Source organism: Amaranthus tricolor, chromosome 6, assembly GCF_026212465.1.
Source record: "Amaranthus tricolor cultivar Red isolate AtriRed21 chromosome 6, ASM2621246v1, whole genome shotgun sequence".
In the NCBI taxonomy this organism is placed as follows: domain Eukaryota; kingdom Viridiplantae; phylum Streptophyta; class Magnoliopsida; order Caryophyllales; family Amaranthaceae; genus Amaranthus; species Amaranthus tricolor.
In genome coordinates, this window is record NC_080052.1 from 15,430,550 (window position 1) to 15,494,414 (window position 63,865).

Consider the following 63,865-nt stretch of genomic DNA (forward strand, 5'->3'; position numbering starts at 1 on the left):
TTACTCTATGACACTTATATTATATTTACTTGAATATATGAAACATATGACAATATGTTAGATTGATTTAATTTATATCTTGTATGTTGACTTAAATAAGAATAACACATTTTTGTGTTCAAAGTAAAAATAACGTGTTTATTATAAATTTAAGTATATACATGTTATAAATTGAAAATTTATGAATATTTAATATATATTAATGTTAGAAATGTTATTCATATGTTTATATTATAAATTTTCAAGTATTGCGATTATTATTCGAAATCGGTATTAAATTAAAGTCACAAAAGAAAAATATATAAATCTGAAATTTTCTTATTAGTATGATATTAATGATAGATATAGGTTTATTATGTGTATTTTCACTTTAATGTTCTTGGATGTAAATTTTATAAATTTCTATTATGTAAAAATGCGTAAAACACGGTATTTTGTGATGTTTTTGTGAAGTTTTTGTTGTGAATAAATTTTGTGTGAGTTTAGTAACTTTAGGAATTATGAACTCTATAGTAGATAAAAGTTTGAAAATCATTTAGATTCATTTCCTTAGAGTTATTTCATTAAAATGGTTATTTATGATATTTTAAGTAATAAAATATGTTCTAATATATAATTGGGGGTTAAATATAATCTTAATAGATAAAACAATTTATAAAATCATCTTATTATGTTTCCTACAAGTTTTGACCAGAATATAAACTTTTGGCCTTTTTCTATGAATTTTTACTAAGTGCTTTACTACTTACCGATAAAACGTAGAATGCAAAAATATAAAATGATTACTAAATGAAGTAATTTCAAGCTATATTTTTTATGAGACTCGTATATGGGCAGCAGGTTTAAAATTTGATTATTAGATAATTTTATATGACCATCTACGAACCCTTGTGAATTTTAAATAAAATGATAAATCTAAAAATAATAAAATATGAAATAAATACTAAATGGATTATTTTGGACTTGAAATACTTATAAGACACTCCCATATACAGTAGGATCATATGAGGACCCTTGGACAAATTTTTCGTGGACATTTGAGGACGTTAATAATTTTATGTCGGTATATCGGTAAATTGGCCAAACAATTTAGGTAGAATCCATAGGCTTGTTTTTCTTTAACTTTACGGTCTCAAAATTAACTTCATATAGCTTTTGGACCTTTAATATATTTTTAGAATATTTTTGTTGGTTATTATGAATTTTTAATTAATTTACATGTTTAATCCATGGAAATTCCTTAATAAACATTATGAAATATTTGGCTTTAGTTTTATAAGTTTGTATAGTCTTGTAGAGAACTTATATAACCTCTAGAACCTTGTTATAATTTGTGAAATTTCATTTATTGAGAATCTCTTAATTGTTGAATTTGCAAATATGTTGACTTTTCCTTAAGAGAATGTTGACTTGAAGTTTGACTAGACTAGAGTCGACTTATAGCAATGTGAAATAGATAACATGAAGTCTTGTTTGAACTTATGTGTACTTGGATGAAATGTAGGGCTAGATAGGGGGATCGAGAGAGTCCTGTCCTATAGAAGCTCGGGCATAAAAATTGGTGGAGCGACGGCTCCCATCACAGTTAGAGTTTGAAATATGTTCCTGCTCTAGCCAGACCCTATTATTACGTGTGTTTTGCAAATTTGATTTTTCATCTAAGTAGATCCATTGGATGAATTATATAATTACCAAGTGTAGGTGACTGTAGCAAAGATATTTATTTACATTCATACGATGAATGTGAAAATTGTTGAAAGTATTTGAAAATTGAAAATGAGAAACGAGAACCGAGGAAGGAACTTAAAATCAAGTTTTGAAATGTGCTTTACATATCTTGTGAATATCTTATAATTACCAAGTTTTGAAATTGTTAAGGAGTTTGTACTTGGTGTCAGGCGCTGATTCCAATTCAAGCTGCTGTCATCCGTATCACGGATGACAGTATTTTGCAGGAAGGTTTAGCTTCAAGTTTCGATCTAGGCCACAACATTTATTTTCTTTAACAAGAATTTAGCTGCATTTTATTTTACTTATTGGTTACTTTAATGATCATGGTGTATTTATGTTTTTATTATGTTTTGAGAGAACAATATGTGTTATTATCTCAATTGTAATATTTTAAAATTATTTTTTTAAACGGTTTTAAATTTTAATGAATTTTAGCAATTTAAAATTTAAGACTTTCGAATTATTTATTGTAAACATAATTATTAGTGTGAACTATATACCGGGACTGATGCGCCTGTTACAGATAGCATTTCTTGAAATATTAGATACCTTATTCACTGCTGAGCCTTAGCTTATGATGACTGTTTGCTTGTTGTGCTTGTTGAATGTCGATGTTTGCTAGTTCTTACTCTGAATTAGAACTTGAATGTGGATCAATATAGTTTGATCCAAAGTAACATGCCCCCTTAATCTCATTTTCACTGCCTAAAGCCATAACAAGGCTATGTTGTACTGAATTTTCTGACTTTTCACTTGCACTACAATTGATTTTTTTCGAAAATACTAGAATATAGCCAAAGAAGGAGATTTGTTTGGATGAATTTTTTTTATGAAAATTCAGCTGAATATGTAGTATTATTTTAGAAATTGTAAGGTCTTTTTAGTTTAGATACTCTGATGAACCATTGGCTAGATTTAATATGCTAATCCATGTACAATGTAATTAGCCAAAAATATGGCTAATTTTTTTTTTTCAGTTTTAGAAGCTTCCCTCCAAAAACATGTACACTCCAAATCTTTCCATATTAGGAAATATTTATATATAATGTAAAATTTCAGAAATTGAATGTGTAGAAGACCATCAATTGTACTTTCTCTTTCTTATTTGATGGCAATGATGTGATTCATTTTTTTAAATATGTTTTTAATTTAAATGTCTTTTCTCTTTTATATTATCAATACAAATATTATTTCAAATTATTATCTAATTAATATAATACACCACCTCATATAAAGATTATACTTTTCTTAATTTGTGTGAAACAGCAAAAGTGGACAAAAATAAAAGAACAAAAGGAGTAAATTAGGATTACATTTGGTCTGAAAAATGAAAAATCGAATTAAAATATATTTTGATTTCATTTTGATAGAAGTCTAATAACCCGTTTTTTATTAGACCGTCTCACAGTAAGACGACCTCAAAATAAAAGGCCCGTAGACTAAAAATTTCTATTATTAAATTATTTAAATGAAGTATGAGAATACAAGAATTTATGAAAGTTCCAAACCATTAACAAAATTTTCTCCACTAGATATAGATGCTCTTGAAAAGGGTGCCCTCTAAGGGTATTCTTTGGTGAACCGTTATGAAATTATTATGGCTCCTTTTTAGAATTTGTAGGTTGTTCTTTAATGCTATTTAATTTTTAGAAATAGAATTATATTTTAAAACAAACAACCCAAAAAATAAACAGATATTTTTACATAGTGTTTTCGGCTTTCGCTTCATCTAAAAACATTTTCTTGCTTTGTTGAAGGCCGAGATGGATTGATTCTATTGTTCTAAGAGTGTCTCTTAATATTTTGTGATGCATTTTAGATGGAAAATTTATAGATCCAATTACTTTATTAATGAATAATTTAAGGTTTGGTATCAAAATAATATAATTTCCTAATGAATCAACACCTGGTTTATTGAGAAGAACTTCATTCAGAAAAAACACCAAAGATATTCCTAAAACAGCAAATCTAGACGGGCGGGGCATATATATGCAACCACTCATAGGTCCAATTTATAGTTTTGAAATTGACATTTTAAAGCTCAAATTGGATATTTTGGACTTTAAAATAGGCATTTTAAGTCTTGAATTTGACAAACTTTGAACCATTATTAGAAACATTTTAGGTATTGAAATAGATATTTTACAGTCGGAATAGGTAAGTAAAATATAAAATTAAGGGTTGGAGTAGGGGTTTTAAGAGTTAGAATTGACATTTACGTGGTGGAATGGACGTTTTAAGAGTTGAAGTCAATAGCAAAAAAAATTAAATTAAGCCTTTAGAGAAGGAAAATTGAGGTTTAGAGTAGCGATTTTAATTGTTAGATTTGACTTTTTAAATCTCGAAATGAGTGTTTTAAGGTTTGAATTCGACAAATATAAAATTTATTTGTTCGCACACATGAGACAACCACATACAAGTTTTTCTGTTACTAAAATAGGAGATATAATATTGATATTGCCTTCCAAGAATAATATAATACAACAAACACAAGTGACTTTCAATTTCTTCCTTATTTCTCCCCTGTTTTTATAAGAGAGGATTAAGGAAAATTCATTCGTTAAGGCCCATTTAAATATATTGGGTCGTCTATAATAACAAATACTAGAAGCCCATGTTTAATTTTACATTTAAAGATTTCAAAATTTATCTAAGCCCAAAGAGTATAAAAGATTTATGGTTGATCCCGTCCATTACATTTATTTGGGCCACTAAGTCTAAATCTGCAAGACTCAACTGCATCATCAATTGACAAATACACATATTGTTTGCCAATTACATCAATGAACTTGGAAGCTATCAATTTCTCCATGACTTCAATCCTTGGGTTTACCAATGACAACTACATTTAATAAAAACTCGACAATTAGTTGACGTCTCTTTTTAAATATTGTTATGTTCCATTGAAATTGTTGTTGAATGAAAAATAATACTCTTTTCTATTCACTATTATTGTCCCATTTGATTCTTTTGGTATTATTATAATCAAGTAGAATCTTATTTTATTCGTCTCGATATAATTTTTGTTAACATTAACATTTTATCATTTATAATTAAACACAATTTAAGACATTTACAATTGAATATGCACATTGACAAATATGTAAAATTAAAGGGGACAATAATAGTGAATAAAAGAAATATATCTTACAAGTTTACCTGTTTAAGAGCAATATAAAAAGACAGATAGATTCTTAAAAGAATAAGAAAATTGAAAAAAATTGGATACCTCAATATTTTTTGCAACTAGAAGTCTTTTCAACTCATATAATGCTTCAATTCCGGTCATGTCTGTAGTTGTCACCCCTATAACAAATATCAAAATTTTATTCATCGGAAATGTTGGAATATATTTATATGAAAATTCTCGTCTTTTAATATGTAATTCGAGTTGTTCTCATTGAATCATGTTTAATATCTTTCTTGTTAATGATGTCTCCCATCACGTCGAATTGTTTATTGAAAACACATTTAAGAAAACTAAATAAAATATCACTACAACAAAATTAACTTTCTGAGATATAAGACTTAGCGACACTAAAAAATATCACAGAATTATGTTTCTAGTGTAATAATTGTTGGTTTTTATTTTAAGTTTTGCTATAAAGTAATTTAGTGATATTTTATTTGGCCTTTAATAACATATGTAATTATTTTGATAGTTTATAGTGTCATTTATGAGAAATGTCACTAAATCCTATATCGCGAAAAACTTTAGTATGATTTTTTATTATGCCGTTAAAGGGTGTAATAATTATCACTAAATTCAATATGTATACTATTAGAAATTTAAAGTAATGACACTTAAATTAAATATCTATATCCCATTAAATTTAAATTATGTTGTAGTGTCTATACCTCCAATTTCCAAAATAAGGTGCTCCACTGAATCCCCTTGATTATCTTTATCAATTTCTTCATCTCTAATCCATCTTAGAACCCTACAAGACACCCAAATAAATTCTTCGTTTGGTTTTTAAATAGTTGTTACACTTCTGTTTTTCACGCGATCCAATGCATGATTTTAATATTTAATATCTTTAATTTCACATGATAAAAAAAATTCTAAAAACTTAATATCATAAAAATATGCATTAAGACAAATCAAACAGGAATAAGGTAAATAGATTTTACTTTGAAGGCATAAAATGAGGTTGATGAATGAAATTGACCTTTCTCTAATATAAGTATTGTTAGAGTAGAGAATTGGGGAGCCTAGTTGAAGAATAAGGATTCCTGGTGTCCTTTGTGCATCAGGATATTGCTCCATGTCTCGGTAAAGGTTTGTACTTGGAATGTTCCCTAACTTACAAGTTCTTGGCCTTGCTGTGTATAGTAGTGCCCTTATAATTCCTAATGCAATCTGAAAAATAACAATGTCAAAACTTAATACAGAAAGTCTTGTATGCTTTATAAGACCGTCTCACGGTGAGACGGACTCATACAAGCCAGCCTAAATCATTAATTTTTAAAATAAATTTCTCAATGTTTTGAGAATAAGTATGGTTACCGAGAGGGCAAGTCCAACGTCCATGCTAATGAAGGTAACTCCAAAGAAAGCAAGCATGCAAATGGAAAAATCAAATTTATCAACTTTGAAGAGGTGAATCGCTTTGTCATACTCAATAAGACCAAACATAGCGGACATGATAATTGCAGAGAGTGCAACCATAGGAGTGTAGCTAAACAATGGTGCCAACAATAACAACGTAAGCATCATTATTATTGCCATTACTACGTTTGACATTTGTGTTTTGCATCCTGCATTGAAATTTACAGCCGTCTTCGAAAATGGCCCTACAAACAAGTCAATTACTTCATGTTTTTGTTTATACAAGTAAAACAAAAGTACTTAAAAAACTAAGACTTCATCATATTATTGCACTTAAATAGAATTTCATTAGATGAGGTCAGAAGTATGCATTACAAATTACAATGGTGAAGTCAAACTTCTACATGTTTGGGGTGAAAAGTCATACCATAGTTGAATCCAAATCATTAATAGAAGCATTGTTGAGGGAGAGATATCCAAGATACCTCATACATCATTATGTCCTTATTGTTGAGATTTAGAGTGCGTAGGACATTATCCAAAGTTCTTAAGACATACACTAAGCAAAAACGTAACATCGAAAGCAAAATTCACTATGCTCGACCTTGTGCTCGTTCGAGCATGCCATATTTGGTCAGTCAGTTTGTTCCAAAACCTTCCGTTTGATGTTTTGGTGATTTGCATGTTCGAACATCTTACGTGCTCGTTCGAGCACTTTGAGATTTTCGCATTAGAAAGTTTCTGGAAAGTGATTTTGCATATGCTTGTTCGAGCACCTCAGAACAGTACATCTGTTCGTGATGCGAAACTTTGTTTCATGGAGCGTTGTGTTGTTATGAATTAATGTTTTACGTCATTATTAATTGATAATCACCAGTTATTCTTGATGTATGGATTTGGATGAAGTCTTACTACTTCAACTCTATAAATAAGAGTGACTGCACGGAAATCATTTACATCTTTGAATAGAATTTCTATCTCATCTTTCTCTTATTCTCTTAAATTATAAGAGAGTTATAAACTCTTTTGTTGTTTTCTGATTTTATTCTCTACATAAACACATAATCATTTAGTTCAATCGATTTGCACTAATCAGTTGGAGTGATTGATTATATCTCATTATAAATTTTCATTCTCATAACTCAAGTACCTTTGTGAAGGAAATATCACAATAGGAAAGCTTATAGTCGCGTTCAATCTATATCAAGATTTCCGAGTGATGTTACCGTTGTAAACAAATTTTCTCTATGGTGTTGTTCAATTCGTGGTTCATTCAAAGCAAGGAGTCTATTGTCATACACAAATGAGACACTATAAACATTATGTATTTTTCCGCATTATTATTTGTCATACTTCTTTCATTATTTTTGTTTGTATTTCTTATCTTATATTTCATTGTATAACCCTTTGTTATTAAAATCACAATTCTAATCTATAATTTTACGATTTTACGATCCAAAATCAATGAGCGATTCGAATCATAGGTAGAATCTTATTTTGGCAGCAATCTTCCAATTTTATTCAAAATATAATTTTTAGAGGTAGAATCATAACTCTATTCTACGATTTAATAATTTGATTCTACAAATTTATTGTATGAATTTAGTACCCTTAGAAGTTAAAAAAAAAACAAAAACGACTATATTTTCAATTTGTGAGACAAACCTGTAGTCAAGTAGCAAGAAGTAAAAGAACCAACAATGTTCATGATGCCGAAAGCGATCATCTCTTTGTTACCATCAGTTTGCTGATTTTTCATAATGGCAAAACTCCTACCAATGGCTATTCCTTCCTGTCTCATTTCAATTATCTCTAGTCATCTAAATCAATGTAATTAATTACAAAAGAGAAGCAGATTAAAGAATAATTGGGATTAGTCTTACAGCAAGGGCTAAGACGGCAGTTATGATTCCGGCTTTAATTGGTGCAGCAATGTACTTTAGATCAAAGTTCAATCTGTTCACTGAAGGCGGGTTAATCCCTCTCTTCAACTGTCCAACCTGCATCACGTATTATATATCTATCGTGTTATTTCAAACAATACTAGCTATTATTTTATTGTTTCAATTTATATTCGACGTTAACCAATAAATAAAAGGTTAGACTAGATGATTATCAATTACTTAAGTTGACATTTGTTATTTACTCCCTCCGAACCAATTTAGATGTCCCATTTGCTTGGGCACGGTTATTAAGGATGGTGTGGGGTTCATTAAAAAGGGTAAGTAATGAAGGGTAAGTAGTGAAGGGTAGTTGGGTAAGTAAGGTATATGGGGTATATTCGTAATTACTTGTGTGAACCAAGGATATTTAGGTAAAAATAGATTGACAAAAATAGAAATGGGACAACTAAAAAGACTTTACCAAATAAGAAAATGAGACAACTAAATTGATTCGAAGGGAATATTATTTTTATGTAAGTACAACCACAAGTGATAGATATGCTACATGAATTTTTACAACTTAATTTTATGTTGAGGAAGCATATCATCATGAAATTTGTCGTTAGAAATGTATGATGTGACACAAATTTATCATTGCATTCAGAAATTACTTTTTTTACTATCTCAAATATAAATAGAATAGATTTTCTCATGGTTAATATATCCACCAAAAGTAATATTATTCTACACTTAGTACTTAAGGTATAGATTAAATATCAATTTTGCATAAGCGAATAGAAAAAGAAGAGAAGAGAGAACTAAAAATTAAGTATACCCAAATGAATGAAACAAGATCAATTTATAGGTACTTTTTAATAAATCTTTTTAAAACTTTATAATAAACCAATCAAGAATTATAAATGTATTTTAATAAGATAGAAGTATATTAAACATTATATGTTCCATTAATAGTGAAGACAATTTTAGTTAAGCTATAAAAAGCAAGGGTAGAAGAAAAAACAACAAACAAACAAAAAAGTTGACTCACAATGTCAATACCAAATTTCTCGGCATGAGCAAGGTAAGCAAAAAGACCCCCTGTTATAACAACCACTAAAGGAGCCATTGCTGAAATCCAAAATAGCTTTGGCCTCTTGTTTTTCTGTTCAAACAAAATTCAATTTAATAATCACTACGTATCATATCATCATCATAATCATAACTTCTACTAATACAATAAAAACTTAAGCCACGTGTTATTCTCTCACTAATAGTTTTGACGCTCAATCACTACCCATGAAAAGCTTCCTTTAAAAGCTTTATAAGAATTTTCTTTTCTTCTTTTTTTTTTTTTCCAATAATTAAATTTTCATTTACATTTTCATTAGGAGTACAATTCTCCAAACAACTTGGTCTCTTCAAATTTCTTAGTCCTTTTTTCAATAAAGTTAGAAAATTTGTTTTTATCCTGTTTTAATAATTTTTTTATTATATGGTTTGTTATCTAAAATTCTAATTTTTTTTTAGATTTATAAGGATGGTTGCCTCATGGAGTAAGGATGGTTATCTAAAAAAAGCCAATTCTAAACTAATGAAATCTTGAATATATAAAGATGGTTGCCTCATGGAGTAAGAGTAAGCGATTGATCCAAAATTTCAAATACCACTGTTAGGACCTATTAAGCCGTGACAATTTGTCACATAATTTTCACCGTGGCCCACTCGTGTGGACACGGGAGACCCGTGGGCTTGAGCCTACAAATCCACGAGTCAAGAGCGTTGACTTGCACATACACTTGATGAGGTTCATTATTTCCCAAAACCATATGGTGGTAGGAAGATTAGCTCACCCACTATATATGTAAGTCAACAACCCACTATTTTATCGACGTGGGATCTTGTCTCACATGTGAAGTATTTCCAACACTCCCCCTCACATGTAAGCCACATCATACCAGGAACCACCTTCGGCTCCGATACCATATTAAGCCGTGACAATTCGTCACATAATTTTCACCGTGGCCCACTCGTGTGGACACGGGAGACCCGTGGGCTTGAGCCTACAAATCCACGAGTTAAGAGCACTGACTTGCACATACACTTGGTGAGGTTTATTATTTCCCAAAACCATATGGTGGTAGGAAGATTAGCTCACCCACTATATATGTAAGTCAACAACCCACTATTTCATCGATGTGGGATCTTGTCTCACATGTGAAGTATTTCCAACACTCCCCTCACATGTAAGCCACATCATACCAGGAACCACCTTCGGCTCCGATACCATATTAAGCCGTGACAATTCGTCACATAATTTTCACCGTGGCCCACTCGTGTGGACACGAGAGACCCGTGGGCTTGAGCCTACAAATCCACGAGTCAAGAGCGTTGACTTGCACATACATTTGGTGAGGTTCATTATTTCCCAAAACCATATGGTGGTAGGAAGATTAGCTCACCCACTATATATGTAAGTCAACAACCCACTATTTCATCGATGTGGGATCTTGTCTCACATGTGAAGTATTTCCAACAGGACCAGGACAGAATAAAAATTGACAAATTTTTTAAAGACCTTGTACAAATTCAAATATTTTAACAATTTTATATTTTAAAACACTTGAAAAATTTTGGAATACTACATAACTTAGTATTGAGGTCCCCAAATTTCGGGTTTCTATCCATTCCAACATGTTGAACATGCTTAAAATGTCTCCTAATTTGGATAAACATTTTCAGTAATGTAAACAAGAGGAGCTTTATAATGGTTTTTATTACTATTATATGGGTTTTTTTTCACAACATTGTAATCCATTTAAAATTCAAACTGATAATCAATTTTTTTGATTCCTTATTTTGTTGTGGCTTTTTTATGTTTATGTTTGTTTTGAAGATTTTGAGTTACTATGATGGCTTAAGTTGGCATTGAGTATGTAATATAATTGAATGAAAAGTAATATTTGATTTGGAAAGGCTGATAATGTTTTTACATCATTTAGGATTAATTTTTGACTGATTTGATTCTTTGTGATTTGGTTTGTGTGGTTGGGAGAGGAAATATTTACTTTATTGAGAGTGATTACTATAAAATTATAAATTAATAAAAAAATTAATAATTAATAATCAATAAATCAATAATCAATAAAATATATACTAATGAAGAAACAACTTGTGTCACATTCTTATTAAAAAAATTTCAGCCTATTTGCTATCATTGACATGAAAAATTTTGATACGTAACTTCATATTTAAGGAAATAATTAACATATTGTAATATTTGTTGATTGGCTATAAATATATGTGATTTATTGATATACTATATTTTCTTATGTAAATCTATAATTTTTTGTTATCTCACATCATAAAGAAAATTAAAACTTGATTCATTAAACCGTTATCAAAACTGAAGTGATCTAACAAAAAAGACAAAAAAAAATATTAATTTATGTATGTATGATAAGTTAAATTTAATGTTATTTTAAGTTTAGAAAGTTTTCTATTTAACTTTGCATAAGTAATTAATTTTAAGTTACCTTTGAAATAGCTATTAAAAGAACAAAAATAAAAGTATTTTCATTTTGAATAGTTGGTTAGTATTGATTTTCATAATGGTCTTACATTCCAACATATACAACATATACAATAAGTATATCTAAACAAGCTAAATTCCTAATCAATAATCAATAATCAAAAAATACTAATAAAGAAATGACTTGATGACACGTGTCATATTATCATTAAAAATTTTTCTGCCTCTTTTCTATCATTGATTAATAGGAAATTTTTTTATATGTGACTTGATATTTAAAGAAACAATTAACTCATTAAAACATACTACCTCTTATTCATCTAAAATGTCTCATTTACTTTATGCACTCTATCAATGCACTTATTCGATCCTTAATATATCGAGTTTATGTATAATTAAAAATTATAAAAAGTTGATATTAACAATCTTTACATCAAAACGAATCAAATAAGATCCCACATGGCTATGTTTTAACTTATAGATTAATAATAAAATGCAATTCAAGAGTGATAGATGAATAGTGTCTCAAAAGTAAATGAGACATTTTAGATGAATAGGAGGTAGTATAATATTTGTTGATTAACTATAAATCTATGTGATGATCTATTGAAATACTATATTACCTTATATAAACCAAAAACAATATACATGTAAATCTTTATTATTTGAACATGGATAAATCATCATCACATAATGAATAAACTAACTAATTTGGCTAGTTTTTCAACTAAATTCGCATGGTTGAAGACTTTTAAATTTTATATGTCTCAATTTCAATAATTATTATGAGTGTGTTTTGATATTGTTGTATAATAAATTATTTATTCACTTTGATTATGATAATATCATAACAGTACAAAGATTAAATAATTAAGTGTATGTTGTAAATGAATTAATTTTATAAAATAATATCATTATTCATATCAGTAAATATTTAAGTATCTGTATTTTACACGGAAATCTATCTAGTATAAAAATACGCTAATTGTTCACATCTTTTTGCCTAAAATGTCGCATTTTCATTTAATTTTTACATCCAAATTATAATGACGATGTTATCCTTATTTTTATCATATTTTATATCATTATTAAATATCGTATATTTACTATAAGGCGAAGATAGAAATTAAAATTGAGGGTGACAATTAGTGGATAGACTAGATAAAAATTACAATTAATTGACGAATACCCTTGCAAAAAAAATATCGTTAAAATAGCACACTAGCAAAATAACTATATAATTACAAGTTTGAAGATGATCTTTTTATTTTTAAATACTAAATTTTAATAATTAGAGTTACGTAAAGACAAAAATTATTTATTGTTTTAAAAAATTATTGCAAATTAGAAGTTTGAACCATATACGAAGTTTTATCAATGCTACTATGAACATTGTACTTTATTTATATTTGTGATATTTAATCAGTGCTAGCTTGTACAATATTTTAAAGACAATAAGCCTAACTGATTTAAAAAAGTTTATTATTATTAATGCTGAATAATTCTTTAAAAATGCAGACAATTAAACTAGTTTTTGTACTGTTAACTAAATTATTTTCTTAAGTGTCATAATACTTATTTTAAAAAAATTATCATCACACAAAACATAATACTAACCTAGCTAGTTTGTTAATATTCATATACAATATAATGACTTAGAATCTTTAACACAGAATACATTTTATTGAAATTAATGCATCACGTGTGGGGAGAAAAGTAGAAAACATCAAACTTTCTTTTATTAATAAAAATGACAAAACAAAGAGCTATACACTTGCGTATGACCCAAAAAAGAAAAAGAAAAAGAAAACCAAAACTAAAAATGAGGTCATTAAGCTGGGCCGGACCAATATAGAGTATTGGATTCACTGCCAGTGATAATATGCATTTAACAAGTCTTGCATGCCAGCGTTTCTCTATGAGAATGGCCCATTATGTATGTCAATATATTTTTTAATTATTCTTTTATATATATATATATATATATATATATATATATATATATATGATTATTTTGAAATTATTCGTTATCACTTTAATCATATAAAAAATGATTATTTTAAAATTTTAAGTGATTACTTTAAGTTATTATTGATCATTTTAATATTGTAAGTAATTACTTCAAAATTATAAAAAAATCACATTAAAAAAGTATCGAATTACTTAAAGATTACAATTGGTCTGTTAGAGATTTTGTGTGATCACTTTTAAACTTGAAGCTTACATTGAATGAGTCCAATTAAATGTATCGAATTTAAGAATATATGTAATCGAAATTAAGACGGTCTGATTACGATAAAGTGTAAATAGTCCAATTAAATTAATTAAAGTATTTACTTTCATACTTAAAATACCAATATTAAGTTGTTTATCATTTTGGATTTTCAAATTGACACTTTTATTCTAAATTAAAGCTTCAATCTTAGTTGTATGAAAGAGTCACTTGCATTTTATCTCAGTGTAAAATGATCTCACGTAAGAGTTGCTTGCATATTTTGTACCAATGATTAGTTTGTTAGCAAACAATTCATTAAGTTTTAAGACTCGGTTGACAAATATTCTTTGTATTCCCATGAGTATACCAATATTCTTATCTTGTTCTGTTCGTTTTACTTTACAATTATCAATTTTAAATTATCCCAAACCATATTTATTAATTAAAATCCATATATTTTCTCTTACTATCTCAATTTAAAACCAATTTACAGAATTTTATTTGATATAAATACATACATTTTCATAGTATTTGTAGAATTGTGTGATGTGAGGAGTATAAAGAGTAGAATTTAGAAAGGAACTTAAAAGAAACTAACCACGTATCTGGTGAACTGTAAGAAAGCAAGGAAGATTATGCCAACAACTGCACTCTCCCAATGCCACTGCAAAACATAAATTCAAACAATTCACTCAATAAATCATTTAATCAAGAATTGTACTTAAAAACTAAGCTAATCCTTTCAGTATTCACCACTTTATTCAAAATAAGTGAATAACAATTAACAAGGGATTAAATCTCATATTAACAACAAAGAAGAATCATTACGAAATTATGTTGTGTCTTTTTCTATAGCTTTGATGCACCAAACATAAATACATCTTTCGGAATTAGATAGTAAATCACAACCAAAAGTAAGTAAGATATACACCTAGAACGAATAAATTTGACCAAAAAAACATTTATTCGTGGACGTATAATTTTATCACATCAAATTTACCAAGTTTCTTTTTAAAAAATTTATAATTTTAAAATTTCTAAGAAAATATTCAAAGGCATTGTTCTTAAAATTGCAATTTTGATGTACGATTCTACAATTATACGAATCATAATCAGACAAAAAATACATACTACAAAAGGATCGTAACGTTAATAAGAATTGTAACACTTGTAAGACATTATGATTGTTGTTGGACATAAAGTCAAACAAATTTAATTCACAATTTAAATTTTTGAAATTAATAACTATTAAATATATTAGCTACATTTAAATATGTTTGTAGGATTGTATGATTAAACCCTAGCTCACAGTTTGATAATCAATACTAATAAATAATGGGAATAATAATGTAAAGTTAGTACAATTTTAATAGGATTGTCTCTTGACAAATTTAATGGCTATGATTATTTTCTGTCAACAATCTTATTTTTTTAAAAAATATTCATTTCAATCCATTACCATTTAAACATGTGATATTTGGTGGTAATGAAAAATTATTAACAAAAAACTCTTTTATAATCAAATTTTCATTACTATAGTAATGACATGATACATAACATGAAAATATACGCTTCAAATTATTTTTATTAATACCGATTAGTACTATCAACCAAACATGCAGCAAGAATTTTCACATCAGAGTATATACCTCATTTCTGTGGCTGAACAATGTTTTGATTACAGAGATTACATCAGTCTTAGTAGTAAAATGCTTTAATCCCAAAAATCCCTTTAACTGTTGCAAAATTATTATCACTGCTGTTCCTCCCATAAACCCAGTAATAGTTGAATGTGATAAGAAATCCACTAGAATTCCTAGCCTGTAATTTCAAACAACGAAACATAATCAATTTTTTATAATTAGGGGTAAACTTGAGAATTTTTATGGGTAAGCAAAAAACAAAAATCAATCTTATCACATGATGGTTAAATAAATTCAGAAATTTCAAAATAACTTATTTTTAGTTTTAAAGCAATTTTCAGTATTTCAAATAAGACAGAATATTAATTAGAGGCAAAAAAAAAAAAAAAAAAAAAAACGAAGAAATAAATAGAAATCCTAATTAGATGTACTCCGACTTCTGTCCTTTATAGTGCAACTTGTGCAATTGTTATAAAAAAATAAATAAAAAGTTGTAGTTCCCTATTTGTATGTATGCCTTTTATTAATTTTAGTGGAGACGATATAGTGATACCACTCAGACCGTCATCAACTTAAGCATGTGACATTATACAACAAAAAATATTGAACATATCAAAAATTTGATCCAATGTGAAATTTTATTAAAAATTATTATATTTTAACACAATAATTATCTCATAATCATTTGAACATTGACTCATTCACTAAATCTAATAATTTACATGGGGTTGGAGTATTCGTTTACTAAGAAAATGGACCCCGTAGCTAAAAAGTAAGTAGAAATTTAGATACAGCCTGAACTATTAGCCAACTCCCCTCAACGTGTGATTTTTATGCCTTAATTCTTATTTTTTGCCATCTTTATTATTTTATTGTCACTCTTATTTTAAATTAATTTAATAAAATGATGAAAATGCCTTTGGACTTAAAAATTTTAAAACTTCAATAAAACACTTCAAACTCACTCAATAACACTTTAATCACTTCAAAAAACACAAAATCTACACATAAAATTAATCGGAGCTAAAGTGCGACTGAACCTTGGAGGAGTCGTTAACAAAAACTCGAGGTAATTTCTATTTTAATGTAATTCAAAATTTAAAAAAAAATAAAAATTATGAGTCACACAAAAAGTGCGACTCGTAATTTATTTATTTTTTTTTAATTTTGAATATCCTTTTGTTTATTTAATTATTTTTTAAGTTATTATTATTTAATAAATGTTGTAATAAATTATTTTATTTAAATATATTATTATATTATGATAATATTATTATAATAATTAGTTTTGAATTTAAAATACATATATAAAATAAAATAAATTAAAATAACATAAATAAATAATTTAAGTAAACACAAAAATATATATAAATATATAATAAAATAAAATAATTTACTATAATATTTAATAAATAATTATAATAAATAAAAAGAATTAATTTTTCAAAAAAAATTTTAAAAAATTTCCAGAACCCCCCAGTCGCACAGAAAGTGCGACTCAGCCTAGGTCCAATCGCACTTTTTGTGCAACTCTCCCTAGGTCTAGTCGCACATTTTATGAGACTCGAGGGGGTTCTGGAAATTTTTTTAATTTTTTTTGAAAAATTTCGAATCGATTAATTACTTACCGAATCGTTATCATGCTCGTTTTGGTTCACCATTGATATTTGATGTACACTTTTAGCTTGTTTAAGTTAACATAGTGTTTTTAGAGAGTTTTAGAGACATGTTACAGTTTTTGAGTTCGAAAATTATGCAGGGCCAATCTTGAAAATTCATTATATATAGGGTGGCGATAAAATGAAAAAGATGACGGTATTTAGTAATACCTTTGGGCAATTGAAATCATTAAATTTATATCGATGTGATAGGAAATATATTAGTAAATAAATTTCTTTTACGTTCGTATATAAGTATGTTTTTTGAAATTTTATGTCACCAAAAAATCACACGTTATCAAAAGAAATAGGCATTTTTTTTATCCTTCTTGGCGGAAGAAAAGACAAACAAAGTAGAGAAATGGACAAATGGTGGAGCACTATGTATATGAGACTGTTTGGCAAATAAATAGTATTTAGAGTTATTTAACAAGTTAAAAGTATAGATTAACAAATCAATTGTTAAAACTAATTGTTTAATCTAGCTCTTACGAAGATTTTTGGTAAAATAGATTAATTCATGGATGTTATTTATATGAAGAAAATAGATCAATGTCAAAGACTAATGAAAAAAAAACTACTATTAGCAATTCTAAATGATCCAATAAAATCTACTACGTACTCTTCTTTTTTCTCTAAAAAAAACTTTAACCTTTATTGTTAAATTTTGGGGCTACTATCAATGGATAATTGATGCCACCGCACCCCAATCTCTTTAATTTTTTTTTTTCGTTTTAGTTATAAAAAATTCATTATCTATATTACAGAATTAGTCTATCTAATTTTTAGATTAGATCTTTCCATATATTAGATTTTACAGTCTCTTATGATGAGAGTTTAGAGTCTTATTATCAATTTAATGGTAAAAAAGTATATATAACGTTATCACAGATGTCAATTATGCTAATATAATCCCTAATCTCAAATTTATCTTTATTTCAAAGCCATACTACTAGATCAAAAGACACCTTTGAAAGAGGTTGTACCAAACAACGTGATAGAAGGCATGGTTCAGTGTCAGATCATCTTTATAATGATGGTGGCCTTTTCTATATAGAATTTGTTTGATTAAAATTTTTATATATTTCATTAAATGTAACTCTGTTATAAATATCGTATGATATTTTATCAATAAATTATTAAGTTTCTAAAAAAAAAAATCTAATACATTATTTTTTAGGCTACTATTCGATTTTAATTTCTAGAGTTTAAATATAATTAATTCTTTTGAGCTTCTAATAGTGCAAATAAAAAGATATATTTAGAAATATGTAAATATGTATGTTCTTTTTTTGTTTGAAGCCGAATTAATTAAATTTGAATTACCTTAAAACACCCAAAGCAGTTTCAATGATCCCAGAAATAAAAGTCGCAGTGAAGACCAAGTTGAGGTATAAAGTTGGATTTTCAGTTGGCGAGACTGTTCCTCCAATAGTATTGGCTATGAGCAATGAGCAAGCCGCCACTGTTCCAACTGCTAAGTTCTTTGAGCTCCCAAATACAGCATATATAAATGGTGGCACAAAACTTGAATCTGCACCATTAACATTTTAAAACAATATTCATATTCAACTACGTATCAAATAAATAATCAAGTATATATAGAGATGCAATAAAAAAAATAGAGAACAATATATCTAATTTTAAATTGATTACTTAAATCTTGAAATTATCTCCAATCATAGTAGTAACGTTACATCTTATCCCCTTAAATTTGTACACATTGAGTACACATTGAGTAGTGATCTTTGTTTGTCGTATGATAATAAGTAATAATGCCACATCTATTTCTATTTTATGAACTCTAACGTTACACCTTATTTCCTATTGGAATTCATGATTTTATATGATATTCAACGTATTCTACCTTTGTTAAGGGAAACTTCAATGAAATTTGATTTCTAAACTATTACAGTAAAAAATTATAATAATTCAAAATTTAATGTCATTTTTAAACTATATAAGACAAATAAAACGTTCCATTTTAAGATAAATAATCGATTAACATGGTGTGAAAGGGCAAGATGCAAATAAATCTTTAATATTTTATTCAAAGAACAAAAGGAATAAAAATATATTTTAAAAATTATAGGATATCCTTGATTCTTGATTTACAAATATTATTAAATAAAAAGACTCATTGTCACCTACATAAATCCAAGATTAAAAAGTTCAAACATTATTGGCCACATACATATTTTTTTTTATGAATAATAAAGATTGAGAATATAGTCTTATAAAATGAATAGAGAATATAATTAAGACATTTTTAACAATTTTCACTATATACTAGTTTTGCTATGGTTAAGAAAGTAAAACCTTTAACAAATAAAGTTTAAGAGGAAGAAGATACTATAAACAATATTTTCTTTTTGAATCGGATAAAGTAATTATTACTTTAATTTATATCTTATTAATTATCTCTAAGTTACCTACATGACATGCATACTATTAAATTGTAGAAAATTTATTATTAATGACAATATATAATTCGGGATAATATGAAATATACATTTTATAAATCAAGAAAATATCATCACAAAATCATCTCAAAACTACATGTACTACAATGACTAATAAAATATGCGTTGGCCATCAACATACAACAAATTTTTCCAACACATAATAGTATCCCATTTTATTTTATATATAAAGCAATCTTTATCATCTGAATCAACAAATAATAATTTTATAAGGAAACTATTATTAATATTATCATCGTAATCAACATGTGATTATCATTTATAAGAATGAAATACTCAAAAAAAATTCACTCATACATGTTAATAAAAATGCTGAAAAATAACAAATATAACGATTATAAAACTTAATAAAAAAATTATTTTAGTGAATGATAGTTAATTATATGATAATATTTACCTAATTTAAAATATGATTTTTAAAAATTAGAGGTAAATTATTTATATAAATAATTTTCTTAAAAATTAGTATTTAATTTTTTCTTTTAAACTTCATGTGTTCATTAAATTTAATCACGATACTATATACTTGCTTTATTTTCTAAAGTAATATTTTTATATATTTTCATACTCATAAACTTGTGAATTGCATGAGTTTTTAAACTAGTGAATTATAATTACCAAAAGAACTACCAATGATTTAGAATGTGACAATAAAATAAAAGTTTAAGGCTTACCAAATTTATCACAAATTTTCAAATGAGACAATGTCACGATGAAGACACAAATTTGAAGTAGTCAAGTCAAGGAGTACGATGTTTATTGAATATCTAGTTGTAAAAATTAATTTCTCTTATATTCAAATTTTTTTTTTGAAAGAACTCTTATATTTAAATTTGTTTCTTCATTTCTAAACGACTATAAAATATTTTGATATTTTAATACTAATTAGTGTCAACCAAAAATCCCTATTAATTTTGAAAACATGTAAAACGGGATTGTACCCTTTTTTTTGAAAGGAAACGGAATTGCACATTTAAGAACCACACTTTTCACACAAATTAAACAGAAATAGTCAAATAGAAGTACTTGATTCGTATAAAACTGACAAATTTTAGGTGCAATTTATGGTGACAAACAAACTCAAAAACAAAAAAATTTAATAACAAAAAATAAACACAATTTATGAAGAAGATTAAACTCAATCTGATCGGATCGGAAAACAAAAGTTTAAAGGAGTGACTCACAAAGGCCAATGACAGGAGGAATTCTGGCAAGGTTGGCATAACTGATACCTTGAGGAATAGCAAGACTAGCAATGGTTACACCAGCAAGAAAATCATACCTAAAAAGCCTAAAATTATATGAAGGTAACCATTCAAATATTGGTACAAAATATTTAATCCCCTTTATTAATCTTTTTTTTGGAGATTCCTCACTGAATCCTTTAAAAGGATCATCTGGGAAGAATGTTTCTGTAAGATCAGTTTTTATTTTCTCACCAAAATTTCTTGTCTTTGCAAAGTTCACATTGTGGGTGGGATCAAAATTTTCAAATTCCATTTTTTTTTTTTTTTTTTGGGGTAAATTCTGAGAATAGGGGAAGGGGAGGAGAAGAGAGGTGAACTGGTGAAGAAAGTTAGGTGTAGAAGTTAGAGAAGTTTTGGGTATAAATAGTGTGAAACCATCAAGTGTAATGTTATTTACTTGAAAATGATGTTGGGTTGTCTCAAGAAATTGAATAAGATGTGACGTAATTGTTTGGCAGTTAAATTTTTTTAAAGAAGGTTAAAACTTAAAAGGTTTAAGATTTCCGGATTAGTAAATGATGTAAGTTGAAGACAAAAATTTGGACGAGACCGCGTTATTGTGAGACCGTTAATTTGGATCAGCTTAATTTACGTGTGTAATAGCATTGTCTGTTTTTCCTCGTTATTTTCATTTTCTGGACGAGGCGATGACGCCGTTAACTCAAAAACAAACAAGCCAAAACCCCATAAAGATTAGTACAGAGACACACACTAAAAAGATAACTAACAATAAATAAAGGTATAGGTAAAAAAAGCACAATTCGCTTAAATTGAAAATACGTTGGAAGAAAAAACAAATTACTTTAACGATCAACACAAACAAAAATTATAATATAAGATCAAAATGTAAACAATCAAACTAAAATAGGATCTTTTGTTTAATTACTCCAAAAGTTTAGAAATTCGGACAATTTCTTCACCCACAATAATTAACACATTTACGCAAAAAAGGCAAACAATACAAAGAATTCAAAATCTAAATCAACTACTATATAGTTTATGTATATTTATTTTTTATTTTTTATTTTTACTTTTTTTATTATTTTTATAACAGATATTTTTTTATCATTTTTTATTTTTTCTATTTTCTTTACTTATATTTTTATTATTTTTAATTTTTATTTTCTTTAATTTTTACTTTTAAAAATTTTTCTTATTTGTTTATTTGTTTTATTTTTTTATTTTTCATTTTATTTTTATCTTTTTATTTTTTTATTTTTCATTTATGATTTATGATTTATTATTTTTTCCTAAAATTTTTTTTATTTTTTAACTTTTCATTATTAATTTTTTTATTTTTATGTTATTTTATTTTATTTTTTAAATTAATTAATTTATTTTACTTTACTTTGTTTTTAATTTTTAATATTTTTAATATTTTTTTATTTTTATACTTTTTTGTAATTATTTTGTTTAGAATTTTTTTTATTTATTATTTTTTGTTTATTTTTATATTTTTAATATTTATTATTTATTTTTTGTATACTTTTTTAAAGGGTACATATATTTGTATAAACAGTACTTATTATTTTCTAGGGGTACGTATTATTATTTTAAGGGTACATATTTATTTTTTAAAGGATACATATATTTTTATAAGTAGTATATATTGTTATTTGGTACATATATTTTTATAAGTAGTACATATTATTATTTAGGTGCAAATATTATAATTTTAAGGACAAATATTTACATATTGATTCAGAATAATTATGTAACATTCTAGAACAATCATGTACCACATTTATTTGCATTTTAGGGATACATATTATTATTTTCAGGATACATATTTTTATTATGTTAGGCGTAGATATATTGTTATAAGTAGTACGTATTATTATTTTTGGGGTACCTATTATTATTTTAAGGATACATATTTACGTACCGATTAAAAACAATTATATATCATTTACGAACTAATACGTACCACATATTGATCCAAAAGAAAACATACGATATTTTTTAAAATATATTTTTATGTTTGTAGGGTACATGTATTTTTTAAAAATGTACATATTTTTTCGAATTAGTTTAGAGTTATGAAAAATGTTAAAAAAATAAATGATAATATAAAAATTTTGAAAAAGTAATTACACAAAAATTATTAATAAAAAATAAATAAAAATAAATAAATAATATTAAAAAGTGAAAAGAAAAATTACCAAAAAAAACTAAAAAAATAACTTTGTAAAAAAATAAAATAAAATAAAAATAATAATGTAAAGATAAAAAATAGTAAGAAATAAAAATAAATAAACTTAAAAAAAACTTTAAAAAATAAAAAAATAAAAAAAATAATAAAGTAAAGTATAATAATAATAATAATAATAATAATAATAATAATAATAATAATAATAATAATAATAATAATAATAACAATTATAAATAAAAATTAAAATAAAAAAAATCAAAAATAATAATAAAAAAGAGTAAAAAATTAAATTAAAGAAGGCTCCTTGATTTAGGATGTATAATCCTTATTCTAGTAGTAGAAAATCTTTTGCGAATAATAATAATAATAATAATAATAATAATAATAATAATAATAGTAATAACAGTAATAAATTTTTCGAGCTGGCTTCGTCCTTTAGTTTGTCTCTTATCCTGTTCTCTCTCTCTCGGTTCACCGGTGCTCCACTGCCCTGTGCTCCTGCCATGGCAAGAAGGAGGGGACATCCAAGAAAACAACCAGTTTAGAGGCAAGCTTCAGTCCCTCCGTCGAAGGATTCATCATCTGTGAGATCTTTGAAGACGGCGCCTAGGGTTTCTCAAAACCCAGATTTGACCATACTCGAGAATGAAGTTCTCAACCCCCGGTGTTCCTTGATTCAACTTCAATCCTAGAGCGTATACTCTAATTGGGCGGCGAACCTTTTTGGAGCAACTAGCAAAGGAGCGGATGCTACTGTTCCATTTTCATTTTCTTCCTCTGCCCCATCTGCTGCTCCTCTGAAATCATCAAGTACTCATAATCTCTCTCCCATTAAAATTGACTATGAAGATATTGTTGATGAATTGGTTTTTTGGGAATCGTCTGTCATCTGTTATGCTATCGGAGAGAACCCCTCTTTACACGTTATTGATGGATTCGTTCGTTGTATTTGGAATGCTGAGGACATTGATAAGGTTGGTGTTGTTGAGAAGGGTGTTTACCTAGTGAGAATAAAAACTATGGAGGGTATGTTATCAGCCTGTGGATCTAGTGGTATACTTTTCGATAAAAAGCCCTTTATTAACCCGTGGACTAAAAACGCCTCATTTGAGAAGGAAAACTTGAACACCATTCCTATTTGGTTGCGATTTCCTGGACTTGGGAAGCATTACTAGGGAGAGAGAAGTTTAAGGAAAATTGCTTTGGGCACAATTGTTAAGATTGATAATGCAATGTTGAATAAGGATAGACTATTGTACGCCCGTGTTCTGATTGAATTGAAATTGGATGGAGGATTCCCAGAGACTCTAGCATTTACAAACGAGGACAATGAACATGTATCTCATTCAAGTCACGTACAATTGGAAGCCTTCTGTGTGACAAATGCAAACAGTTGGGTCATACAAGTGCATATTACTAAGCAGTGGGTACCCAAACCTGTAGCTATCCCTGCCCACCCTGCAATTAGTGCCCCTATTCCAGATGCTCAAGCTCATGTGCAATTAGTCGTAGCTGTGACATCTAAGCCTCCTACTTGTGAGGAGGGCTTTCAGTTGGTGCGGGTAGGTCTAGAACTATTGGAATGAAGACTACTGTTATGCAACTATAGAGGATATTGACAGTTACCTTCATGGATAAATAACTGATATTGTTAGTTTCTAAAAATGGATTAGTGCCTATGTATATAAAGAGGGAGTTGCTCCATCAACAAACACACACAGAAACTGTAATATTCATAGAAAATAATCCCAAAAATTTCAGTTCATCATGGTATCAGAGCCATAGGGTTTAGATCCGGAAAGACATCATCATCTACCGTATCTTACCTGCAAATGACCGATTTTCCAGAAGAACAAACACAAAATACCCTAATGTCCATGGAACAGTTGGAACAGATGTTTCAGATATTTCAAAAACTTAACAAAACAAATAACCAAACAGAAAACCCAACCTCTGTCAAAATCTTAGAGAAACTCACATATCACAATTACGCAAAATGGTGCAAACTAATGCACGTCGCCATTGGAGGTCGAGGGCGGCTCAGCCACATCACAGCCGTCCCTCTACCACCATCAGACCCCAATTACGCTCAGTGGGAACTAAGGGATGCCATGGTCATATCATGGATAATTGAGAATATAGATGGAGAGATCGTCAATCAGTTCTTGGACTATACGACAGCACAAAGTCTATGGCTAGGAATCGAAAGCCTTTTGGGATGTGGAAGGGATGAACTTTAGATCTTTGATCTTAGTTCCAAGGCAGCGACAACGAAACAAGATAATGACACTATAGTAGTCTATTATGGTAAACTTAACATGTTGTGGAAAGAGTCGGAGAATGCCAAACCCAATGACATGCTCACAGGACATAACAAAGTTCAATAGATACATGCAACAACAGAGACTTTACCAATTCCTCACTGGGATTCATGATAGTCTTGACAAAGAAAGGAGAGAAATTCTCAATAGTCCTTACCGATGGTGGAGACGGCTTATGCTACAATCAGATGAGAAATTGCACGCCGGAAGATTATGACCGGCGTCTCATCACTAGGAACAAATCCCTCAGAGATTGGATCAGGCTTGGCCACAAGAAACAAAACATTTCAGAAAAGCCGAGAAGAAGATGACCAGAGAAAACTCCGATGTACCCACTGTGGTGTTTCACGGCATACAAAGGAAGGATGCTTCAAGATTGTGGGATACCCTGAGTGGTGGGACGATCTACAGAAACGGAGGGCCGCCACCAAGGCACCGGCAAGCCGGACCGGCGGCAAGGCCCACCTAACTGCTGCCGACCAACCCGATACATCATGTAGCAAATCAGGTAAAGAAGGTGACTGGTACAAAGGGGAAGAACTAATAGGAGCTACAGAAGGGATGGACAACAATGGCGAAAATCAGAAGGAGGAGGAAGAGAGAGAAAGTCCAGTCGTCTGGGAAGGGGAGGGAAATGGTATCAAGCCCAAAACCCTTATTTATAAGCACATAACCCTAACCCCAATCCGAAAACCCTTAAGCCCAAGCCCAAACTTTTATAACCACAACATTGTCAACACCCATTTAGAGCCTGAAATCCCTACCAGCCTCCTTAGCCATAAACGTAACTCTCAGTGGATATTTGATTGCGGGGCAACGGATATAATGACCTTTGACCCCTGCTATTTTTTATCCTTTCATCCTTCCAACCGAACCCACATCCAAACTGCCAATGGGGAATTTGTCCCGGTTGACCAAGCTGGACCAGTCAATATCTCTCCTTTCCTTCATCTTAAAAATTGCTTGTTCATTCCTAGTTTGTCTCATAAATTATTTTCGGTTAGTCAGTTAACCAAGGACTTAAACTGTATTGTGTTTTTCAACCCTAACCATTGATTGTGCAGGATGCTCTGATGGGGACGATCATTGGGCGTGGTACTGAACGGGGTGGATTGTACTATGTCGATGAAGTGATTCCAAATAGTGGTGCAATGCTTGCTCAAGGATCTCCTACTCACCAATTGCGGACTTGGAATCGTCGTTTAGGTCATCCATCCTTAGGTTATCTCAAACATCTTTTTCCTTCTCTTAAGAGTTGTACTACATAATTAGATTGTGAAACTTGTGTACTAGCTAAAAGCCATAAACATTCTTATTCTCTCAGTAATACTTGTGCTCCAAAACCTTTTGATATCGTACATTCTGATGTATAGGGCCCAGCCCCCCATAGTGACTTTCATGGTTTTTCATATTATGTGTTATTTATTGACGATTGTTCTCGAATGTGTTGGGTTTATTTTTTGAAACACAAATCTGAGATTTTTGATGTCTTTGTGAAATACTATAACATGATTGTCACTCAGTTCCATGCAAAACCAAAAATCTTTCGCTCGGATAATGGTGGTGAATATATCTCTATTGCAATGAAACAATTTTTTCTTGATCATGGCCTTGTTCATCAAACCTCCTGTCCCGACACTCCGCAACAAAATGGGGTTGCTGAACGTAAAAACCGTAACCTTCTTGAGATAGCCCGGGCTCTCATGTTTGACACTCATGTACCTGCGCGTTATTGGCCTGAGGCTAGTCAAATGTGTTTTCCTTGAGTATGGCACTACGCAGAAGGGCTATAGATGTTATGATCCTGTCCAGAACAAAATTTACACCACCATGGATTATGACTTCTTTGAACACTCTACATACTACACCCAGCCTAGATCTCAGGGGGAGAGTGTAAGTGCAGATCTCAGCTGGTTGATTTACCCCTTGGCTGACAGTCGAGCTCCCACCGAATAAGTAGGCACTACCACTGATATTGCCACTGACATAGTTACTGAATCACCTCCTCAGACTACCACTCCAGTCCCTGAGCATCCGGCCGAACAAGAGGTAACATCGAGTACTACTACTCCTCTCATTGATATATCAACTGACTGTATTGTGTCGAGTAGTGTTGTTGTCCCCAGGAAATATAATTTGCCCCCTCGAAGTACAAGAGGAATGACTCCGAAGCGGTATGACCCTGAGTATGAGTCCCAGAGATCCCGATATCCTATTTGTAGACTGGATGATGAACAACTATCACAAACAGCTGTTGCCTTCAATGCATCTCTCTATTCCAGTACTATTCTGAAAACCACTGAAGAAGCTCTTCAAGAACAAAAATGGAAACAAGCTATGGATGAAGAGATCATGGCTCTCCAGTAAAACGGAACGTGGGAGAAGTGTAGATTACCAAGTGATAAGAAGACAGTGGGCTGTAGATGGGTTTTTTCAGTCAAGTATCATGCTGATGGAACCATTGAGAGGTATAAAGCAAGGCTAGTTGCTAAAGGGTACACACAGACTTATGGGGTAGACTACTCGGAAACATTCTCTCTCGTGGCTAAAATCGATACCATTCGAGTTCTATTCTCAGTATTAGCAAATAAAGATTGGCCTCTGTTTCAATTTGATGTAAAAAAATGCCTTACTACATGGAGAAATTGAAGAAGAGGTATACATGAAGCCACCACCCGGGTACTCAGATAATTATAGCCAAGGAGAGGGGTGTAGACATAAAAGGGCACTATATGGCTTGAAGCAATCCCCTAGGGCATGGTTTGGGAGATTCACTTCAGCAATGAAAAGATTTGGCTACAAACAGAGCAACTCAGACCATACTCTATTTCTCAAGAGGAATGGAAACAAAATTACATGCCTCGTGATCTATGTAGATGATATGGTGATTACTAGAAACGACTCTAAGGAAATTGATCGACTTAGAAACAAGCTATTCCAAGAGTTTGAAATGAAAGATTTGGGACAACTGAAATACTTCGTTGGAATAGAAGTCCTAAGATCAAGGAAGGGGATATTCATCAATCAGAGGAAGTACATTTTAGATCTCTTAGCGGAAGCAGGCATGTTATTGTGCAAACCAGCAGAGACTCCTATGGTAGCTAATCATGGCCTACAAATTATTGAAGGGGCAGAAGAGGCAGATCAAGATCGGTATAGAAGAATGGTTGGAAAACTGATCTACCTATCTCACACGAGACCAGATATCGCCTATGCAGTAGGGGTTGTAAGTAAGTTCATGCGTCGCCCTTAGGCGGAACACATGGCAGCAGTCCTGAGGATCCTGAGATACTTAAAGGGAACCAGTAATAAAGGAGTTCTCTACTCAAAGAATGATAACCTTGATCTTATTGGTTATACAGATGCAGATTGGGCTGGTGATCGGGACGACATGAAGTCTACCTCAGGATACTTCACCGTTGTTGGGGGTAATCTAGTCACTTGGAAAAGCAAGAACCAGAAGGTAGTTGCTCTGTCCAGTGTAGAAGCCGGATTCAGAGGGATAGCAAAAAGAGTTACAGAGATTCTGTGGATCAGAAAACTTCTAGGAGAACTAGACTTCCACTAGACACAAGCAAGTTCTTTATATTGTGATAACAAAGCAGCAATAAGCATATCTGAGAATCCAGTCCAACATGATCGGACGAAACATGTAGAGATTGATAGACACTTTATCAAGGAGAAACTAGAAAACAAGGTGATTCGCCTTCCTTTTGTAAAATTGAAAGATCAACTAGCGGACATACTCACAAAAGCCGTTTCATCAGAGGTCTTCAATAGTACTTTATACAAGTTAGGCATCAGTGATCCCACGACCTAAATTGAGGGGGAGTATTGGAATGAAGACTACTGTTATGCAACTATAGAGGATATTGACAGTTACCTTCATGGATAAATAACTGATATTGTTAGTTTTTAAAAATAGATTAGTGCCTATGTATATAAAGAGGGAGTTGCTCCATCAATAAACACACACAGAAACTGTAATATTCATAGAAAATAATCCCAGAAATTTCAATTCATCAAGAACTAGATATGAGGAGGGGGAAAGTAGCAATTCTACTGAAGTGGCTATTTTAAGCACTAGAAATGGTTTTGAAGTGTTAGCAGATCATGAAAATCTTGCAAATCAAGCGCTGGGAGCTTCATCCCATCCTCCCAATGAATAGTATTATATGTTGGAATGTGAGAGGGCTAAACATGGCTAAGAAATAATTCGAAGTGGCTAGGTTCATCTCCCATAATAAAATTAGCTTGTTTGCCTTACTCGAAACAAAGGTAAAGCGTCAAAGCCTGAGTCAGCTTTACCAAAAAATTTGTCCTGGTTAGTGTCCTTCAAATAATCTGCAACATTACAAAAATGGTAGAATCTTCATTGGTTGGAACCATGAGGACTGCAGGTTGATATTCAATCCAGTAGTAGTCAATACATCCACACTTCGGCTACTCCCTCCTTTGAGGACCCCTTTTTGTGTACGTTAGTATATAGTATTATTGGAAAGACTAAGCGAGTTCATCTCTTTAGTCACCTTAAAAAGATGGTTGCATCCTGTTTCGGCCCTTAGATTCTTTTGAATGATTTCAATTGTATTGCTAATTACAATGAACAAATTGGCCAAGTTGTGAGACCATCTGAAGTGCTCCCTCTACGAGTTTGTATGTCTGTGTGTAATATCCATGATATGGAATGTAATGGAAGATTTTTCACTTGGAATAACAAATGAGCTGGTTACCTATAGGTCCTTTCAAAGATTCATAGATTTATGTGTAATGATTTTTTGAAAACCTCTTACCCCACTGCGGAAGCCTCTTTCTTGCTAGAAGTTGAATTTTACCACTCCCCCATGGTGGTCCCTTTTTACCTTTCCATTAGTGGGAAGAAACCCTTTAAGTTTTTTGGCTTTTCGTCTGGAAAGGATTCCTTCATTGAGATCGTTAAAGATACTTGGTGCTTGCATGTAAATGGAAATGTGAATTATCAAATCCAGAAGAAATTGAAGATCCTTAAGTATAAGTTCAAACAAGCCTTTTCAGCAAAGCCCTATCCAAGCATCCCTGGCTTGTGCTGAACGAGAATTTGCTAAGGCTAAGAATACCATACATCAGGATCCTATGAATGCCAAGTTTGTTGATATTGAATGTCAAAAGGCCCAATCCCTCAAAATTGCAAAAGAGGAGTATAAATCCTTCCTCCAGCAAAGGTCAAGATCGACTGGTTAAATCATGGTGATGATAACACTACTTTTTTCTTCAACAGCATCAAATACAGGAGATTAACAAACAGAATCAATCTCATTTATGTTCATGGAAAAATTGTGAGTAATCCTCTGCTCATTCAAAATGCTTTTTGATCCTTTCACTCTAACCTATTATGCTCCAAGATGGAAAATAGGAAATGAGTTAACATGCAAGTGATCCAAGCTGGCCCTACCCTTTCGTCTGCTCAGCATGATTTACTTGATCTATCCTTTACAGCTGTGGAGATCAAGGAAGCACTATGGAGTATTGATGATAGTAAGGCACCTAAGCTGGATGGCTTTAACAACAAATTTTATAAGGCTGTCTGGCCTGTGATTAATGAGGATGTTGTCGAGGCTATTCCGTGTTTCTTCAAAAGCGGTAAACTCTTGAGATCTTAGAATGTAACGACCATCATGTTGGTTTCTAAGGTCCTTGAGACTTCAGACCCATCTCTTGTTGTCATGTGCTCTACAAATGCATATCTAAGCTCATTTGTTCTAGATTGAAGCTGGTTTTGAATAATGTATCTGTCAGACCCAAGTGCTTTTGTTGCAGGACGAAATATCTGCCACAATATCCTCCTTTGCTAGGATCTGGTGAGACATTACCTAAGGAAAAATTGCTCCCTTAGCTGCCTTATTAAGGTGGATTTGACGAAAGCTTATGACCCAATGGATTGGATTTTGTCCATGATATGCTGCTTGCACTCAACTTCCCTGCTTATTTTTTCAAAATCGTTATGATCTGCATTTCCTCTACCCAGTATTCCCTTCTATTGAATGGTAGTCCGTTTGATATTTTTCATCCTAAGCAGGGACTCAGACAAGGTGATCCTCTCTCCCCTTTATTGTTTGTGATAGGGATGGAATACCTCTCTAGACTCCTTATTAGATTGAGTGAGGATGTTTATTCAAGTTTCACCTTAGATGTGGGAAATTGAAGCTTAATCATCTATGCTTTGCTGACGACTTGATGCTGTTCTGTAAGGGTGATCTTTGTTCTACAAAATTAATGTGCCAAAGGCTTGACGTCTTTGCTCAGTCTTTTGGTCTTAAAGCAAACCTCAACAAATCTGCTCTTTATATTGCTAGGTTACCACAACCCACTAAGGAGGTCATTGCTTCAGATGTGTGTCTACCTCTTGGGAACCTTCCTTTTAGGTATTTGTGGATTCCCTTAACTGCTAAGAAAATTTCTGCTGGTGATTGTGACATGCTCGTGGACAAAATGACAGCTAGGATTCGATTGTGTACTCTAAGCATCTATCCAAAATGCTAGAAGACTTCAATTAGTCTCCTATATTCTTATGAGCATTTCTTCGTATTGGTGTCAACTCTTCATACTCCCTAAGGCTGTCATCAACAAGGTTATTTCCATTTGTAGATTGTTCCTTTGGTTTGCTGACCATAGTAACCTAAACCTTGGTAATGTGAATTGGAATCAACTTTGTAAACCAAAAAAAGGAGGGAGGGCTTGGCCTTAGACACTTGGAAACTTGGAATATGGCTATAGTGGGGAAACTGGCGTGGCACGTTAGCTCTCTTCAGAAGTCTCTTCGGGTTTGATGGTTCATGGTGTTTATACCAAAGGGGCTTCATGGAGGCTGTTCAACCCACCTATCACCTCTAGTTGGTCTTTCAAGAAAATCTGTAAAGTGAAAGATAAGCTACACTCTTGGGTCCATGAGTCTAATTATCGCATTGGAGATGTGTATAAGCTTCCTCTTAGATTAGGTCTAGTTGTACGATGGGACACGTTTGTATGGAATAAATTCTATGTTCCTAAGGCTAGATTCATTGCTTGGTTGGCTCTCTCCAGAAAGCTTAAAACCTAGGATAGGCTCATGCAGATGGGAGTGCTCACTGAGAATGTTTGCCTGCTCTGTGGTCTTATGTTTGAATCTTTGGAGCATCTATGTTTTGATTGTTGCTTCAATTTGCAGTGCCTACTTATTAGGCAATTTGGGCTTGGTCTTCATTTCAACACCTCTTCTTTGCATAATCTGGTTCTCAAGAGGTGAAAACTTGAGAAACTCCAAAGGAAGCTACTATTCACAACCATATGTAGTCTTACTTATCATGTGTGGAAGGCACGAAATGATGCTATTTAGAAATTGTGTGTTAAATCTGTTTATTCTATCATGTAAAGGGTCTGGTCTAAGGTGAAAGGGAGGATTGTCTCTCTTCATCCTACAATTTTGTCTCAGTCTAGTTGGATCAAGGATATCCTTGATCATGTATAGTAGCTTTTAGCTTTCCTTTCGGGCTTGCCTCTAATCCGTGCACGTGAAGAGTGAGTTGGTTCAACCTTTGATAGAAGGTGGTTTCCTCCTTTATATTGATGCAACATCGGGGTTTGAGTGTGACCCCTAATTAGTGTATGTATTGTTTGGTTTTTTATTAATGAAACTTTCGTTCTTCAAAAATAATATAATATAATAATAATAATAATAATAATAATAATAATAATAATAATAATAATGATGATGATGATGGGGTTTGAAAAGATAGAATCTAGTTGCATATCAGACTTTTAACAGGATAAAATAGGTTGTCTGCCTAGAATGTTTTGAAATTCAAGGAGGAAACACATTGGTTAGAAGAGCTGCGGAGTTCCTGTAGAAACAACACCAACTGCTAATGTTTATCAGTACTGCTCTGCTTAGCAGCAATTTTTAATTTTTAGTTTTGGTTTTTTTTTATTCCATTTCTACTTATTTTGTTTGGCTAACGTAGCCTCTTTCATAAAGTTTCGTGACGAGTGGGGCTTGCTTCATTCAGATGCTCTAAGAGCGATGATCCTATTTTTTGTATATTGTTTTGTTTTCGTTTTGGTTGATCAAAGTTTAAGCAAGGATTTAATCTTAATTAAGTTTCATACAACTATTCTAGTAAAATCATTCCATACAAAACTTGGGATCAATCCCTCAATATGTGCGTGGTTAAGCCATGCTTATTATATGTGTGGAAAAATAAGACATAAACAATTATTGGCGCCTAATTAATTTCTCCACGATGATAAGTGAGGAGAATGTACCCATGTTTATAAGTGTGGCTAGACGCATAGTTATCATGTAACACCCCAGAATTTTCAATCCCTTATACGAAACCAAACCGCAAAGGATGGGAGGAAATTCGGGTGTCACACTAAAAGAAAAGAAAAGAAATAATAATAAATTTTATAAATGTGAGTAGAAGTTTTGGCAGCATCTCTAGAATCAAACATCTAGTAGAGCAATTAGCAAAATAAAAGCATTAAACTAATCTAAGGCATCATTGCCTTTAAAATCTCATACCATGGCGGAAATGACTTAACTCTTTAGAACCACAAAAATTTATAAACTACGCAACAGAAATACAAATATACAAAGGAGGACACAAGGCCTCGTAACAAAACGTATACAAACCAAAGTGTACAAAAGATAATTAAGAGCTACAAGGTCAAAATATGATGGTATGAAACAGGTTATGCTGCACCCTCATTACTTTCCCCAATGCAATGCAATGCAAACAAATCTCCAATACCTGCTATGCATGTCTATGATCCTCCTGCTGCTCGACATCAGACCAAAGGCCAATGTGTCATAGCAGCACAATCATAGAAATTCATCAAATAATCAAACATGAACACAAACACGTACACGTTAGTATCTAACATCAAATATAATAAGGCTAACCTACTAGATGAAATCATGTTATACAACAACATAAGATGATTTCATAAGACTCAAACATAAATAGTAACTGTTTATTGTCCACCTATACTTCTTAATCTTATTACGTCCTTTCCAACCCGAACCATGTGTTCTTGGGTAGAATGTAGGTCTCCACACTCCTCTTCTCAAAACATAAACTCCTGTAAAACACGCGTAGTATCAACTCAATCAAGACATTAACAGACTACCTAACACTTTACCTTATTGAGCTTGTTTATCCTAAAGTAAGTGTGATCATCGTTTATCTTTAGGTTTGGTAACTCCCTTGAGGTAACTTAACTTAGGCACACTTCTCACTAGCATAAAGTATTCTATTAATGAGTAAATTTTCTATCAATGGGTAAACATTCTATCAATGTGTAAGCTTTCTATCAATTAATAACTTTTGATCATTAAATAACTATCGATCAATGAATAAGCATTCTATCATTGAATAACTTTCTATTAGTGAATCTTTTCTCTACTTCATGGCATAGTGACAAGGGCAAGGGCGTTATCGGCCATCAGGCGCCCATGGCAAAGTATGAGCTCATACCCCCTCCAGCTGACCCTCTCGGATCCTACGTTCGGAAAAAAATATAACACATTGGGGTACCAATCCAGTGAAGAGGCCACCATATTGGGGTTTGTAAAGCCCGCATGGTAACACCTCAGTCAAAGGGCGGTATCGGCCACTCGACGCCCAATAAAAAAAGTATGCTCGGGCAAAGTATGACCTTATACCCCTATTCGGTGATCCCGTCGGATCTCATCTAGGGGAACATAATCCAGTTGAGTCCCGCCAACTAATCATAATTTAATGCTTTATCAAATAGGAATAACTCCCTCTTTCTATTATTAATGAGTGCCCTGAGATAACAAACCCACTGAGCAACTCAAATAAAATATGAAATTCACCTATAAAGGTGTCGTTTTAACTCCTAAGTAAAGCATCCAATTTTTAGATAAATAAGGAAATGGTCCCTTCCTTCTACTAGTACTCTCATTCTCTAAACTATTATAAGCTCAAGGATTTCATAATCAATAGCTCTGCATATAAAGTTTACTCACTAGTACCTCATAGTTTCGATACAATGCACATTATCACAATAAACAATAAACAATAATGTCTTAAAGGAAATTGCATATAAGGGTTACTTACTGCGTGTACGTACCTGAAAATGCTACAATACGACCAAAAGCCACAATAATTAGCCAAGGTGAGATTTTACAACCCTCTTATATACTAAGTACCTATACAAGTTTTGAGATAGAAAACTAATAAGCCTTTTTGGCCTTATTTAAGAGCTACTTACTCTAAAAAAAATGACTATACTGCCATTCAAACAAGTTTCAACTTGTGCTAACAAGTACTTTAGCCACACATAATGACTTCAATCCTAAACTAGCTTATGAACTAAAATATCATATTACAAATTTAACCACAACATAAAATTTATACTCAACTCTATATCAAGGTATGATCTAATGAGAAAGCTTCTAATTATATACTTTTTGCACTAGCATAACATTTAGGACTTAGTAGACTTAAGCTCTACAATACAGTGTATTACCCCAAATAATAATGAAAATACTCATGGTAGTATTAATTTACATTCCTACATTATTCAAGTTTAAAGTGATAACAAATGAAAACAATGAAAAAGAAACGAGTTATTTAGACACATCATAATAAATATGGCTAAGTTTACGCAACTTACGACAACAATAAACAAGATCACCAATGTCAATCACTATTAACAACATTAATGACTCTATATTACTGCACTAACAATAACTACACGATAGCTAACAATTACTACTAACATTTTACAACCACCACAATCACTATTATAGTTGACAACCAACACCATTACTAACCACTAACCATTAACATTATTACGCTTATCAACCACATTTTAATAAACTTTAAAGTGATACTTATAGTTAGCAATACCTAAAAAACCATGACAAAAAAGTGGTTGAATTCACGACAATGAAATCATAGTGTCCAACAAAATTCCAACATCTAATACAAAAGTTTCCATGTAGTGAGACACCACCGAAATTAGCACACAACCATCATTTTCATTCATACTTCAAACCCTAATTCATAAATACATTTAAATCATCGATCAAGCTCAAATCATCAATCAAGCTCTTACCCATAATAAGATTTAATAAAAATAGTATAAAATCAACACAACAATCATAAACTTAATAAAAATGCAATTGGAAACTAAAAATAAATCAATTAAGGGAAAAGAAAATGGCTTACTATAGGTGAAACTAGGAATGGACCAAGAGATTGGGGGTTTTATGGTGGTGACGTGACCCGAATATGCTGGTGGTGGGGGGAAGGCTGCGTGCACAGCCGGTTGGGCCAGCAACCGCAGCCTACTGCTACGGTGAGACACGCCCGCTGTTTGTGTCTGTTCGTGGGAGTGAGGGAGAAGAGAAAGAGGCTGGTGGTGGCTGTCGGGCTCCGTGGACAGTTGCTTGGGGCCAGTAGCTGGCGGCACACAAGGGGAAAGGGAGAAAAATGGGAAGGAGGAAGAGGTGAGGCGTGTTTCTGTTTCAGAATGTGAGGGAAGGAGTCTCACTTAAAAACCCTAACTCATCCTCTTTTTTTCTTATATTATTTATTTATTTATTTTTCTAGATTCATCTTCTTGCAAGACCCAACTAAGAAAACTGCCTTCGTGTGCTCACCATTTTTTTATGTTTTTAAATAAAATAATAGTTTTATTTCGAACCTCTTTATTTTAGAAATCGGAAAATCTATTTTTAATATGAATAAGCTGATATTTAAATTTGTATATGAAAGGAATTTATTAAACTAATTCAAAAACGATCTAATAAAGTAACTAAAATATAAAATAATGCCGTTATCAAATTAATCTCGGGGTGTTACATATTAGATGTCGATTCTGTTCTACAATTCTATGATCTTACAATTTAAAAATAGGCGATCGATCCGGATCGTAGGTAGCATCTTTATGTGGTAGAATCGTGCACTCCTACTTAGCTCAAGAATGTAGGTGGTGGGATCATAACATGATGTTACAATCCTAGGATTCAATGATCCGATACTACATGTATAGTTCCAATCGTGAAATATTTTCATATAATACAAATTTCGCTTGCGTATAAATATATCTTTTAAATTATTATATCAATACCTTTAAAAAATTCAATTTTTTCTTGATTTGTAGTTTAAAAATGATTATTAAAAGTTTTTTTTTAAAAAAACTTAATAGATGAAGTCATATAAGTTTTTACTTACACTTTAAAACTTAAAAAGAGAACAAATATAATTGATAATCACTAATCAAAAGCACATTAATGCATATTTGTAGGATCACACGATCCTATAATTCGTTCTACCGATTTCGATCCTACCCACTCATTGGTCCTAGGAAGAAACCCGATCCTAATTACCTTGGTTGGATGTGTATTTTGCAACTCTTATAAGCATAGTTAAGCCCAGATTTAGCCATATTATATAAGTTTGTGCAATGTTATCTAACTCATTTATTGTCTACACTTATTTAAGTTTGGGGAATTACTTTAGCATCACATCTGTCGATATTAACCATTATAAAAATGGGAGGATGCATCTCTTTTTAAAGTGAATCTTAGATGATAAATCTACTCATTAAACATTTAAATAAACATAAAAATAACAATTAACACCTTAGGTATGATTTTAGATATATATTAAACTAATAGAAAAAAAATTAAAATAACCTAGAGGAATTAAAGTTTTGGGTTTTCTTTCTAAAGGCTTATTAAATTTTCATCTCTCAACTAGTGACTCACTAATGTAACTCTTTTGTCTAGGTTCACTACAAGAAACTATTTATAGCAACAACAAAAGTCGTTGCTAAAAATAGCTTTTTCGTTGCATAAAAATATTTTTTGCGACAACTATAGCTTTTGCCGGTAAATCCATAGCTAAAAGTTTTAGCAACATTCTTAGTTGCAAAAGTCTAATGTTTTTCGCAACAACTTTTGTAGTTGCCAAATATTTGGTCTTTATTACAACCAGAAAAGTCATTACAAAAACTTTTGTGTTTTTGGCAACATCATATATCATTGTTGAAAATCTAATTTTTGGAACAACTTTACATGGTTGCTGAAGGTTAATAGGAGATGGATTACTATATAGGGGGGGGGGGGGGGGGGGGGGGGGGGGGGGTGAATAGAGAGTATGCCCATTTAAAATTTTTTTGATTATTAGCTCAAGAGCTTGTGAGACCTTTTAAACAGTTTTCTGAAAACTGTTCTAGGTCGAATAATAAATCTAAAACTTAAGTGCGGAATTAAAATGTAGATAAGACAAGTGATTTTTTTTATGAAGGTTCAGTTATAAATGGCCCACTCCCCTTGAAGAACGATCTAATAAAGAGTGTGCCCATTTAAAATTTTTTTTGATTATTAGCTCAAGAGCTTGTGAGACCTTTTAAACAGTTTTTTGAAAATTGTTCTAGGTTGAATAATAAATCTAAAACTTAAGTGCAAAATTAAAATGTAGACAAGACAAGTGATTTTTTTTTATTAAGGTTCAGTTATAAATGGCCCACTCCCCTTGAAGAACGATCTACAAGTTCACTTTAATAAAAGACTTAAACATATTCTTACAAAAGAGAATAATAACAAACTGAATACTTTTAAAAGTATACTAGGACAAGAGGCGTAATTTAAAATTACTAATCTAATTTAACTTTCTTGAAACTCTAAAGCCTATTACAATTGTGAGAGTTAGAAAACTAAAGAAGAACAAGATTATAACTCTTTTTAGACTTTAAGACTTAGAGAAAATGGTTATGAGTATATAGGTGTGTGTTCTTCAAATTTTGATGAAGCTTCAATATACATGACGCCTCCTACTAACTAGCCCTTGTAAAAAATTAGCTTCATATCCTTATTATTCTTATTTATCTCAATTTTGTTATGTTGGAATTCAGAGTCAAAGCCTTAGCCTTTTGACTTCTTGACCAACATGCTAAGATATTTTTAAGACTTCCTCAAGATTTTGTCAATCATGTCATGTTAGTTCTAAAGTTAGTAATAACCAAGTGATATTTAAAGTATTCCTATAAATTTAATTTAACTCAATTTAACTTGACTTAGACTAATCCGTTTTTAGTCTTTAAAAAGTTTTATAACAAAGACTTTACAAGATTCTAAAAACTATCTTTTCCTATAATATAGGAACGCTTGACAACATATACATAATCTTAGGAAATCAGTTACACATTTTTAGGAAGGTCTATATTTAGCACAAATAGTCTTGTTCATTAAGTAATTTACTTATTTCAATTTCAACAAATATAAAACTGCGTGATTAAAACATAAGTATTACTTAGTCTTATTTTATTAACTTATACAACATAAAACTAAATTAAACATGAGATATCATTAGACTAAATATATTTTAATTAAAAAATCATTCAAAATAATTTATTGCTAAATATGATTTTGAATCTATTAATCAATTAAATATTAGGAAAAAATTATCAGGAATAATACATTTTTTGCTTATTTCCCTATAATAATACCAATTTTTGATTAAACATGAATAATACTAACTTTGAGGAGTGTTTTCCAAGAATATCCCTAATCAACATGTTAAAATTCAAACTATAGGATATTATATGACAAAAAAATTGGTAAATTAGTTAATAAACTAAAGTTTGTATTATTCTAGGAAAAACCCCCCTAAGTTGGTGTTATTCATGGTTAATTAAAATTTAGTATTATTGTAGGCAAATTAAAAAAAGTTGTATTATTCAAGGCAATTTTTCTTAAATATTATTATTTTATTTATTGATTAATTTAATATGAGTTTTGAATATCATCACTTAAAGGAGTTGAGTCATTAATCTCCCCTTTGATGAAAGCCAAAACCATATTTTCCTTAATCATATTACTAAATATGTGAGGTTTAACCGCGATAAGAACAATTACTCAAACAAATTTATAATTCTTGCAATTTCAGCACTAAGTGTATAACATCAAGTTTTCTAAACTTTGAACTCTATATAAAAACTAAACAATAATAATCGATAATTATAACAAAATATCAACATGTATGTATCCACCAACAACAACACATGCAATAGTTTACTTATTAATCATAGTTTACTATTAATCATATGACCAATCATATTTCATGCAAAGTTATCAAACCAATGACATGTAAATCATTATGAACATAGCTATAACGATTAAGCACAACTAAGCATATGAATATCAAGAAAAACATACGGACTAATGATATGAACTAATCCTGAAACATGTGATTCTAAAGTATGTAAGGCATATGTAAAGCATGAAAACTATGAAGCAGATGGAATGAGCATATGAAAACCAAACTAATCAAGCTAAGCATATAGTCATGTATTCCAAGCATATAGTCATGAAGTGCATGCAAAGTAAAAATATTAAAGTTATTACAAACCAAAATATTTCTCCCCCTTTTTGACTTTCATCAAAAAGAAACATGGAGTCACAAAATTTTAGGACATTGTTCGTCAAAAACTAAAATATTGTTTGCGGAAAACTAAATTTATTTTATCAAAGAACAACATAAAATTACTTTTTTTTATCAAGGAACTCGAGGCGGCAATGAGTAGTGTGATCTTTGGTTTGTGCTTCAAGGAGAGAAATTTTCTTCCCAAGAATCTTTCGAAGATCTTCTTTTTCAGAAACATATAAGTTTGAGTATAACATACTTACCATTTACTTTAAAGATTCTATGGGGAAAGAACATTATTGGAGAGGAATTAAGGATCAGTGTAATCTATTTCCTCCAAATCAAAAAGTAAATTCAAATGGTCAAAGACCAATGTAAGAAGGTTAATTGACATAAGGAAGAGCAATGTTTCTAAATGTTGAACTAGAAAAGCACATATTTGAGAGAATGAGGGAGGTATAATCAATGGTTTTTTTTTGGTAGCAACTTTCCACTTTAAAATCAAGTGAGCATTAGAAATTAATTCACATGAGGAGTTACGTGAATAAATAGTTTTAACTAGGTGGGTGTGCAACAACTTACCACAAAGATTCAACCCATTGTGGGTCAATTGGCGAGTAGGAGAGAAATCAAAATGTGAAGAAAGAACAAACATATCCTTTGCATGTTCAAAGGCCACAGAATTAGGAGTAGAATCGTCAACATCATTTGAAAATTTTTAAGAGTTCATTAATCAGGGTTTTAGAGATGATAATCTCTTGGCCCCTTTGACAAAGCTTTGCAAGGCTAGAAAACCATCAATTGTAGTGAAAGAAAGATTGCAATAAAATATTTTGACAAGAATAGGATAAGTTATTGAGCCTAGGTCCAATAACTTCCCAGGTGAGGTTTGAATAAAGAGGAAACAACATTGAAATCTTCCAAAAGGAAAAGTGTGTAATCCAAAATATCAACAAAAGATAGTAAATAGTTGTTTGTAAACATCAAACCACTTACCAAAGACCTTATGATTTTCTAACCAAGTTTTGGGTACCTCAATAGTAGTAAGTAGAGAGGGAATGTAAGGTGCAGGTGTTTCAAGCCCTAGAGACCTTGCAGATGATTCACCTTTCTCATATTTCTTTGAAAATTGAGTGATTTTCTTTATGGGTATCATTTTTTTTTTGTTCTTGAAGAATTTCATAAAGGTTTCAGTTTTTGAAAGAGAATGCAAAAAGAAAGGGATTTTTGAAATGGGCAAGTATGAAGGAAGGTTCACAAGGATTAGATATAGCGATAATACTCCTTGATTTGAAAGCAATAAAGTGATGATTTGATCACTTAGGAAATTGTCATAATGAATTTGGAAGGAAAATCAGAAAATGGAAGGGTTTTTCTTATTTTGTGTGGGGTGAGGGAGTGAATTTGGGTAGGAAATTATGCGGGTCATTAAGATCTAATTGTTTTGAACTAGATTCATGAACCAAGTAGTAATGTTGTACTTCGAACCCAATTTTGTTAAAGACTAAGTATGTAGCACCCCGGCCCCTTGGACCACTGGCGACTACTTATGGAGACTGTAGACTGGCTCCACATACTAACACACGTCTTTTTAGCGAACTTTGGCGTCACTCATGCGCACCTAGGAAAACTTACCAGGAGGTCACCCATCCTAAGTTTACTCCCCACCAAGCATGCTTAACTGTGGTGTTCATAGCAAATGGGCTCCCATGAAAAGAAGATGCACCTTGTTGATATAAGTAGTCTATCAATCCATTTTCAAAGCTCAATATGGGGTATCACTCTCACCCCCACTTAGGAATACAACGTCCTCGTTGGACCGTAATTTCAGGATCTTTTCCCCCGCTAGGTACACTGAACACAAGATCAGTCATGGTCACAAGGTTTCTCTAATACCATTTGTATCACCCCGGCGCCTCGGACCACTAGCGACTACTCATGGAGACTGTAGACTGGCCCACAGACCAAAAAAGTCTTTCCAGCGTACTTTGGCTTCACTCATGCGCACCCAAGAAAACTTCCCAAGAGGTCACCCATCCTAAGTTTACTCCCTACCAAGCATTCTTAACTGTGGAGCTCTTAGCAAATGGGCTCCCATGAAAAGAAGATACACCTTGTTGATATGAGTAGTCTATCAATCCCTTTTTAAAGCTTAATCTGGGGTGTCACAAAGTATTTAGTTAAATTTACTAAGTATTTTCAATTTATTAGAGATACTTTTTAACCCCAAATTTATATGTTAAAAAATATACTAGGAAATGAAATTAATTTATCAATTCTTAAATATACTTAAATATAAAGGGATATTTGATGCGCTCGTTTTAGAGCACATTTCCTACCTTATTATAGTATCAAGTCTCGTGGTTTTATATTGATTTTATACACATTACACGTGCCCTTGAGGGCCGAAGCCCCTATTACAGGACGACAATCGGGCGTCGGGCACATGCGTCGCTTCTGGCCCGGATTTGACTTAGAGGCGTTTAGTCATAATCTACCGCACGGTAGCTTCGCGCCATTGGCTTTTCAACCAAGTGCGATGACCAATTATGCAAATCAAAGGTTCCTCGCGCACTAGGTTCAATTACTATCGTGACAATATCATCAGTAGGGTAAAAACTAACCTGTCTCACGACGCTCTAAACCCAGCTCACGTTCCCACTTAGAGGGTGAACAATCCAACAATAGGGGAATTCTACTTCATAATGATAGGAAGAGTCGACATTGAAGGATCAAAAAGTAACGCCGCAACACTTGGCTGCCACTAGCCAGTTATCCCTATGGTAACTTTTGTTACACCTCTAACTTCAAATTCCGAAGGTCTGAAGGATCATTAAGCCACGCTTTTTGGGTTTGTACTCGTACTGAAAATTAGAATCAAATGAGCTTTTACCCTTCTGTTCCATACGAGATTTCTATTCTCGTTGAGCTTATCTTAGGACACCTGCGTTATCTTTTAATAGATATGTGGCCCCAGCAAAACTTTCCACCTGACAATGTCCTCCGCCCGAATCGACCCGCAGAGCAAACCTTAGGTTTAAAAAAAGGGATAGTACCCCTGAAACAATTATAAAAACGTCTATGTTAAAAATTACTATTTTAATAAGTAAAATGAGTTTGTCATTTTAAAAGTAAAATTTTACTACGAATTTTAGATATCAGTTTTATTATTTGTGGGGACAAAATAAATTATACGACGAAAAATATGGGTATATTATCCACCTCATACTTTAATGAGTATGAGTATGAAGTTGAGTCACCCGTAATTTTGCCACCTAACTTATGATTCATCAAGGTAACTACTTATTTATAAATCTGTACACTCCATTCACCTTTCTTCTTCATTATCCACTTAAGAGTAAAATTTCTGAAAAAAAATTCATCCTCTTCCAAAGCATAAAATCAATCTGAAAAATTGATGTTTAATTTTCCATTGTAGAAGAAGGAGAACACATCTAGTACTATCACTATCTCCATCCCTTTTGGGTTTGAAGTAAGATTGCTTTATGTGTTCTTGATTTCATACTTTTATATTAATATCATGGCTAATAAAGCCTTAAATTGATATTTGATTGTTTTATGTTAGACATTTTATGGTTAATTAAAGTAGCATCAAGAGGAGCCTAGTTTGAAGTTCATCAAACCATTGAAGAACTTACTAGCTAAAGTGGATCTTGGTTTTGATTTTCTGAAATTTTTTGTGGAATTAATCTTGCTCAAAGTAACCCACAAACTATTCTATTTAAGTATTAATTGAATGTTTTAAAGTAGTTTAGTAATTGTGGATTCAATTTGGGTGTTTGATTCAAATTTAAGTATAAACTTAAATTTAAGATGAGTATATGAATTCAATTAGTAACTGGGTTGTTTTTAGTGTTGATTAGTATTGGTTGATTGGTTTATTTGGTTTCTAGTATAAAATTTAGTATTTTGGATATTGCAATTTCTATTCAGAAACTGAGCATTCTGTTTTGGCCATTTTTGGGTCAGTTATGATTGTTTTTGAGCTCTAGTGTCTGCCTAAGATTTGTAGATCTCCGAGTTGCGGTCGCGCGGCCACTTGAATCGCCCCAAAATGAGTTCGTATGAGGGAGTTATGTCTAAAATACTAACAGGCTGTCATGAAAATCAACAATAAACTTTCTGTTTTGCCATTTTCGGGGCCTTTTTGATTGTTTCTTGGTTTTAGTCTCTGCATATGAATTGTAGATCTTTGGGTCATGGTCACTTAGCCACTTGAATCGCCTATATACGAGTTCGTATGACAAAGTTATGACCAAAATACTAACAGGTGTCCTGAAATGATACTAATACGGGTTTTATAAATTGGGATTCGAAGCTATGAAATAAATCGGGTATTCTTTTAATCAAATGTTTGAGGTTATTTGTTGGGTATTTGGGATCAATTTAGGGTTATTATTATTTCTTTATTGATTGGTATTGTTGAGTTATAATTCTTAATTGATTATTATGGGTGTTGATTCAAGTATCAAATTTGGGAACATACGTATCAATTGGCTATTTGATTAGTTGATATTATTTTGATAGGATATAAGTTGGATATTGGGATTTACGATTAGTGTAAAATTAGTTAAACTTCATTGATAGTAACTCAAGTTCTTATATGTTGACGGTTGATGATGATTTGATTTATATTTTAAGTAATGATTGTTGATTTCAAAGAAAATCAAGTAAAGTCTTGTTTTGTATTATAATAAAATATTCAACATTGAAAAATGTCCGTTTTTGGGAATTGGCAACGGATATTTATATCCGGATTATTGTGAAATTCTATAGCTTGATAATAGGTAATCGTTATTCGGATCGTTCTCGAGCCCCCGATCCCGTTTCGTTCTTGCACGAACCGTATTTTCGGTGATGACGATCACCTGTGTTTTTAGGATTTAGATCAACCCTACTTCTTGGCGGTCCATATATTCTCACGTTTTAAACTGTTGCTACATTATTGTTTTTAACGAGTTTTGAATAAATATGTTTGGTATATAAAGTTTTGTTTGTTTCGCAATGAAAGCATATGTTCCATTTGCTGTATTGTTTCGCTATTGACTTATAAAGTAATAGCCGTATTTTGATTTCGCTATTAACTTGTAAAGTTATAGCCGTATTTTGATTCGTTATGAACTAAACGTTCATAGACGTATTTATGTTGATACCAAACGGTCTTTTAAAAGAGTTTTGATTTGGAGAAAATAATGTTTATAAATAGTTACCAATTGAACAAGGAATTTGATTGGAGATGTTTGTTAATGACTTGTATATAAATGTAATAGTTTGTTGGATTATTTAACAATTCAATTCTTGACATTCTTTGATGGGGCCTATCCCTTATGGGGGATAGATCAATTTTCAAGTTAGTTCAAATGTGGAGACGATACCTACTTGTATTGTGTGTTATGTGCAAGGCAAGGACTTCTGTTTGAAATAAAAATGTAAATTAGATATTTGTATAATTAATTTGTAATCATTTTATAATGTTTTGTAAATAATCACTTAATTATGTAAAAAGTTTTAAATATTCTGATATTGGTTTACTGCGACTATCGAGCTACAGATTGGATTCAACCCAGATTTTTATAAGTCTTTCGCTGTTCTTTATAGACAATATTATTATATTGTTTACGTTGGTTTGGGTTGTTTCAATTGGTATTAGAGCCAAAGCTTTTAAAAGAATATAAAAACGAATTTCAAAAATATGAGAGATCGGTAGAGTTGAGTCTAAGTCGAATTTGGGGATATTACCTATAAGTACTATGTGCTTACTTGTTTTTTGTGATAGATGAATCCCTAGGATGTCGTTTTAACGATTGAGTCTGATGTATTCCATGCACCACCCTACTTTTTAATTAATGTGATAAAGTATGTGAAAATTGAAAAAATCTAAGAGTGAACAATGTGTATAAGTAAGTTTGACTCAAGAACACTAAACCATTATTAGTAAAGTGTAAAGTTTATATTATCATGTGTTGGCCTCTTAAGGTTTTAATGATGACCTCACTTTTAAATAAACAAACATATTTTTAGAGATTGTTTTGTAGGTATATATCCGGTTTAATTTGAATCGTTGATGAAGCCTATGACTTGATTCGTGGAAGTTGTACATGTCTCAAATATCCAAGAAGTTGGGCAATTGCTTTATAAGTCAGTTTACTGTTCCTAGAGTTGAAGTCCTGACGATAGTTGTAGATGGAGACAGTGCGTTGTTCCCCACGATACAGCTCTGAAGAAGACATTGACTGGAAGTAACGAAAATTACGTTTTCTGTTTTAGTTAATGTAAAAGGTTAAAATTTAGTTAGTTGCTTAATTAAATTTATTTATTAATTGGCAAATGATTTTTAACGCCTAAAAATATGGAGAAGACTAATTCCTTATTTGTCTTCTATAAAATCGAACATCCAAGAGATTTATTCTCTACTTTGAATTAGTCTCCTACATTTTAGGATCTTCCTTTAACCCATGTAATTTTAACCGTGCAAGAATACATCAGTTATTTTCCACCTCTACTTTCAACTAACTTCCCACTTTCTTTGGGAGCAAGTAAGTTTATGGAAGTCGTGGGATAAGTGCACCTCATGGAGAACGTGGGATGAGTGCACTGATGGCTGTTCCCTTTATAAAAGAGGGAAGCTACGGTTAAGCTGTGTATGCATTAAGAGTGTCCGTTAAAGGGAGATTAATTTAGAAAAATATTCTAAGTTATTTTAATGCCAATTAATTCATTATATTTTTCTTGAGCAACTACTTAATTTTGATCTTCTTAAGAATTGGCCTTGTAAAGGGTAATTGAGTGTTTTGTTGTAATTAGACTTATGGGAAGTCTAAGGGAATAGAGAATAGAAGCGTGAGAAGAGAAAGAGAAGGAGAGAAAGAGAAGAGAAGAGAAGTAGGCCTAAGTAGAGAAGCTTCGAGTGAAGCATTTAGAGAATTGAGAAGCTTCAAGTGAAGCAAACATTGTTTTGTGTAATTGTATTTAATTGCCTAAACATAGTGAGAATTTTGAAATCCCGGGGGGTCGTGGTTTTTCCTTCTTATTAGGCCAAGAAGGTTTCCACGTAAAATCTTTGTCTCTTATTATTTTTCTTTTCGTTTTTAAGTTTAAGTTTTGTTCTTTACTTGATACAATTCCGAAAAAAATTAGAGGCAAAAATCTTAAACCTACTACACAACAATTCACCCCCCCTCTTGTTGCATTCGATCATCTATTAGCATTCCTACAATTGGTATCAGAGCTTTGTTCCTCATTTGATCAGGAAACCCTGAGAGCAGTATCCTGTTCCCTGTCAAGATGTTGAAGATGAACGAACGCATGGAAGAAGGGTATTCTACGCAAAGGCCACCCATGTTTGATGGGAAATTCTATACCTACTGGAAAAATAGAATGGAAATCTTCATAAAGGCCGAAAATTACCAAGTTTGGAGAGTTATTGAAATTGGAGACTTTGAGGTGACGACCATCAACTCTAATAACGAAGTAATTCCAAAACCAATCACTGAATATGAAAAAGAAGATTTTTAAAAGATGGAGATGAACGCTCTTGCTATCAAGTTACTTCACTGTGGGCTTGGTCCAAATGAGCATAATCGTATTATGGGTTGCAAAACTGCCAAGCAGATTTGGGACCTGCTAGAAGTTACCCATGAAGGTACCAGCGAAGTGAAGCGCTCCAAGATTGACCTCTTAATGTCCAAATATGAAAGGTTTGTTATGGAACCGAGGGAAAACATTCAAGAGATGTTCACTAGGTTCACAAATATTACGAATGAATTAGTCTCTTTTGGTAGAATCATTCCCGTTGATGAACAAGTTAGGAAAATACTTAGGAGTCTTCCTCAAGACGAACGCTGGAGAGCTAAGGTCACAGCCATCCAGGAGTCCAAAGATTTCACCAAGTTTAATTTGGAAGAGTTGGCTGGTTCCCTCATGACTCATGAATTGCATTTGGGAACAGCTGACAGTTCCCGAAACAAAGGACTGGCTCTGGCTGCAGATGATAGTGAAGAGTCAGACGCTGGTGAAGAGGAAGCTGCTATGTTGGCACGTAAATTCAAAAAATTCTTCAGGAACAACAGATATAGAAATCAAAGAAACAACAAAGAAAAAGTAACTGCTAACTTGAAGACAAATTTTGAATGCCACAAGTGTGGGAGCACTGATCACTTCATCAAGGATTGCCCTCAATGGAAAAATGAGAGGGGCAAGGGAAAAGCAAGAGAAGTTGGTAAACAATATAAGAAAGGAAACTTCAAAACTGATTTTAGAAAGGCAATGATCGCAGCTTGGGGTGATACGGAGAGCGAGGCTGAGACAGAAGCTCCAGTGGAGGAAGAAACCGCAAATCTGTGTCTCATGGCATCTCATGAAGGGTCTAAGGAAAAAGAGGTAATGTCTTCTAGTCCATCTCCTAAACAACTGCCTAATTTAAGTAAGAATAAATTAATCAAATTGTTGTTAGAGACACAAGAAAAGTTGAATGAAAAAACAGCTAAGTGTCTCCAAATTGAGAAAGACCTTAACTTAAGTAAAGATCATATCTCATACCTAAATTCCTTTAGGATCGATGTGCAAAGTAGATTTTTTGATTTGTTAGATAAGAATATCATTTTAAAAGAACAATTGGAGAAATTAAAACAGGATTTCATTATTCTTAACATTGAATTAAATCAAAACAAATTGCTAGGATTAAAATTGGTTGAAAATGATAAAACCACTCATGTGTTTAGCACGGAATTTCAAGAAATAAAATTAAAATTAGAATCATATGAAAAGGAAAATAAGTTTCTAAAAGATCAAATTAACTTAAAAGGAAAAGGGAAAATCAATGAAATTCCCAAATGGATTCTAAATGCTAAAACCAAGAGTAAAGAAGGTCTAGGTTATGTTAAGAATGAAAAAAGAAAAAAGGTATATGTAAATCTCCCTAGTAGTAAAATCTGTTCCTTTTGTGGTAAAAATGGACACCTAAAATATCAATGTGTAAAAAGGGAACAGCACACTAAAGCAAATGAAACTTATGTCGAATGCATATGGATTGAGAAAAATGATTCAAATATAATCGACAGGGAACCCAAGGCTGACTGGGTTCCTAAAACTAACCATTAGTTTGCTTTACAGGCTCAAGTGAGGGGGAACAACTCATGGTATCTCGACAGTGGGTGTTCCAAGAACATGATGGGTGATAAATCAAGATTTCTCTCACTTGAAGCGTATGATGGGGGAACTGTAACCTTCGGTGATAATATGAAGGGTGAAATAATCGCCAGAAGAAAAGTTGGAAGGTTAAGCTCCCATGCCATTGACAATGTATTTTTAGTCGAGAATCTAAAACACAATCTTTTAAGTATTTCTCAATTTTGCGACAAAGGTAACTCTGTTAAGTTTACTTCTGAATGATGCATAATTTCTAGGAACAATACAGGAGACCCTGTACTAGAGGGAATCAGAAAAGGGAACACCTATGTGGTGGACCTGGACACTGTTCCCAAAAATAGTCTAACGTGTTTAAGCGTTATAGAAGAAGACCCACTTCTTTGGCACAAGCGTCTAGGTCATGCTAGCTATTCATTGATTAACACCTTAAGATCAAAAGACCTAGTAAGAGGATTATCTGCAATAAAATTCCTCAAAAATGAAATTTGTGATCCTTGTGCTAAGGGAAAACAAGTGCGGTCATCCTTTAAATCAAAGTTTCTGGTGACTACCTCTAGACCATTAGAATTAATTCATATGGATCTATGTGGACCTATGAGAACACAAAGCCGTAGTGGCAAAAGATATGTGTTTGTCATAGTTGATGACTATAGTAGATTTACTTGGACCCTATTTCTAGTAAGCAAAGATGAAGCCTTCGATGAGTTTGTTTCTTTTGCTAATAAAATACAAAAATCTACCAATAATTCTATTGTTCACATTAGATCGGATCATGGCAAAGAATTTGAAAACTCAAACTTCATGAATTATTGTAATGAACATGGTATAAATCACAATTTTTCCGCTCCTAGAACACCACAACAAAATGGAGTGGTGGAAAGGAAGAATAGAACCCTAGAAGAAATGGCTAGGACCATGTTGATTGCTAGTGGTCTACCTAGGAATTTTTGGGCAGAAGCCGTCAATACTGCATGTTACATATTGAATCGTGTACTAATAAGGCCAATCACTTCTAAAACACCCTATGAATTACTCAAAGGTGTTAAACCAAATATTTCCTATTTTCGTGTATTTGTATGCAAATGTTTTGTTCATGTGAATGGAAAACGAAATATAGGTAAGTTTGATGAAAGAAGTGATGAAGCAGTATTTCTCGGTTATTCATCACATAGCAAAGCTTACAGAGTTTATAATAAGAGAACAATGTGTGTAGAGGAATCTGTTCACATAATTTTTGATGAAACTAACTTTTCAACAAGTGAACAGTTAACAAGTAATATTAAAATAGGTCTTGCAAACTTGGAAGATGATGATAAAGGAATTAAAGTGCAAGATCATGGAACAGCAAGTGAACAGTCTACACAAGAAGAGGCAGAAGAAACTGACCAAATCCAGGAACTGCCAGAACAACAGGACCAGCAGACTGTTCCCAATCCAGCTGTTCCCGCAGATGACCAAGATGATCCAGTAGTTGAACAAAATGCAAATCAAGATGCTGAATCAGAACATGCTACTGTTCCCTCCAGAGAATTTGTGCCTAAACCTTGGAAATACCAAAGTTATGATCCTCTTGATCTGATTATAAGTGATATGAATAAGGGAACACAAACCAGATCTCAACTGAGAAACTTTTGTGCACACTTTGCGTTCCTATCATCACTTGAACCCAAAAATCACGAAGAAGCTCTAAAGGATTCCGAATGGATAGTAGCCATGCAAGATGAATTAAATGAATTTGAAAGAAATAAAGTGTGGCACTTAGAACCCAAACCAAAAGGCAAGAAGGTAATTGGTTTGAAATGGGTATTTCGGAATAAGCTAGATGAGCATGGAATAATTGTAAGAAACAAAGCAAGACTCGTGGTCAAAGGGTACAATCAACAAGAAGGTATTGATTATACTGAGACATTTGCTCCGGTAGCAAGGTTAGAGGCTATTAGAATTTTAATTTCTTTTGCTGCATTTATGAACTTTAAGTTATATCAAATGGATGTGAAATGTGCTTTCTTAAATGGTTTTCTTGATGAAGAAGTTTTTGTTGAACAACCTCCAGGTTTTGAGAACACCTCTTGTCTTAATCATGTCTACAAGCTTGACAAAGCTTTATATGGCTTGAAGCAAGCTCCTAGGCAATGGTATGAAAGACTATCAAAGTTTTTGATTCAAAATAACTTTGTTAGAGGAAAAATCGACAAAACCTTGTTCTTTAAGAATAAAGGTTCTCATATTTTGGTTGTTCAAATTTATGTTGATGATATTATTTTTGGTGCTACTAATGATTTATTATGTAAGGAATTTGCTAACCTAATGGGCACAGAATTTGAAATGAGCATGATGGGAGAACTAAATTTCTTCCTTGGTTTACAAATTAAACAAACCGAGAATGGTATCTTCATTCATCAACAAAAATATATAAAAGAACTTCTAAAGAAATATGGTCTAACAAATGCTAAAACCAACCATACACCCATGGCTACAAATGTTAGATTAGATAAAGACCTAAAATGAACTAACGTAGATCAAACAATGTATCGAGGCATGATAGGTACTTTATTATATCTAACTGCAAGTAGACCTGATATTTCCTTTAGTGTTGGTTTATGTGCTAGATTTCAATCAAATCCTAAAGAATCACATTTCACTGCAGTCAAACGAATTTTGAGATATTTGAAGGGAACAGATGACTTGTCCTTATTTTATCCTAAAAGTGATGTTTATGATTTAAAAGGTTTTAGTGATGCAGATTATGCAGGTGATCTTGTAAATAGAAAAAGTACATCAGGTATGGTACAATTTCTTGGCTCATGTTTAGTTTCATGGAGTTCCAAGAAGCAAAATACTGTTGCATTATCCACTGCCGAAGCTGAATACGTAGCAGCAGCAGCTTGCTGTTCCCAAATGCTTTGGATAAAACAACAACTAAGAGATTTTGGTATTAAAGTTGAATGCATTCCTATTTATTGTGATAATACCAGTGCCATATGTATATCTAAAGATCCAGTGCATCACTCACGAGCTAAACATATACATATTAGACATCATTTTCTTAAGGATAACGTAGAACACAAAAATATTATATTAAAGCATGTTAACACAAACGAACAAGTTGCAGAATTTCTGACCAAACCACTTCCTAGGGAACAATATGAAAAGATGAGATTGGAACTTGGTATGATCAAGCTCCACTAAAGTTAGTTGCATATATTTCCCATTGAAGCATCATGAGAATGAAAAGGTCAGGAATCAATCTCAATATCTTGATTGAAAATCAATTATTACATGGATCAGGTAAACACGTAATAAAGTTTGTACTATGAATGTCTTCACGTTTGCATGTTGTTAGTTTGATCAGACCACAGCAATATGTTCATTTTTTCTTTTCTTCATAATATTTCATAATATCATAATTCATTTTGTTTTTCTAAAATTATTTTATTTTGATTTCATTTTCATAAATAATATTATCATGTTGTTTAGAAATTCAACAGCCAACTTAAATTAAATCTTGGGAAAACGTCTTTCTTCACTCAAGTAATGCAAAGGCAATAAAGAGATGGGACTTGGAGGAGTAACCGTCACTTCAATCATTTAAAAACCCCTCCTTTACGTCATTACACACTACCTTCCCAAACCTTCTCTCAATTTCTTCCTTCTCTCAAAACCTTCAAAAATTCAAAAATGAAAACCCCCAAATCATCTAAATCAGGCAAGAAAACTACCAAATCCTGTATACCCGACCAACCAAAACCACTAAGAGTAGTTCTTCCACCACCATTACTGCAGGATGCACCACCCACACCAACTGAAACCACACAAGAATCACCAAAACACTCCACTGAACCCACAAGTACCAAAAGAAAGATTTCAACAGGTGGTTCATCTTCCAGAGTAGTTAAGCGCTCAAAGCATGTTGATCTAAACAGTGCTGAAGAGGTTTCAAAAGAGATGACAGTAGGGTTCGGGTTGGATAAATATTGGTATGATTCTACTAACTTTCCTAGATTGCATGACATTTTAAAGTTTCAAGAATGGGAATCATTGATGTCAAACTTCAGTTGCAATTCAATTTTTCCAAACCTAATGAGAGAATTTATTTTAAATTTCTCCAATGATGGCGGAATGTGTTCCAGTGTTATTAAAACCATTAAAATTGAATTTAACAGTGCTTTATTAGGGGAATGGTTTAATGTTCTCAATGTTGGTTTTGATACATATCATATTGGATCGAAGATTGCATTTTCTGGCATCAATGAACGAACAATTTTAAAATTTTTAGGAGTTGATCAAAAGGGGAAGATCAGTCACAATATTCTGTCTCCTATGCATAAGTTGTTGTACAATGTTGCTCGCAGATTCATTTTACCACGAAACTCAAAACGTAGTCAAGTGAGTTTGCGTGACGCCACTTTAATTTACTGCATGGAAAAACACATTAAAATAAATTTTCCTTCATTTATGATCTCTCATGTATCAGACTGCATTGAAAAGAAAAGTTTCATTGGTTATGGAGGGTTGTTAACATGGATTTTTAGAAAATTTGAGGTTCCATTGGAAGGGTTGGAGTTCCCAATGGGTCTCAGTATGAAAATTGGTGCTAAATGTTTACAAAATTTGCGTTTGAAATTGAATGATGAGGGAGTTTTGATGCATGAGGAGGTTGTAGAAGTTGAATCTGAAGAAGAAGGGGCTGAAGAAGTTGAAGAGGAAATGGAGGACAAGGAGGACAAGGAGGATAAGGAAGAAAAGGAAAAAGATCCTGTTCCCTCTGAAAATATTGAAACATCTGAGAAAGAGGAACAGGATGGAGCTGCAAGTAAGGGGGAAAAGGAAAAGCAAAAGGAGGCCTTGGATGAAAATGTTCCTCACAATCTCTGTGATGATACAAGTGATGAAGAGATTGTGATAGCTCTGAGGAAAAAGGCTAAATTCACTAAGAGGAAGAGTAGGAGGTTAGCTTCGAAACGCAAGGCTACTGTGGTTGATGAAACACCATCTGACACCATACCTGAGCCAACACCTAATGAACCTTCCTCTCCCAAGCCAACCACATCACCACCACATCACAATCCATCACCACCTCCATCACCAATACAGTTTACACCACCACCACAATCACACACTTCACCTAATATTGGCTGTACTAACTTTGACTCTATTCCTGCAGTTTCCTTACATACCATTCTCTCCAAGCTCCTTGATCTACAGTCTCAATTCACTGCCTTTCAAGATGAAACTCGTGTCTCGCTTGCTTCAATTGTGGATCAGCTAAACCAAATGGAACAACGTCTTGGTGCTAAGCTGGACACAGTGGAAGTGCAGACTGAGTACATTGATGAAGAAGAGACCGACCCTTGATCCCTCTCCTCATAATTTTAAATGATTTGTTGGCTATGACACTTTTCAAACAATTTCTCTTCTGTTTTGTACCATATGGGGTGCAAAATTGTATCTGTTTGTTGAACAATTGCTATTTTTTTTCTTTGCTTTTATTTTCATGGTCTGTGATAATTAACTATTTGCAGGTTTGATTACTTTTATGGTGCTTACTTTCATTATTGTTTCTTGCTTTCATCACTAACAAATCTATATGGTTTGTGCTGAGGTTTGATAACCACTAATTCTTTTTGATTGATGACAAAAGGGGGAAGATTATGCACAAATTTAAGAAGAGCAGTGAATACACAGTAACATATCTTGGTTGATTTATATTGTTACTTATGGTTGATTTATGGTTGATTTATGCTAACTTAATGATCATCTGTGTTCTGTGTTTTCAAATTGTGTTTTCAAGTTGATGGATATTTACTTGTTTTTGTGAATTTGTTTTCAAGTAGTTTTTGTTGAAAATACTTAATAATTTGTGTTAGTTTTATTATGTTAAGTTTAATTATGTCAGTTTAGTTGATTTATATTAGTTTATTTTAGTTTATTTCAATTAAGTTTTAGATTAATTAATTTTGAAAATTTTTAAACATATTTGATATTATGGAGTAAATCGTTTTAATTGTGAATGCTTGGTAAATTATATTGTAACAAGTTGATTTGCTAAGTTATTTAGAGTTACATTAATCTCTAGTATGCTCTAAGAAATTTGTTTTACTCTATTTTACTTAAGTTTGTTTATAAAGTTTGCCATCATCAAAAAGGGGGAATTTGTTGGCCTCTTAAGGTTTTGATGATGACCTCACTTTTAAATAAACAAACATATTTTTAGAGATTGTTTTGTAGGTATATATCCGGTTTAATTTGAATCATTGATGAAGCCTATGACTTGATTCGTGGAAGTTGTACATGTCTCAAATATCCAAGAAGTTGGGCAATTGCTTTAGAAGTCAGTTTACTGTTCCTAGAGTTGAAGTCCTGACGATAGTTGTAGATGGAGACAGTGCGTTGTTCCCCACGATACAGCTCTGAAGAAGACATTGACTGGAAGTAACGAAAATTACGTTTTCTGTTTTAGTTAATGTAAAAGGTTAAAATTTAGTTAGTTGCTTAATTAAATTTATTTATTAATTGGCAAATGATTTTTCACGCCTAAAAATATGGAGAAGACTAATTCCTTATTTGTCTCCTATAAAATCGGACATCCAAGAGATTTATTCTCTACTTTGAATTAGTCTCCTACATTTTAGGATCTTCCTTTAACCCATGTAATTTTAACCGTGCAAGAATACAGCAGTTATTTTCCACCTCTACTTTCAACTAACTTCCCACTTTCTTTGGGAGCAAGTAAGTTTATGGAAGTCGTGGAATAAGTGCACCTCATGGAGAACGTGGGATGAGTGCACTGATGGCTGTTCCCTTTATAAAAGAGGGAAGCTACGGTTAAGCTGTGTATGCATTAAGAGTGTCCGTTAAAGGGAGATTAATTTAGAAAAATATTCTAAGTTATTTTAATGCCAATTAATTCATTATATTTTTCTTGAGCAACTACTTAATTTTGATCTTCTTAAGAATTGGCATTGTAAAGGGTAATTGATTGTTTTGTTGTAATTAGACTTATGGGAAGTCTAAGGGAATAGAGAATAGAAGCGTGAGAAGAGAAAGAGAAGGAGAGAAAGAGAAGAGAAGAGAAGTAGGCCTAAGTAGAGAAGCTTTGAGTGAAGCATTTAGAGAATTGAGAAGCTTCAAGTGAAGCAAACATTGTTTTGTGTAATTGTATTTAATTGCCTAAACATAGTGAGAATTTTGAAATCCCGGGGGGTCGTGGTTTTTCCTTCTTATTAGGCCAAGAAGGTTTCCACGTAAAATCTTTGTCTCCTTTTATTATTTTTCATTTCGTTTTTAAGTTTAAGTTTTGTTCTTTACTTGATACAATTCCGAAAAAAATTAGAGGCAAAAATCTTAAACCTACTACACAACAATTCACCCCCCCCCCCCTCTTGTTGCATTCGATCATCTATTAGCATTCCTACATCATGTTATGAGTAGAGTTCGTAAGTGATTTCTATCTGTCCTTCTGTGAATAGATAAAGGCTATGCTTAGAGGCCGTGGTCGACAATTATCTACTGAGATTGAAGGCCGTGGTATGGATTCTCAATATAGAAGGTTGGAGGCGACAAATGAAAGGTTATTAAAATTCTTGAGGATCAGAATCATAAGGGTGAACTGGACCAAGAAAGTAAATTGTTTAGAAGGCTTGGAGGGCATAGACTACCATTTTACAATGGGGAATTTGACCCGATCAAGCTAGAAAACTAGATTGACCAGATAGAGAAAGTTCTAGAGGTTGTTAACTGTCCGGGGGTTCTGATGGTGAAGATTGCCTCATTCTATCTTGAGGACACTGCAAGTATGTGGTGGAAAACCATGAAGGCTAAGCAGGACAACATTGGGATGACCTGGGAAGAGTTTTTGGTAAGACTGAGGAATAGATTTTATCCTATCTCCCTTCAAAGGAGAAAGAAGGGTGAATTTCTCACGCTATCGCAAGAGAAAATGTCAGTTCTGGAATACTCGGGCAAATTCATGGAATTATCTAGGTTTGCGCCCGATTTCATTGCCAATGATCGAATGAAAGCCTCAAGGTTCTTCGAAGGGCTAAATCTGAACTTGCAGAAGTATGTTACGAAGTATCGGGACTTTCAGGACTTATTTGACAGTGCCTTAGAATAAGAGAGAGTTCAGGAAAAGAAAGATAGGTTTAACCGAGAGAGGGGAAAACAAGTAGTGTACCCATCTAAGAAAACAAAAATCGAGAGCCTCAAATTTCAATACCAGAAACCCAGTGGTAAGCAAACTTGGAGTAGAGACTTGACCAGACAACAAAGGAAAGAAATCTGGGTGTGTCCTAAGTGTAGTCGAAAACATTATGGAGAGGATTGTCAGGGTAAAAGGTTGTGTTTTACTTGTGGTCAACTAGGTCTCATTACTAAAGACTGTCCTAAGGGAGGTAATCTAAATAAAATTCCACTTGGGAATAAAGGAGGAAAGTTTAATAACAATCAGAGGGTGGTAGGTCGAATGTACGCTATGGAAGGTGAATCTAAGTTTCCTGATGAATGTGAACCTCAAGGTAATGTCATTTCTGGTGTCCTTAAAGTTCGCAATAAATTTTCTTATGTTTTATTCGATATAGCTGCCGACTATTGTTTTATTTCACATAAATTTCTTAAAAAACTAAAATTTCCCCTTAGTTTTGTAAGCATAAATTTAAAAGTCGGGATCTTTGATGGATCCCATTTTTCTTGTAATAAACTCTATAAAAACTGCCCTATTGAGATTTCTCCCCAAATTTTAATTGCGGATCTAGTCGAGTTTGAGTTGGGTGAATAAGATGTCATTTTGGGTATAAATTGGTTGAAAGCCTATAGTGCTAAGGTTGATTGTCGAAGAAGAACAGTAAGTGTGAAGTATGTGGATGAAAGTTGTGTAATTTTCAAAGGTAGAGAGCTTAAACCAAGTCAGAGTTTTGTTCTCACTTTGTAACAGTTCAAAAGAGGATTATTCAGAGGAACTTGAGTATTTATGTTATATTGTGTTAGAGAGTGAAGGAGAAAAGCAAGACTTGAAGAGTATCCCTGTCGTTTCAGAGTACACTGATGTATTTCCTAAGGATTTATGTGGCTTACCACCTAAGAGAGTGGTCGATTTTCACATTAATCTGATGCTTGGAGTCACACCAATCTCTAAGGTACCTTTTCGCATGGCTCCTGCAGAAATGTTCGAGCTAAAGAAATAATTAGATGATCTTTTGGAGAAAAAGGGTACATGAGACCTAGCGTGTCTTCATGGGGTGCTCCAGTATTGTTCGTCAAGAAGAAGGATGGCTCGATGAGACTGTGCATTGATTATCGAGAATTGAATAAGATAACAGTAAAAAACCGATATCCTTTACCGCGCATTGATGATCTTTTTGATCAATTGCGAGGTGATAAAGGTCTTTTCCAAGATCGATCTTAGGTCAGGGTATCATCAATTGAGAATAGATGAATCAGATATTCAGAAGACTGTATTTAGAACTCGATATGGTCATTATGAGTTTGTCGTTATGCCATTTGGGTTAACAAATGCACCTGCGGCGTTTGTGGACCTTATGCAGAGATGTTTCAAAGAGTATCTTGATAATTTTGTGGTTGTCTTCATAGACGACATCCTTATCTACTCGAGAAGCAAAAAGGAGCATGAAAAGCACTTAAGGATAGTACTGAACTTGCTCAGAAGAGAGAAACTGTATGCGATGTTTAGCAAATGTGAGTTTTGGCTTGATCAGGTCTCATTCTTGGGTCATGTAGTCTCGAAAGGAGGAATTTCTGTTGATCCAGAAAATGTGAAAGCTATCATAGAGTGGCCTGCACCTAAAAATGTACATGAAGTTCGAAGTTTCATGGGTCTAGCGAGTTATTACAGAAAGTTCATAGGAAACTTCGCCAGTATAGCTCAACCAATCACACAACTGGTGTGTAAAGACAAGAAATTCGAGTGGACTTTTGAATGTGAGGCGGCATTCTTGGAATTGAAGAAACGGTTAACAAGCACTCCAGTGTTAGCTTTTCCAGATATCAAGAATTAGTTCGAGATTTTTTGTGATGCCTCCAAGGAAGGTTTAGGGTGTGTTTTAATGTAGAAGGGCAAAGTAATAGCTTATGCAAGTAGACAATTGAAGATTCATGAGAGGAAATACCTAGTTCATGATTTAGAGTTGGTTGCTGTAGTATTTGCTCTAAAACTATGGCGCCATTATCTATTTGGGACCCCGTGTAAGATTTTCACAGATCATAAGAGTCTGAAATACATATTCACTCAGAAGGAACTGAATATGAGATAGAGACGGTGACTTGAGCTTATTAAAGATTATGAAACCGAGATCCTTATCATCCTGGTAAAGCGAATAAAGTTGCAGATGCCTTAAGTCGAAGACCTCATGGCGAATTACATTTCATTAGAAGTTTGCCGAGAGAGTTATGGTTAGAATTTCAGATATGGGTATTGAATTGGTGACTTCAGAAGAAGTTCAGGGAACAATTAATGCGATATCTATAAGACCTACTTTGTTTGATAGAATTATGATGAAGCAGCTTGAAGACCCATACTTGGTAGAATTGATGTTGCGGGCTAGAGAGGGATCGACCACTGATTCAGTATGATAAAAATCAAGGATTGAAGTTCAAGAAAAGGCTATGTGTTCCCGTGGATGCTGAATTAAGGAATGAAATTCTTCACGAAGCTCATGCAAGCTCTTACACTAGTGGAAAAAACCTCATTTGCTGCGGTTTTTTTGCCATTATTTGCTGCGGTTTTGGCCCCAAGTAATAGTGATAGCAGCAAATGACCTAATTTAATTTAAATGCTGCGGTTAAATACCGCAGCAAAAAAGGGCTTTATTTGCTGCGGTCAGCCCCCAAAACCACAACAAATAATTGCACTTATTTGCTGCGGTTTTGGGGGTTGAGAGCAGCAAATAGCTATTTTTTTTTTATTTTTTCGTTTTATTCTAATAATAATCCAATAATAATGTAGAATGTAATAACAACGATTAATCCAATAATAATCCAATGATAATCACAAATAATCACCAATAATCTCTTTGTAATAAAAAACTCTCGACAATATAATATAATATGTACGTACATATATATACAATAATATACACTGAAGTCCTAAAAAATCTATACCAATTACTGTAGACTCAATTAGGAACGGGAACAGCAACAAGAGGGGGGAGTGAATTGTTGTTGTTACTAGTTTAAGCGTTTTTGCCCTGTTTTTGCGGAATTGAATAAAATAAATAAAGCTTAAACTTAGAGTGAAATAATTAAAAGAGACAAACGATTTTTACGTGGAAACCTTCTGGGCCTAAACAGATTGAAAAACCACGACCCCTCGGGATTTCTAAATTCTCCACTATGTTTAAGGCAACTCGTTACAATTACATTAAACATCTTACTTCACTCGAAGCGCATCAACTAGGCCAACTCTTCTCTCTCAAATTGCTTCACTCAAAGCAACAAACTTAGCTTCACTAAAAGCTAAACTCCACACTAGCTTCACTCAAAGCTGTTCTCTTCTCTAGCTTTACTAGAAGCTTTCTAATTCCCCTTAGACTCACCCAAGTCTAGTTACAAAGATTCTCTCAAAAACCCTTACAAAAGGATAAAAATTCTCTAAAAATAAAATCAATAAGTTGCACAAGAAAATATTATAAATTAATTGGCATTTTTAAAACAAAATTTTCTTGTAAAAATTCTCCCAAAATTACGTATGATTTAATGGCTCATACTAAGGCGAGTTTTGAAGAATAACCGAGTCCACTATTTATAGAGCTAAAATCGCTAAGAAAATGGAATAATCCAATCCATTATTCCTTTATCAAAAAGATCATGGGAGTAATGTGGATTAAACTACCAAACGGTTATTTCCACAATGACTTGAATAAATCAATCATACGTTTAAAACAACAATAACCGCTGTTCCCATTTTCTAAAAATAGGTTATGTTCCTTTTAAGCAGCAGTTTCACAAACAGCAGTTCCTGTTCCAGTACTAACTGCTGGAACGTTTTTGCTATTTATAGAAACGGTTATACTTAATAAAAATAGACATGATAACCTATTATCTAAGATAAAGACCGGTTAAAAATAATAGCTAAGACCTATTCAACAACAGCTATTTCTATTTTTAGCAAATCCATTATTTACTAAATATAGATCCTAAAATAAAGGATCTTTATTTAGAGACTCACACGTAAAGTAATTTTTAGAAAACTTTTTTCCAATTAATTATAATAATTAATAAATGCAACAAATTAATTTAATTAATACATCAACTAAAAAAAATAATTAAAATAATAACCAGAATTTTCAGTGGACGTAAGCTGACTCCATTTCAGGAACAGTGCGCTCTCTCCAATTTCCTGTTTTGTTAGAACATCCAACTTAGGAACAGTAGACCTGCTGTCTCCATTTTACATCCCAAGCGATATACTTCTTCTAACATCTTTCGGATCCTTTTGACACGTACATTTCCACGAACCAAGTCATAGGTACTATCAACGATCATAATCACGACCGGATATCGACCTGCACACAATCTCTAAAAACATATTTGTTTAAATAAAGTGTAGTCATCATCAAAACTCAAGAGGTCCAACAAATTCCCCCTTTTTGATGATGACAAACTTTTAAACAAACTTAAAACAAAATAGAGTAAAACCAATGTTGAAGAGCATGTTAGAGATTAAAACAACTCTTCTTAATTTAGCAAATATAATTTACCAAGCATATCATAAATCAAATTACTCTAAACATAAACACAACAAAAACTCAAACATTTTCAGCATAGAACATAAGCAGTGGTTTCAATAAATTTGGAGCATACAATCAGAGCTCAAAAGTGAATAGATGATCTGAACAAACAAAACAGTTTATCACAGTTCATCTTGATCATAAGCATCAGAGTATCAATCTTAATCATTAGAATCAGAGCATCAAGCATTAACAAAAGGTGTTAACTATATACTGACAATAGATTAGCTATATTTTGACAATTAGAGCAAAATCAGCAAGCAATAAACAATCATCAGCAGTACACAACAATCATCAGCAGTACACAGCTAAATAGTCTTAGATCATGAATCATAACCTTTCATAACCTTAATCCTAAAGTCCAACATAATAGATATTATCAGAGCTAAGCATACTCAAGCATTATTTAAGTTTGTGTCAAATATTCCCCCTTTTGACATCATTTAAAAAGAATTGGAGCAATCAAAACCACAGCACTAAGCATATAGTCATAGTCAAAGAGAGAATAAGGATGCACAAGGTAAAAAAGCAGTAACAATAAATGCAAACAAGATCAGCTATGATTAATCGTCACAAATAGTTAGTAGCATAAAAGAAAACGTAGTTCATAGTATGAATTAGGACAAACAGTACCCCAGCTGGTACAAATCAAAAGCAAGAAAAGATTGTTTGATTATAGTGATGGCTGCAACAAATAAGAAAATATTATGAATATCAGGAGAAATTAAGATGCAGGAGCTTCTTCATCTATATGTTCTGTTTCCACCTCTACTGTGTCGAGTTTGGCCCCCAAACGTGCTTCCATTTGGTCCATTTGAGCAGAGAGTGAGGCTATAGAGACACGAATTTCATCCTTAAAAACAAGGAAGCTTGTCTGCAATTCTGTGAGTTTTAGGAGAATAGAGGATAGAGGGGCTGTAGGAATTGTAGTGTCACCTAAACCTTGATTTTGTGATGTGTGTACTGGTGGTGGTGATGATGGTATAGGTGACTGTGGTGGTGAAGATGGTTGTATTGGTGACTGTGGTGGTGAAGATGGTTGTATTGGTGACTGTGGTGGTGAAGATGGTTGTATTGGTGACTGTGTGGCAGGTTTAGGTGAGGAAGGATGGCTTGGTTCAGCT

General features: G+C 32.3%; 3 protein-coding genes across 4 annotated transcripts; 2 read left to right on the forward strand and 1 right to left on the reverse strand.

Moving 5' to 3' along the window:
- Positions 1–4,142: 4,142 nt before the first annotated feature.
- On the reverse strand, positions 4,143–21,270 carry LOC130814595 (probable sulfate transporter 3.5). Of its 2 annotated transcripts, XM_057680713.1 has the most exons (12): positions 20,879–21,270; positions 18,538–18,745; positions 15,560–15,731; positions 14,509–14,574; positions 9,215–9,328; positions 8,167–8,283; positions 7,949–8,075; positions 6,242–6,528; positions 5,904–6,094; positions 5,590–5,672; positions 4,961–5,037; positions 4,144–4,573 (listed from the first exon to the last, which is right to left on the reverse strand). In XM_057680713.1, exons 1-12 carry the CDS (start codon positions 21,192–21,194, stop codon positions 4,406–4,408), a joined length of 1,926 nt encoding a protein of 641 aa, XP_057536696.1. In that variant the 5' UTR covers positions 21,195–21,270; the 3' UTR covers positions 4,144–4,405. The 2 variants fall into 2 exon arrangements, with proteins under 2 accessions (XP_057536697.1, XP_057536696.1); XM_057680714.1 differs by lacking the exon at positions 9,215–9,328 and having other exon boundaries at positions 4,143–4,573.
- Positions 21,271–25,435: 4,165 nt separating this feature from the next.
- LOC130814596 (uncharacterized) lies at positions 25,436–26,709 on the forward strand. The gene is made up of 2 exons (XM_057680716.1): positions 25,436–25,922; positions 26,479–26,709. Exons 1-2 carry the CDS (start codon positions 25,628–25,630, stop codon positions 26,514–26,516), a joined length of 333 nt encoding a protein of 110 aa, XP_057536699.1. The 5' UTR covers positions 25,436–25,627; the 3' UTR covers positions 26,517–26,709.
- Positions 26,710–42,062: 15,353 nt separating this feature from the next.
- Positions 42,063–58,774, forward strand: LOC130815584 (uncharacterized). Its single transcript, XM_057682073.1, has 5 exons — positions 42,063–42,082; positions 42,662–42,713; positions 57,468–57,620; positions 57,761–58,059; positions 58,141–58,774. Exons 1-5 carry the CDS (start codon positions 42,063–42,065, stop codon positions 58,772–58,774), a joined length of 1,158 nt encoding a protein of 385 aa, XP_057538056.1.
- The last annotated feature ends 5,091 nt before the right edge of the window (positions 58,775–63,865 follow it).

Excerpts from the sequence above, each read along its gene's own strand:
- LOC130814595 (XM_057680713.1), bottom strand. The coding sequence starts at position 21,194 with ATGGAATTTGAAAATTTTGATCCCACCCACAATGTGAACTTTGCAAAG. Across the intron at positions 18,746-20,878 it reads TCCTCCTGTCATTGGCCTTT|ATTCAAGTTTTGTGCCACCA; the intron begins GTGAGTCACTCC and ends TTAATGGTGCAG. Across the intron at positions 5,038-5,589 it reads CCTTATTTTGGAAATTGGAG|GGGTGACAACTACAGACATG; the intron begins GTATAGACACTA and ends TATTTGTTATAG.
- LOC130814596 (XM_057680716.1), top strand. The coding sequence starts at position 25,628 with ATGACCGGCGTCTCATCACTAGGAACAAATCCCTCAGAGATTGGATCA. Across the intron at positions 25,923-26,478 it reads TACATCATGTAGCAAATCAG|GATGCTCTGATGGGGACGAT; the intron begins GTAAAGAAGGTG and ends TTGATTGTGCAG.
- LOC130815584 (XM_057682073.1), top strand. The coding sequence starts at position 42,063 with ATGGGCAAGTATGAAGGAAG. Across the intron at positions 42,083-42,661 it reads ATGGGCAAGTATGAAGGAAG|GATCTTTTCCCCCGCTAGGT; the intron begins GTTCACAAGGAT and ends CCGTAATTTCAG. Across the intron at positions 57,621-57,760 it reads GGGTGAACTGGACCAAGAAA|ATTGCCTCATTCTATCTTGA; the intron begins GTAAATTGTTTA and ends CTGATGGTGAAG.